We start from the raw sequence: 66,284 nt of genomic DNA on the forward strand, positions 1-66,284 counted from the left end.
AGCAGTCAGCAGGTAGTAGTCAGCAGGTAGCAGTCAGCAGGTAGCAGTCAGCAGTCAGAAGGTAGTAGTCAGCAGGTAGTAGTCATCAGGTAGCAGTCAGAAGGTAGTAGTCAACAGGTAGCAGTCAGCAGGTAGTAGTCAGCAGGTAGCAGCCAGAAGGTAGTAGTCAGCAGGTAGTAGTCAGCAGGTAGAAGTCAGCAGGTAGTAGTCAGCAGGTAGCAGTCAGAGGGTAGCAGTCAGCAGGTTGCAGTCAGCAGGTTGCAGTCAGCACTCAACAGTCAGCAAGTAGCAGTCAGCAAGTAGTAGACAGCAGGTAGGAGTCACCGGTTAGCTGTCAGCATGTAGAAGTCAGCGGTCAACAGTAAGCAGGTAGCAGTCAGCAGGTAGTAGTCAGCAGGTAGTAATCAACAGTCATCAGGTAGCAGTCAGCAGGAAGTAGTCAGCAGGTAGTAGTCAACAGGTAGTAGTCAACAGGTAGCAGTCAGCAGGTAGTAGTCAGCAGTCAACAGTCAGCAGGTAGCAGTCAACAGGTAGTAATCAGCAGGTTGCAGTCAGCACTCAACAGTCAGCAGGTAGCAGTCAACAGGTAGTAGTCAGCAGGTAGTAGTCAGCAGGTAGTAGTCAGCAGGTAGTAGTCAAGAGTCATCAGGTAGCAGTCAGCAGGGAGTAGTCAACAGGTAGTAGTCAGCAGACAGCAGGTAGTAGTCAGCAGGTAGTAGTCAGCAGGTAGCAGTCAGCAGTCAACAGTCAGCAGGTAGTAGTCAGCAGGTAGTAGCATCAGGTAGTAGTCAGCAGTCAGCAGGTAGTAGTCAGCAGGTAGTAGTCAGCAGTCAGCAGGTAGTAGTCAGCAGGTAGTAGTCAGCAGGTAGCGGTCAGCAGTCAACAGTCAGCAGGTAGTAGTCAGCAGGTAGTAATCAGCAGGTAGTAGTCAGCAGTCAGCAGGTAGCAGACAGCAGGTAGTAGTCAGCAGGTAGCAGTCAGCAGGTAGTAGTCAGCAATTAGTAGTCAGCAGGTAGCAGTCAGCAGTCAACAGTCAGCAGGTAGTAGTCAGCAGGTAGTAGACAGCAGGTAGTAGTCAACATTTAGCAGGTAGTAGTCAATAGGTATTAGTCAGCAGGTAGTAGTCAGCAGGTAGAAGTCAGCAGTCAACAGCCAGCAGGTAGAAGTCAGCAGGTAGTAGTCAGCAGGTAGCAGTCAGCACTCAACAGTCAGCAGGTAGTAGTCAGCAGTCAACAGTCAGCAGGTTGCAGTCAGCAGGTAGTAATCAGCAGGTAGCAGTCAGCACTCAACAGTCAGCAGGTAGCAGTCAACAGGTAGTAGTCAGCAGGTAGTAGTCAGCAGGTAGTAGTCAGCAGTCAACAGTCAGCAGGTACCAGTCAGCAGGTAGAAGTCAGCAGGTAGTAGTCAACGGCCAGCAGGTAGCAGTCAGCACCCAACAGTCAGCAGGTAGCAGTCAACATGTAGTAATCAGCAGTTAGCAGTCAGCACTCAACAGTCAGCAGGCAGAAGTCAACAGGTAGTAGTCAGCAGGTAGTAGTCAGCAGGTAGTAGTCAGCAGTCAACAGTCAGCAGGTAGTAATCAACAGTCAGCGCTCAACAGTCAGCAGGTAGTAGTCAACAGTCAACAGTCAGCAGGTAGTAGTCAGCAGGTAGTAGTCAACAGTCATCAGGTAGCAGTCAGCAGGTAGCAGTCAGCAGGTAGTAGTCAGCAGGTAGTAGTCAGCAGGTAGAAGTCAGCAGATAGCAGTCAGCAGGTAGTAGTCAGCAGGTAGTAGTCTGCAAGTAGCAGTCAGAAGGTAGCAGTCAGCAGGAAGCAGTCAGAAGGTAGCAGTCAGCAGGTAGTAGTCAGCAGGTAGCAGTCAGCAGGTAGCAGTCAGCAGTCAGAAGGTAGTAGTCAGCAGGTAGTAGTCATCAGGTAGCAGTCAGAAGGTAGTAGTCAACAGGTAGCAGTCAGCAGGTAGTAGTCAGCAGGTAGCAGCCAGAAGGTAGTAGTCAGCAGGTAGTAGTCAGCAGGTAGCAGTCAGCAGGTAGTAGTCAGCAGGTAGCAGTCAGCCGGTAGCAGTCAGCAGGTTGCAGTCAGCAGGTTGCAGTCAGCACTCAACAGTCAGCAAGTAGCAGTCAGCAAGTAGTAGTCAGCAGGTAGGAGTCACCGGTTAGCTGTCAGCATGTAGAAGTCAGCGGTCAACAGTAAGCAGGTAGCAGTCAGCATGTAGTAGTCAGCAGGTAGTAATCAACAGTCATCAGGTAGCAGTCAGCAGGAAGTAGTCAGCAAGTAGTAGTCAACAGGTAGTAGTCAACAGGTAGCAGTCAGCAGGTAGTAGTCAGCAGTCAACAGTCAGCAGGTAGCAGTCAACAGGTAGTAATCAGCAGGTAGCAGTCAGCACTCAACAGTCAGCAGGTAGCAGTCAACAGGTAGTAGTCAGCAGGTAGTAGTCAGCAGGTAGTAGTCAGCAGTCAACAGTCAGCAGGTAGTAATCAACAGTCAGCGCTCAACAGTCAGCAGGTAGTAGTCAACAGTCAACAGTCAGCAGGTAGTAGTCAACAGTCATCAGGTAGCAGTCAGTAGGTAGCAGTCAGCTGGTAGTAGTGAACAGGTAGTAGTCAGCAGTCAACATTCAGCAGGTAGAAGTCAGCAGGTAGTAGTCAGCAGGTAATAGTCAGCAGGTAGCAGTCAGCAGGTAGTAGTCAGCAGGTAACAGTCAGCAGGTAGTAGTCAGCAGGTAGTAGTCAGCAGGTAACATTCAGCAGGTAGTAGTCAACAGGTAGCAGTTAGCAGGTAGAAGTCAGCAGGTAGTAGTCAGCAGTCAGCAGGTAGCAGTCAGCAGGTAGTAGTCAGCAGGTAGTAGTCAGCAGGTAGAAGTCAGCAGGTAGTAGCCAGCAGGTAGCAGTCAGCAGTCAACAGTCAGCAGGTCGATTTCAGCAGGTAGAGTAGTAGGCAGCAGGTAGTAGTCAACAGTCAGCAGGTAGTAATCAAAAGGTAGTAGTCACAAGGTAGTATTCAGCAGGTAGTAGTCAGCAGGTAATAGGTTGTAATCAGCAGGTAGTAGTCAGCAGATAGCAGTCAACACTCAGCAGGTAGTAGTCACCAGGTAGTATTCAGCAGGAAGCAGTCAGCATTCAACAGTCAGCAGGTAGCAGTCAACAGGTAGTAGTCAGCAGGTAGTAGTCAGCAGGTAGTAGTCAGCAGTCAGCAGATAGTAGTCAGAAGGTAGTAGTCAGCAGTCAACAGTCAGCAGGTAGCAGTCAGCAGGTAGTAATCAACAGGTAGCAGTCAGCACTCAACAGTCAGCAGGTAGCAGTCAACAGGTAGTAGTCAGCAGGTAGTAGTCAGCAGGTAGTAGTCAGCAGTCAACAGTCAGCAGGTAGCAGTCAGCAGGTAGTAGTCAGCAGGTAGTAGTCAACAGTCTGCTCTCAACAGTCAGCAGGTAGTAGTCAGCAAGTAGCAGTCAGCAGGTAGTAGTCAACAGGTAGATGTCAGCATTCAACATTCAGCAGGTAGCAGTCAGCAGGTAGTAGTCAGCAAGTAGTAGTCAGCAGGTAACAGTCAGCAGGTAGTAGTCAGTAGGTAGTAGTCAGCGGTCAGCAGGTAGCAGTCAGCAGGTAGAAGTCAGCAGGTAGTAGTCAGCAGTCAGCAGGTAGCAGTCAGCAGGTAGTAGTCAGCAGGTAGCAGTCAGCAGTCAACAGTCAGCAGGTCGATTTCAGCAGGTAGTAGTCAGCAGGTAGTAGTCAGCAGTCAGCAGGTAGCGGTCAGCAATCAGCAGGTAGTAGTCTGCAGGTAGTAGTCAGCAGTCAGAAGGTAGTAGTCAGCAGGTAGCAGGTAATAGTCAGCAGGAAGTAATCAGCAGGTAGTAGTCAGCAGGTAGTACAGCAGGTAGTAGTGAACAGGTAGCAGTCAGCAGGTAGTAGTTAGCAGGAACCAGTCAGCAGTCAACAGTCAGCAGTCAACAGTCAGCAGGTAGTAGTCAGCAGGTAGTAGTCAGCAGGTAGCAGTCAGCAGGTAGTAGTCAGCAGGTAGTAGTCAACAGTCAGCAGGTATCAGTCAGCAGGTAGCAGTCAGAAGTCAACAGTCAGCAGGTAGTAACAAAAGGTAGTAGTCAGCAGGTAGCATTCAGCAGGTAGTAGTCAGCAGGTAGTAGGTAGTAATCAGCAGGTAGTAGTCAGCAGATAGCAGTAAACAGTCAGCAGGTAGCAGTCAGCAGGTAGTAGTCAACAGGTAGTATTCAGCAGTCAGCAGGTAGTAGTCAGCAGGTAGCAGTCAGCAGGTAGAAATCAGCAGTCAACAGTCAGCAGGTAGCAGTCAGCAGGTAGCAGTCAGCAGGTAGCAGTCAGCAGGTAGCAGTCAGCAGGTAGCAGTCAGCAGGTAGTAGTCAGCAGGTAGCAGTCAGCAGTCAACAGTCAGCAGGTCGATTTCAGCAGGTAGTAGTCAGCAGGTAGTAGTCAGCAGTCAGCAGGTAGCGGTCAGCAATCAGCAGGTAGTAGTCTGCAGGTAGTAGTCAGCAGTCAGAAGGTAGTAGTCAGCAGGTAGCAGGTAATAGTCAGCAGGAAGTAATCAGCAGGTAGTAGTCAGCAGGTAGTACAGCAGGTAGTAGTGAACAGGTAGCAGTCAGCAGGTAGTAGTCAGCAGGAAACAGTCAGCAGTCAACAGTCAGCAGTCAACAGTCAGCAGGTAGTAGTCAGCAGGTAGTAGTCAGCAGGTAGAAGTCAGCAGGTAGTAGTCAGCAGGTAGTAGTCAACAGTCAGCAGGTATCAGTCAGCAGGTAGCAGTCAGCAGGTAGTAGTCAACAGGTAGTATTCAGCAGTCAGCAGGTAGTAGTCAGCAGGTAGCAGTCAGCAGGTAGAAATCAGCAGTCAACAGTCAGCAGGTAGCAGTCAGCAGGTAGTAGTCAGCAGGTAGCAGTCAGCAGTTAGAAATCAGCAGTCAACAGTCAGCAGGCAACAGTCAGCAGGTAGTAGTCAGCAGGTAGTAGTCAGCAGGTAGTAGTCAGCAGGTAGCAGTCAGCAGGTAGCAGTCAGCAGGTAGTAGTCAGCAGGTAGCAGTCAGCAGGTAGCAGGTAGCCGTCAGCAGGTAGTAGTCAACAGTCATCAGGTAGCAGTCAGCAGTCAACAGTCAGCAGGTAGCAGTCAGCAGGTAGTATTCAGCAGGTAGTAATCAGCAGGGAATAGTCAGAAGGTAGTAATCAGCAGGTAGAAGTTAGCAGGTAGCAGTCAGCAGTCAACAGTCAGCAGGTAGTAGTCAGCAGGTAGTAGTCAGCAGGTAGCGCCAGCAGGTAGTAGTCAGCAGGTAGTAGTCAGCAGGTAGCAGCCAACAGGTAGTAGTCAGCAGGTAGTAGTCAGCAGGTAGTAGTCAGCAGGTAGCAGTCAGCAGTCAGCAGGTAGTAGTCAGCAGTCAACAGTCAACAGGTAGCAGTCAGAAGTCAACAGTCAGCAGGTAGTAATCAAAAGGTAGTAGTCAGCAGGTAGTATTCAGCAGGTAGTAGTCTGCAGGTTGTAGGTAGTAATCAGCAGGTAGTAGTCAGCAGATAGCAGTCAACAGTCAGCAGGTAGCAGTCAGCAGTCAACAGTCAGCAGGTAGTAGTCAGCAGGTAGTAGTCTGCAGTCAGCAGGTAGTAGTCAGCAGGTAGTAGTCAGCAGTCAGCAGGTAGTAGTCAACAGGTAGCAGTCAGCAGGTAGCAGTCAGCAGTCAGCAGTCAACAGTCAGCAGGTAGTAGTCAACAGGTAGTAGTCAGCAGACAGCAGGTAGTAGTCAGCAGGTAGTAATCAGCAGGTAGCAGTCAGCAGTCAACAGTCAGCAGGTAGTAGTCAACAGGTAGTAGTCAGCAGACAGCAGGTAGTAGTCAGCAGGTAGTAGTCAGCAGGTAGCAGTCAGCAGTCAACAGTCAGCAGGTAGTAGTCAGCAGGTAGTAGTCAGCAGTCAGCAGGTAGTAGTCAGCAGGTAGTAGTCAGCAGTCAGCAGATAGTAGTCAGCAGGTAGTAGTCAGCAGTCAACAGTCAGCAGGTAGCAGTCAGCAAGTAGTAATCAACAGGTAGCAGTCAGCACTCAACAGTCAGCAGGTAGCAGTCAACAGGTAGTAGTCAGCAGGTAGTAGTCAGCAGGTAGTAGTCAGCAGTCAACAGTCAGCAGGTAGCAGTCAGCAGGTAGTAGTCAGCAGGTAGTAGTCAACAGTCTGCGCTCAACAGTCAGCAGGTAGTAGTCAGCAAGTAGCAGTCAGCAGGTAGTAGTCAACAGGTAGATGTCAGCATTCAACATTCAGCAGGTAGCAGTCAGCAGGTAGTAGTCAGCAAGTAGTAGTCAGCAGGTAACAGTCAGCAGGTAGTAGTCAGTAGGTAGTAGTCAGTGGTCAGCAGGTAGCAGTCAGCAGGTAGAAGTCAGCAGGTAGTAGTCAGCAGTCAGCAGGTAGCAGTCAGCAGGTAGTAGTCAGCAGGTAGCAGTCAGCAGTCAACAGTCAGCAGGTCGATTTCAGCAGGTAGTAGTCAGCAGGTAGTAGTCAGCAGTCAGCAGGTAGCGGTCAGCAATCAGCAGGTAGTAGTCTGCAGGTAGTAGTCAGCAGTCAGAAGGTAGTAGTCAGCAGGTAGCAGGTAATAGTCAGCAGGAAGTAATCAGCAGGTAGTAGTCAGCAGGTAGTACAGCAGGTAGTAGTGAACAGGTAGCAGTCAGCAGGTAGTAGTCAGCAGGAAACAGTCAGCAGTCAAAATTCAGCAGTCAACAGTCAGCAGGTAGTAGTCAGCAGGTTGTAGTCAGCAGGTAGCAGTCAGCAGGTAGTAGTCAGCAGGTAGTAGTCAACAGTCAGCAGGTATCAGTCAGCAGGTAGCAGTCAGAAGTCAACAGTCAGCAGGTAGTAACAAAAGGTAGTAGTCAGCAGGTAGCATTCAGCAGGTAGTAGTCAGCAGGTAGTAGGTAGTAATCAGCAGGTAGTAGTCAGCAGATAGCAGTAAACAGTCAGCAGGTAGCAGTCAGCAGGTAGTAGTCAACAGGTAGTATTCAGCAGTCAGCAGGTAGTAGTCAGCAGGTAGCAGGTAGCAGTCAGCAGGTAGTAGTCAGCAGGTAGCAGTCAGCAGTTAGAAATCAGCAGTCAACAGTCAGCAGGCAACAGTCAGCAGGTAGTAGTCAGCAGGTAGTAGTCAGCAGGTAGTAGTCAGCAGGTAGCAGTCAGCAGGTAGAAGTCAGCAGGTAGTAGTCAGCAGGTAGCAGTCAGCAGGTAGCAGGTAGCCGTCAGCAGGTAGTAGTCAACAGTCATCAGGTAGCAGTCAGCAGTCAACAGTCAGCAGGTAGCAGTCAGCAGGTAGTATTCAGCAGGTAGTAATCAGCAGGGAATAGTCAGAAGGTAGTAATCAGCAGGTAGAAGTTAGCAGGTAGCAGTCAGCAGTCAACAGTCAGCAGATAGTAGTCAGCAGGTAGTAGTCAGCAGGTAGCAGCCAGCAGGTAGTAGTCAGCAGGTAGTAGTCAGCAGGTAGCAGCCAACAGGTAGTAGTCAGCAGGTAGTATTCAGCAGTCAGCAGGTAGTATTCAGCAGGTAGCAGTCAGCAGGTAGAAATCAGCAGTCAACAGTCAGCAGGTAGCAGTCAGCAGGTAGTAGTCAGCAGGTAGCAGTCAGCAGTTAGAAATCAGCAGTCAACAGTCAGCAGGCAACAGTCAGCAGGTAGTAGTCAGCAGGTAGTAGTCAGCAGGTAGTAGTCAGCAGGTAGCAGTCAGCAGGTAGCAGTCAGCAGGTAGTTGTCAGCAGGTAGCAGTCAGCAGGTAGCAGGTAGCCGTCAGCAGGTAGTAGTCAACAGTCATCAGGTAGCAGTCAGCAGTCAACAGTCAGCAGGTAGCAGTCAGCAGGTAGTATTCAGCAGGTAGTAATCAGCAGGGAATAGTCAGAAGGTAGTAATCAGCAGGTAGAAGTTAGCAGGTAGCAGTCAGCAGTCAACAGTCAGCAGGTAGTAGTCAGCAGGTAGTAGTCAGCAGGTAGCAGCCAGCAGGTAGTAGTCAGCAGGTAGTAGTCAGCAGGTAGCAGCCAACAGGTAGTAGTCAGCAGGTAGTAGTCAGCAGGTAGTAGTCAGCAGGTAGCAGTCAGCAGTCAGCAGGTAGTAGTCAGCAGTCAACAGTCAACAGGTAGCAGTCAGAAGTCAACAGTCAGCAGGTAGTAATCAAAAGGTAGTAGTCAGCAGGTAGTATTCAGCAGGTAGTAGTCTGCAGGTTGTAGGTAGTAATCAGCAGGTAGTAGTCAGCAGATAGCAGTCAACAGTCAGCAGGTAGCAGTCAGCAGTCAACAGTCAGCAGGTAGTAGTCAGCAGGTAGTAGTCTGCAGTCAGCAGGTAGTAGTCAGCAGGTAGTAGTCAGCAGTCAGCAGGTAGTAGTCAACAGGTAGCAGTCAGCAGGTAGCAGTCAGCAGTCAGCAGTCAACAGTCAGCAGGTAGTAGTCAACAGGTAGTAGTCAGCAGACAGCAGGTAGTAGTCAGCAGGTAGTAATCAGCAGGTAGCAGTCAGCAGTCAACAGTCAGCAGGTAGTAGTCAACAGGTAGTAGTCAGCAGACAGCAGGTAGTAGTCAGCAGGTAGTAGTCAGCAGGTAGCAGTCAGCAGTCAACAGTCAGCAGGTAGTAGTCAGCAGGTAGTAGTCAGCAGTCAGCAGGTAGTAGTCAGCAGGTAGTAGTCAGCAGTCAGCAGATAGTAGTCAGCAGGTAGTAGTCAGCAGTCAACAGTCAGCAGGTAGCAGTCAGCAAGTAGTAATCAACAGGTAGCAGTCAGCACTCAACAGTCAGCAGGTAGCAGTCAACAGGTAGTAGTCAGCAGGTAGTAGTCAGCAGGTAGTAGTCAGCAGTCAACAGTCAGCAGGTAGCAGTCAGCAGGTAGTAGTCAGCAGGTAGTAGTCAACAGTCTGCGCTCAACAGTCAGCAGGTAGTAGTCAGCAAGTAGCAGTCAGCAGGTAGTAGTCAACAGGTAGATGTCAGCATTCAACATTCAGCAGGTAGCATTCAGCAGGTAGTAGTCAGCAAGTAGTAGTCAGCAGGTAACAGTCAGCAGGTAGTAGTCAGTAGGTAGTAGTCAGTGGTCAGCAGGTAGCAGTCAGCAGGTAGAAGTCAGCAGGTAGTAGTCAGCAGTCAGCAGGTAGCAGTCAGCAGGTAGTAGTCAGCAGGTAGCAGTCAGCAGTCAACAGTCAGCAGGTCGATTTCAGCAGGTAGTAGTCAGCAGGTAGTAGTCAGCAGTCAGCAGGTAGCGGTCAGCAATCAGCAGGTAGTAGTCTGCAGGTAGTAGTCAGCAGTCAGAAGGTAGTAGTCAGCAGGTAGCAGGTAATAGTCAGCAGGAAGTAATCAGCAGGTAGTAGTCAGCAGGTAGTACAGCAGGTAGTAGTGAACAGGTAGCAGTCAGCAGGTAGTAGTCAGCAGGAAACAGTCAGCAGTCAAAATTCAGCAGTCAACAGTCAGCAGGTAGTAGTCAGCAGGTTGTAGTCAGCAGGTAGCAGTCAGCAGGTAGTAGTCAGCAGGTAGTAGTCAGCAGTCAGCAGGTAGTAGTCAACAGGTAGCAGTCAGCAGGTAGCAGTCAGCAGTCAGCAGTCAACAGTCAGCAGGTAGTAGTCAACAGGTAGTAGTCAGCAGACAGCAGGTAGTAGTTAGCAGGTAGTAGTCAGCAGGTAGAAGTCAGCAGTCAACAGTCAGCAGGTAGTAGTCAACAGGTAGTAGTCAGCAGACAGCAGGTAGTAGTCAGCAGGTAGTAGTCAGCAGGTAGCAGTCAGCAGTCAACAGTCAGCAGGTAGTAGTCAGCAGGTAGTAGTCAGCAGTCAGCAGGTAGTAGTCAGCAGGTAGTAGTCAGCAGTCAGCAGGTAGTAGTCACCAGGTAGTAGTCAGCAGGTAGCGGTCAGCAGTCAACAGTCAGCAGGTAGTAGTCAGCAGGTAGTAGTCAACAGGTAGCAGTCAGCAGGTAGTAATCAGCAGCTTGTAGTCAAGAGTCATTGTGTAGCAGTCAGCAGGGAGTAGTCAACAGGTAGTAGTCAGCAGACAGCAGGTAGTATTCAGCAGGTAGTAGTCAGCAGGTAGCAGTCAGCAGTCAGCAGGTAGTAGTCAGCAGGTAGTAATCAGCAGGTAGTAGTCAGCAGTCAGCAGGTAGCAGACAGCAGGTAGTGGTCAGCAGGTAGCAGTCAGCAGGTAGTAGTCAGCAATTAGTAGTCAGCAGGTAGCAGTCAGCAGTCAACAGTCAGCAGGTAGTAGTCAGCAGGTAGTAGACAGCAGGTATTAGTCAACAGTTAGCAGGTAGTAGTCAGTAGGTAGTAGTCAGCAGGTAGTAGTCAGCATGTAGCAGTCAGCAGTCAACAGTCAGCAGGTAGAAGTCAGCAGGTAGTAGTCAGCAGGTAGCAGTCAGCACTCAACAGTCAGCAGGTAGTAGTCAGCAGTCAACAGTCAGCAGGTTGCAGTCAGCAGGTAGTAATCAGCAGGTAGCAGTCAGCACTCAACAGTCAGCAGGTAGCAGTCAACAGGTAGTAGTCAGCAGGTAGTAGTCAGCAGTCAACAGTCAGCAGGTACCAGTCAGCAGGTAGCAGTCAACAGGTAGTAGTCAACAGTCAGCAGGTAGCAGTCAGCACTCAACAGTCAGCACGTAGCAGTCAACAGGTAGTAATCAGCAGTTAGCAGTCAGCACTCAACAGTCAGCAGGCAGAAGTCAACAGGTAGTAGTCAGCAGGTAGTAGTCAGCAGGTAGTAGTCAGCAGTCAACAGTCAGCAGGTAGTAATCAACAGTCAGCGCTCAACAGTCAGCAGGTAGTAGTCAACAGTCAACAGTCAGCAGGTAGTAGTCAGCAGGTAGTAGTCAACAGTCATCAGGTAGCAGTCAGCAGGTAGCAGTCAGCAGGTAGTAGTCAGCAGGTAGTAGTCAGCAGGTAGAAGTCAGCAGGTAGCAGTCAGCAGGTAGTAGTCAGCAGGTAGTAGTCAGCAAGTAGCAGTCAGAAGGTAGCAGTCAGCAGGAAGCAGACAGATGGTAGAAGTCAGCAGGTAGTAGTCAGCAGGTAGCAGTCAGCAGGTAGCAGTCAGCAGTCAGAAGGTAGTAGTCAGCAGGTAGCAGCCAGCAGGTAGTAGTCAGCAGGTAGTAGTCAGCAGGTAGCAGTCAGCAGGTAGTAGTCAGCAGGTAGCAGTAAGCAGGTAGTAGTCAGCAGGTAGCAGTCAGCAGGTTGCAGTCAGCACTCAACAGTCAGCAGGTAGCAGTCAGCAAGTAGTAGTCAGCAGGTAGGAGTCAGCAGGTAGCAGTCAGCAGGTAGAAGTCAGCGGTCAACAGTAAGCAGGTAGCAGTCAGCAGGTAGTAGTCAGCAGGTAGTAGTACACAGTCATCAGGTAGCAGTCAGCAGGAAGTAGTCAGCAGGTAGTAGTCAACAGGTAGTAGTCAACAGGTAGCAGTCAGCAGGTAGTAGTCAGTAGTCAACAGGTAGTAGTCAGCAGTCAACAGTCAGCAGGTCGCAGTCAACAGGTAGTAATCAGCAGGTAGCAGTCAGCACTCAACAGTCAGCAGGTAGCAGTCAACAGGTAGTAGTCAGCAGGTAGTAGTCAGCAGGTAGTAGTCAGCAGTTAACAGTCAGCAGGTAGTAATCAACAGTCAGCGCTCAACAGTCAGCAGGTAGTAGTCAACAGTCAACAGTCAGCAGGTAGTAGTCAACAGTCATCAGGTAGCAGTCAGTAGGTAGCAGTCAGCTGGTAGTAGTGAACAGGTAGTAGTCAGCAGTCAACATTCAGCAGGTAGAAGTCAGCAGGTAGTAGTCAGCAGGTAATAGTCAGCAGGTAGCAGTCAGCAGGTAGTAGTCAGCAGGTAACAGTCAGCAGGTAGTAGTCAGCAGGTAGTAGTCAGCAGGTAACATTCAGCAGGTAGTAGTCAGCAGGTAGTAGTCAGCAGTCAGCAGACAGTAGTCAGCAGGTAGTAGTCAGCAGTCAACAGTCAGCAGGTAGCAGTCAGCAGGTAGTAATCAACAGGTAGCAGTCAGCACTCAACAGTCAGCAGGTGGTAGTCAACAGGTAGTAGTCAGCTGGTAGTAGTCAGCAGGTAGTAGTCCGCAGTCAACAGTCAGCAGGTAGCAGTCAGCACTCAACAGTCAGCAGGTAGCAGTCAACAGGTAGTAATCAGCAGTTAGCAGTCAGCACTCAACAGTCAGCAGGCAGAAGTCAACAGGTAGTAGTCAGCAGGTAGTAGTCAGCAGGTAGTAGTCAGCAGTCAACAGTCAGCAGGTAGTAATCAACAGTCAGCGCTCAACAGTCAGCAGGTAGTAGTCAACAGTCAACAGTCAGCAGGTAGTAGTCAGCAGGTAGTAGTCAACAGTCATCAGGTAGCAGTCAGCAGGTAGCAGTCAGCAGGTAGTAGTCAGCAGGTAGTAGTCAGCAGGTAGAAGTCAGCAGGTAGCAGTCAGCAGGTAGTAGTCAGCAGGTAGTAGTCAGCAAGTAGCAGTCAGAAGGTAGCAGTCAGCAGGAAGCAGTCAGAAGGTAGCAGTCAGCAGGTAGTAGTCAGCAGGTAGCAGTCAGCAGGTAGCAGTCAGCAGTCAGAAGGTAGTAGTCAGCAGGTAGCAGCCAGCAGGTAGTAGTCAGCAGGTAGTAGTCAGCAGGTAGCAGTCAGCAGGTAGTAGTCAGCAGGTAGCAGTAAGCAGGTAGTAGTCAGCAGGTAGCAGTCAGCAGGTTGCAGTCAGCACTCAACAGTCAGCAGGTAGCAGTCAGCAAGTAGTAGTCAGCAGGTAGGAGTCAGCAGGTAGCAGTCAGCAGGTAGAAGTCAGCGGTCAACAGTAAGCAGGTAGCAGTCAGCAGGTAGTAGTCAGCAGGTAGTAGTACACAGTCATCAGGTAGCAGTCAGCAGGAAGTAGTCAGCAGGTAGTAGTCAACAGGTAGTAGTCAACAGGTAGCAGTCAGCAGGTAGTAGTCAGTAGTCAACAGGTAGTAGTCAGCAGTCAACATTCAGCAGGTCGCAGTCAACAGGTAGTAATCAGCAGGTAGCAGTCAGCACTCAACAGTCAGCAGGTAGCAGTCAACAGGTAGTAGTCAGCAGGTAGTAGTCAGCAGGTAGTAGTCAGCAGTTAACAGTCAGCAGGTAGTAATCAACAGTCAGCGCTCAACAGTCAGCAGGTAGTAGTCAACAGTCAACAGTCAGCAGGTAGTAGTCAACAGTCATCAGGTAGCAGTCAGTAGGTAGCAGTCAGCTGGTAGTAGTGAACAGGTAGTAGTCAGCAGTCAACATTCAGCAGGTAGAAGTCAGCAGGTAGTAGTCAGCAGGTAATAGTCAGCAGGTAGCAGTCAGCAGGTAGTAGTCAGCAGGTAACAGTCAGCAGGTAGTAGTCAGCAGGTAGTAGTCAGCAGGTAACATTCAGCAGGTAGTAGTCAGCAGGTAGTAGTCAGCAGTCAGCAGACAGTAGTCAGCAGGTAGTAGTCAGCAGTCAACAGTCAGCAGGTAGCAGTCAGCAGGTAGTAATCAACAGGTAGCAGTCAGCACTCAACAGTCAGCAGGTGGTAGTCAACAGGTAGTAGTCAGCAGGTAGTAGTCAGCAGGTAGTAGTCCGCAGTCAACAGTCAGCAGGTAGCAGTCAGCAGGTAGTAGTCAGCAGGTAGTGGTCAACAGTCTGCGCTCAACAGTCAGCAGGTAGTAGTCAGCAAGTAGCAGTCAGCAGGTAGTAGTCAACAGGTAGTAGTCAACAGTCATCAGTTAGCAGTCAGCAGGTAGCAGTCAGCAGGTAGTAGTCAGCAGGTAGTAGTCAGCAGGTAGAAGTCAGCAGGTAGCAGTCAGCAGGTAGTAGTCAGCAGGTAGTAGTCAGCAAGTAGCAGTCAGAAGGTAGCAGTCAGCAGGAAGCAGTCAGAAGGTAGCAGTCAGCAGGTAGTAGTCAGCAGGTAGCAGTCAGCAGGTAGCAGTCAGCAGTCAGAAGGTAGTAGTCAGCAGGTAGTAGTTATCAGGTAGCAGTCAGCAGGTAGTAGTCAACAGGTAGCAGTCAGCAGGTAGTAGTCAGCAGGTAGCAGCCAGCAGGTAGAAGTAAGCAGGTAGTAGTCAGCAGGTAGCAGTCAGCAGGTTGCAGTCAGCACTCAACAGTCAGCAGGTAGCAGTCAGCAAGTAGTAGTCAGCAGGTAGGAGTCAGCAGGTAGCAGTCAGCAGGTAGAAGACAGCGATCAACAGTAAGCAGGTAGCAGTCAGCAGGTAGTAATCAACAGGTAGCAGTCAGCACTCAACAGTCAGCAGGTGGTAGTCAACAGGTAGTAGTCAGCAGGTAGTAGTCAGCAGGTAGTAGTCCGCAGTCAACAGTCAGCAGGTAGCAGTCTGCAGGTAGTAGTCAGCAGGTAGTGGTCAACAGTCTGCGCTCAACAGTCAGCAGGTAGTAGTCAGCAAATAGCAGTCAGCAGGTAGTAGTCAACAGGTAGTAGTCAACAGTCATCAGGTAGCAGTCAGCAGGTAGCAGTCAGCAGGTAGTAGTCAGCAGGTAGTAGTCAGCAGGTAGAAGTCAGCAGGTAGCAGTCAGCAGGTAGTAGTCAGCAGGTAGTAGTCAGCAAGTAGCAGTCAGAAGGTAGCAGTCAGCAGGAAGCAGTCAGAAGGTAGCAGTCAGCAGGTAGTAGTCAGCAGGTAGCAGTCAGCAGGTAGCAGTCAGCAGTCAGAAGGTAGTAGTCAGCAGGTAGTAGTTATCAGGTAGCAGTCAGCAGGTAGTAGTCAACAGGTAGCAGTCAGCAGGTAGTAGTCAGCAGGTAGCAGCCAGCAGGTTGCAGTCAGCAGTCAGAAGGTAGTAGTCAGCAGGTAGTAGTTATCAGGTAGCAGTCAGCAGGTAGTAGTCAACAGGTAGCAGTCAGCAGGTAGAGTCAGCAGGTAGAAGTCAGCAGGTTGCAGTCAGCACTCAACAGTCAGCAGGTAGCAGTCAGCAAGTAGTAGTCAGCAGGTAGGAGTCAGCAGGTAGTAGTCAGCAGGTAGTAGTACACAGTCATCAGGTAGCAGTCAGCAGGAAGTAGTCAGCAGGTAGTAGTCAACAGGTAGTAGTCAACAGGTAGTAGTCAGCAGGTAGTAGTCAGTAGTCAACAGGTAGTAGTCAGCAGTCAACAGTCAGCAGGTAGCAGTCAACAGGTAGTAATCAGCAGGTAGCAGTCAGCACTCAACAGTCAGCAGGTAGCAGTCAACAGGTAGTAGTCAGCAGGTAGTAGTCAGCAGGTAGTAGTCAGCAGTTAACAGTCAGTAGGTAGTAATCAACAGTCAGCGCTCAACAGTCAGCAGGTAGTAGTCAACAGTCAACAGTCAGCAGGTAGTAGTCAACAGTCATCAGGTAGCAGTCAGTAGGTAGCAGTCAGCTGGTAGTAGTGAACAGGTAGTAGTCAGCAGTCAACATTCAGCAGGTAGAAGTCAGCAGGTAGTAGTAAGCAGGTAATAGTCAGCAGGTAGCAGTCAGCAGGTAGTAGTCAGCAGGTAACAGTCAGCAGGTAGTAGTCAGCAGGTAGTAGTCAGCAGGTAACATTCAGCAGGTAGTAGTCAGCAGGTAGCAGTCAGCAGGTAGAAGTCAGCAGGTAGTAGTCAGCAGTCAGCAGGTAGCAGTCAGCAGGTAGTAGTCAGCAGGTAGTAGTCAGCAGGTAGAAGTCAGCAGGTAGTAGTCAGCAGGTAGTAGTCAGCAGTCAACAGTCAGCAGGTAGTAATCAAAAGGTAGTAGTCACAAGGTAGTATTCAGCAGGTAGTAGTCAGCAGGTAGTAGGTTGTAATCAGCAGGTAGTAGTCAGCAGATAGAAGTCAACACTCAGCAGGTAGCAGTCAGCAGTCAACAGTCAGCAGGTAGTAGTCAACAGGTAGTATTCAGCAGGAAGCAGTCAGCATTCAACAGTCAGCAGGTAGTAGTCAGCAGGTAGTAGTCAGCAGTCAGCAGACAGTAGTCAGCAGGTAGTAGTCAGCAGTCAACAGTCAGCAGGTAGCAGTCAGCAGGTAGTAATCAACAGGTAGCAGTCAGCACTCAACAGTCAGCAGGTGGTAGTCAACAGGTAGTAGTCAGCAGGTAGTAGTCAGCAGGTAGTAGTCCGCAGTCAACAGTCAGCAGGTAGCAGTCAGCAGGTAGTAGTCAGCAGGTAGTAGTCAACAGTCTGCGCTCAACAGTCAGCAGGTAGTAGTCAGCAAGTAGCAGTCAGCAGGTAGTAGTCAACAGGTAGATGTCAGCATTCAACATTCAGCAGGTAGCAGTCAGCAGGTAGTAGTCAGCAAGTAGTAGTCAGCAGGTAACAGTCAGCAGGTAGTAGTCAGTAGGTAGTAGTAAGCGGTCAGCAGGTAGCAGTCAGCAGGTAGAAGTCAGCAGGTAGTAGTCAGCAGTCAGCAGGTAGCAGTCAGCAGGTAGTAGTCAGCAGGTAGTTGTCAGCAGGTAGAAGTCAGCAGGTAGTAGTCAGCAGGTAGCAGTCAGCAGTCAACAGTCAGCAGGTCGATTTCAGCAGGTAGTAGTCAGCAGGTAGTAGTCAGCAGTCAGCAGGTAGCGGTCAGCAGGTAGTGGTCAACAGTCTGCGCTCAACAGTCAGCAGGTAGTAGTCAGCAAGTAGCAGTCAGCAGGTAGTAGTCAACAGGTAGTAGTCAACAGTCATCAGTTAGCAGTCAGCAGGTAGCAGTCAGCAGGTAGTAGTCAGCAGGTAGTAGTCAGCAGGTAGAAGTCAGCAGGTAGCAGTCAGCAGGTAGTAGTCAGCAGGTAGTAGTCAGCAAGTAGCAGTCAGAAGGTAGCAGTCAGCAGGAAGCAGTCAGAAGGTAGCAGTCAGCAGGTAGTAGTCAGCAGGTAGCAGTCAGCAGGTAGCAGTCAGCAGTCAGAAGGTAGTAGTCAGCAGGTAGTAGTTATCAGGTAGCAGTCAGCAGGTAGTAGTCAACAGGTAGCAGTCAGCAGGTAGTAGTCAGCAGGTAGCAGCCAGCAGGTAGAAGTAAGCAGGTAGTAGTCAGCAGGTAGCAGTCAGCAGGTTGCAGTCAGCACTCAACAGTCAGCAGGTAGCAGTCAGCAAGTAGTAGTCAGCAGGTAGGAGTCAGCAGGTAGCAGTCAGCAGGTAGAAGTCAGCGGTCAACAGTAAGCAGGTAGCAGTCAGCAGGTAGTAATCAACAGGTAGCAGTCAGCACTCAACAGTCAGCAGGTGGTAGTCAACAGGTAGTAGTCAGCAGGTAGTAGTCAGCAGGTAGTAGTCCGCAGTCAACAGTCAGCAGGTAGCAGTCAGCAGGTAGTAGTCAGCAGGTAGTGGTCAACAGTCTGCGCTCAACAGTCAGCAGGTAGTAGTCAGCAAATAGCAGTCAGCAGGTAGTAGTCAACAGGTAGTAGTCAACAGTCATCAGGTAGCAGTCAGCAGGTAGCAGTCAGCAGGTAGTAGTCAGCAGGTAGTAGTCAGCAGGTAGAAGTCAGCAGGTAGCAGTCAGCAGGTAGTAGTCAGCAGGTAGTAGTCAGCAAGTAGCAGTCAGAAGGTAGCAGTCAGCAGGAAGCAGTCAGAAGGTAGCAGTCAGCAGGTAGTAGTCAGCAGGTAGCAGTCAGCAGGTAGCAGTCAGCAGTCAGAAGGTAGTAGTCAGCAGGTAGTAGTTATCAGGTAGCAGTCAGCAGGTAGTAGTCAACAGGTAGCAGTCAGCAGGTAGTAGTCAGCAGGTAGCAGCCAGCAGGTTGCAGTCAGCAGTCAGAAGGTAGTAGTCAGCAGGTAGTAGTTATCAGGTAGCAGTCAGCAGGTAGTAGTCAACAGGTAGCAGTCAGCAGGTAGAGTCAGCAGGTAGAAGTCAGCAGGTTGCAGTCAGCACTCAACAGTCAGCAGGTAGCAGTCAGCAATTAGTAGTCAGCAGGTAGGAGTCAGCAGGTAGTAGTCAGCAGGTAGTAGTACACAGTCATCAGGTAGCAGTCAGCAGGAAGTAGTCAGCAGGTAGTAGTCAACAGGTAGTAGTCAACAGGTAGTAGTCAGCAGGTAGTAGTCAGTAGTCAACAGGTAGTAGTCAGCAGTCAACAGTCAGCAGGTAGCAGTCAACAGGTAGTAATCAGCAGGTAGCAGTCAGCACTCAACAGTCAGCAGGTAGCAGTCAACAGGTAGTAGTCAGCAGGTAGTAGTCAGCAGGTAGTAGTCAGCAGTTAACAGTCAGTAGGTAGTAATCAACAGTCAGCGCTCAACAGTCAGCAGGTAGTAGTCAACAGTCAACAGTCAGCAGGTAGTAGTCAACAGTCATCAGGTAGCAGTCAGTAGGTAGCAGTCAGCTGGTAGTAGTGAACAGGTAGTAGTCAGCAGTCAACATTCAGCAGGTAGAAGTCAGCAGGTAGTAGTAAGCAGGTAATAGTCAGCAGGTAGCAGTCAGCAGGTAGTAGTCAGCAGGTAACAGTCAGCAGGTAGTAGTCAGCAGGTAGTAGTCAGCAGGTAACATTCAGCAGGTAGTAGTCAGCAGGTAGCAGTCAGCAGGTAGAAGTCAGCAGGTAGTAGTCAGCAGTCAGCAGGTAGCAGTCAGCAGGTAGTAGTCAGCAGGTAGTAGTCAGCAGGTAGAAGTCAGCAGGTAGTAGTCAGCAGGTAGTAGTCAGCAGTCAACAGTCAGCAGGTAGTAATCAAAAGGTAGTAGTCACAAGGTAGTATTCAGCAGGTAGTAGTCAGCAGGTAGTAGGTTGTAATCAGCAGGTAGTAGTCAGCAGATAGAAGTCAACACTCAGCAGGTAGCAGTCAGCAGTCAACAGTCAGCAGGTAGTAGTCAACAGGTAGTATTCAGCAGGAAGCAGTCAGCATTCAACAGTCAGCAGGTAGTAGTCAGCAGGTAGTAGTCAGCAGTCAGCAGACAGTAGTCAGCAGGTAGTAGTCAGCAGTCAACAGTCAGCAGGTAGCAGTCAGCAGGTAGTAATCAACAGGTAGCAGTCAGCACTCAACAGTCAGCAGGTGGTAGTCAACAGGTAGTAGTCAGCAGGTAGTAGTCAGCAGGTAGTAGTCCGCAGTCAACAGTCAGCAGGTAGCAGTCAGCAGGTAGTAGTCAGCAGGTAGTAGTCAACAGTCTGCGCTCAACAGTCAGCAGGTAGTAGTCAGCAAGTAGCAGTCAGCAGGTAGTAGTCAACAGGTAGATGTCAGCATTCAACATTCAGCAGGTAGCAGTCAGCAGGTAGTAGTCAGCAAGTAGTAGTCAGCAGGTAACAGTCAGCAGGTAGTAGTCAGTAGGTAGTAGTAAGCGGTCAGCAGGTAGCAGTCAGCAGGTAGAAGTCAGCAGGTAGTAGTCAGCAGTCAGCAGGTAGCAGTCAGCAGGTAGTAGTCAGCAGGTAGTTGTCAGCAGGTAGAAGTCAGCAGGTAGTAGTCAGCAGGTAGCAGTCAGCAGTCAACAGTCAGCAGGTCGATTTCAGCAGGTAGTAGTCAGCAGGTAGTAGTCAGCAGTCAGCAGGTAGCGGTCAGCAGGTAGTAGTCAGCAGGTAGTAGTCAGCAGGTAGCAGCCAGCAGGTAGAAGTAAGCAGGTAGTAGTCAGCAGGTAGCAGTCAGCAGGTTGCAGTCTGCACTCAACAGTCAGCAGGTAGCAGTCAGCAAGTAGTAGTCAGCAGGTAGGAGTCAGCAGGTAGCAGTCAGCAGGTAGAAGTCAGCGGTCAACAGTAAGCAGGTAGCAGTCAGCAGGTAGTAATCAACAGGTAGCAGTCAGCACTCAACAGTCAGCAGGTGGTAGTCAACAGGTAGTAGTCAGCAGGTAGTAGTCAGCAGGTAGTAGTCCGCAGTCAACAGTCAGCAGGTAGCAGTCAGCAGGTAGTAGTCAGCAGGTAGTGGTCAACAGTCTGCGCTCAACAGTCAGCAGGTAGTAGTCAGCAAGTAGCAGTCAGCAGGTAGTAGTCAACAGGTAGTAGTCAACAGTCATCAGGTAGCAGTCAGCAGGTAGCAGTCAGCAGGTAGTAGTCAGCAGGTAGTAGTCAGCAGGTAGAAGTCAGCAGGTAGCAGTCAGCAGGTAGTAGTCAGCAGGTAGTAGTCAGCAAGTAGCAGTCAGAAGGTAGCAGTCAGCAGGAAGCAGTCAGAAGGTAGCAGTCAGCAGGTAGTAGTCAGCAGGTAGCAGTCAGCAGGTAGCAGTCAGCAGTCAGAAGGTAGTAGTCAGCAGGTAGTAGTTATCAGGTAGCAGTCAGCAGGTAGTAGTCAACAGGTAGCAGTCAGCAGGTAGTAGTCAGCAGGTAGCAGCCAGCAGGTAGAAGTAAGCAGGTAGTAGTCAGCAGGTAGCAGTCAGCAGGTTGCAGTCAGCACTCAACAGTCAGCAGGTAGCAGTCAGCAAGTAGTAGTCAGCAGGTAGGAGTCAGCAGGTAGCAGTCAGCAGGTAGAAGTCAGCGGTCAACAGTAAGCAGGTAGCAGTCAGCAGGTAGTAGTCAGCAGGTAGTAGTACACAGTCATCAGGTAGCAGTCAGCAGGAAGTAGTCAGCAGGTAGTAGTCAACAGGTAGTAGTCAACAGGTAGCAGTCAGCAGGTAGTAGTCAGTAGTCAACAGGTAGTAGTCAGCAGTCAACAGTCAGCAGGTAGCAGTCAACAGGTAGTAATCAGCAGGTAGCAGTCAGCACTCAACAGTCAGCAGGTAGCAGTCAACAGGTAGTAGTCAGCAGGTAGTAGTCAGCAGGTAGTAGTCAGCAGTTAACAGTCAGTAGGTAGTAATCAACAGTCAGCGCTCAACAGTCAGCAGGTAGTAGTCAACAGTCAACAGTCAGCAGGTAGTAGTCAACAGTCATCAGGTAGCAGTCAGTAGGTAGCAGTCAGCTGGTAGTAGTGAACAGGTAGTAGTCAGCAGTCAACATTCAGCAGGTAGAAGTCAGCAGGTAGTAGTCAGCAGGTAATAGTCAGCAGGTAGCAGTCAGCAGGTAGTAGTCAGCAGGTAACAGTCAGCAGGTAGTAGTCAGCAGGTAGTAGTCAGCAGGTAACATTCAGCAGGTAGTAGTCAGCAGGTAGCAGTCAGCAGGTAGAAGTCAGCAGGTAGTAGTCAGCAGTCAGCAGGTAGCAGTCAGCAGGTAGTAGTCAGCAGGTAGTAGTCAGCAGGTAGAAGTCAGCAGGTAGTAGTCAGCAGGTAGTAGTCAGCAGTCAACAGTCAGCAGGTAGTAATCAAAAGGTAGTAGTCACAAGGTAGTATTCAGCAGGTAGTAGTCAGCAGGTAGTAGGTTGTAATCTGCAGGTAGTAGTCAGCAGATAGCAGTCAACACTCAGCAGGTAGCAGTCAGCAGTCAACAGTCAGCAGGTAGTAGTCAGCAGATTGTATTCAGCAGGAAGCAGTCAGCATTCAACAGTCAGCAGGTAGTAGTCAGCAGGTAGTAGTCAGCAGTCAGCAGACAGTAGTCAGCAGGTAGTAGTCAGCAGTCAACAGTCAGCAGGTAGCAGTCAGCAGGTAGTAATCAACAGGTAGCAGTCAGCACTCAACAGTCAGCAGGTGGTAGTCAACAGGTAGTAGTCAGCAGGTAGTAGTCAGCAGGTAGTAGTCCGCAGTCAACAGTCAGCAGGTAGCAGTCAGCAGGTAGTATTCAGCAGGTAGTAGTCAACAGTCTGCGCTCAACAGTCAGCAGGTAGTAGTCAGCAAGTAGCAGTCAGCAGGTAGTAGACAACAGGTAGATATCAGCATTCAACAGTAAGCAGGTAGCAGTCAGCAGGTAGTAGTCAGCAAGTAGTAGTCAGCAAGTAACAGTCAGCAGGTAGTAGTCAGTAGGTAGTAGTCAGCGGACAGCAGGTAGCAGTCAGCAGGTAGAAGTCAGCAGGTAGTAGTCAGCAGTCAGCAGGTAGAAGTCAGCAGGTAGTAGTCAGCAGGTAGTTGTCAGCAGGTAGAAGTCAGCAGGTAGTAGTCAGCAGGTAGCAGTCAGCAGTCAACAGTCAGCAGGTCGATTTCAGCAGGTAGTAGTCAGCAGGTAGTAGTCAGCAGTCAGCAAGTAGCGGTCAGCAATCAGCAGGTAGTAGTCTGCAGGTAGTAGTCAGCAGTCAGAAGGTAGTAGTCAGCAGGTAGCAGGTAATAGTCAGCAGGAAGTAGTCAGCAGGTATTAGTCAACAGTCAACAGGTAGCAGTCAACAGGTAGTAGTCAGAAGGTAGTAGTCAGAAGATAGCAGGTAGTAGTCAGCAGGTAGTAGTCAGCAGGTAGCAGTCAGAAGGTAGTAGTCAGCAGGTAGTAGTCAGCAGTCAGCAGGTAGCAGTCAGCAGGTAGTAGTCAGCAGGTAGTTGTCAGCAGGTAGAAGTCAGCAGGTAGTAGCCAGCAGGTAGCAGTCAGCAGTCAACAGTCAGCAGGTCGATTTCAGCAGGTAGTAGTCAACAGGTAGTAGTCAACAGTCAACAGGTAGCAGTCAATAGGTAGTAGTCAGAAGGCAGTAGTCAGAAGGTAGCAGGTAGTAGTCAGCAGGTAGTAGTCAGCAGGTAGCAGTCAGAAGGTAGTAGTCAGCAGGTAGTAGTCAGCAGGTAGCAGTCAGCAGTCAACAGTAAGCAGGTAGCAGTCAGCAGGTAGTAGTCAGCAGGTAGTAGTCAAGAGCCATCAGGTAGCAGTCAGCAGGGAGTAGTCAGCAGGTAGTAGTCAACAGGTAGCAGTCAGCAGGTAGTAGTCAGCAGGTAGTAGTCAAAAGTCATCAGGTAGCAGTCAGCAGGGAGTAGTCAGCAGGTAGTAGTCAACAGGTAGTAGTCAGCAGTCAACAGTCAGCAGGTAGCAGTCAGCAGGTAGTAGTCAACAGTCAGCAGGTAGCAGTCAGCACTCAACAGTCAGCAGGTAGTAGTCAGCAGTCAACAGTCAGCAGGTAGCATTCAACAGGTAGTAATCAGCAGTTAGCAGTCAGCACTCAACAGTCAGCAGGCAGAAGTCAACAGGTAGTAGTCAGCAGGTAGTAGTCAGCAGGTAGTAGTCAGCAGTCAACAGTCAGCAGGTAGTAGTCAGCAGGTAGTAGTCAACAGTCATCAGGTAGCAGTCATCAGGTAGCAGTCAGCAGGTAGTAGTCAGCAGGTAGTAGTCAGCAGGTAGAAGTCAGCAGGTAGCAGTCAGCAGGTAGTAGTCAGCAGGTAGTAGTCAGCAAGTAGCAGTCAGAAGGTAGCAGTCAGCAGGAAGCAGTCAGCAGGTAGTAGTCAACAGTCAGCAGGTAGCATTCAGCACTCAACAGTCAGCAGGTAGTAGTCAGCAGTCAACAGTCAGCAGGTAGCAGTCAACAGGTAGTAATCAGCAGTTAGAAGGTAGTAGTCAGCAGGTAGCAGGTAATAGTCAGCAGGAAATAGTCAGCAGGTATTAGTCAACAGTCAACAGGTAGCAGTCAACAGGTTGTAGTCAGAAGGTAGTAGTCAGAAGGTAGCAGGTAGTAGTCAGCAGGTAGTAGTCAGCAGGTAGCAGTCAGAAGGTAGCAGTCAGCAGGTAGTAGTCAGGAGGTAGTAGTCAGCAAGTAGCAGTCAGAAGGTAGCAGTCAGCAGGAAGCAGTCAGAAGGTAGCAGTCAGCAGGTAGCAGTCAGCAGGTAGAGGTCAGCAGGTAGTAGTCAGCAGGTAGTATTTAGCAGGTAGCAATCAGCAGGTAGAAGTCAGCAGTCAGAAGGTAGTAGTCAGCAGGTAGTAGTCAGCAGGTAGCAGTCAGCAGTCAACAGTAAGCAGGTAGCAGTCAGCAGGTAGTAGTCAGCAAGTAGTAGTCAGCAGGTAACAGTCAGCAGGTAGTAGTCAGTAGGTAGTAGTCAGCGGACAGCAGGTAGCAGTCAGCAGGTAGAAGTCAGCAGGTAGTAGTCAGCAGTCAGCAGGTAGCAGTCAGCAGGTAGTAGTCAGCAGGTAGTTGTCAGCAGGTAGAAGTCAGCAGGTAGTAGTCAGCAGGTAGCAGTCAGCAGTCAACAGTCAGCAGGTCGATTTCAGCAGGTAGTAGTCAGCAGGTAGTAGTCAGCAGTCAGCAGGTAGTGGTCAGCAAGTAGCAGTCAGAAGGTAGCAGTCAGCAGGAAGCAGTCAGCAGGTAGTAGTCAACAGTCAGCAGGTAGCATTCAGCACTCAACAGTCAGCAGGTAGTAGTCAGCAGTCAACAGTCAGCAGGTAGCAGTCAACAGGTAGTAATCAGCAGTTAGAAGGTAGTAGTCAGCAGGTAGCAGGTAATAGTCAGCAGGAAATAGTCAGCAGGTATTAGTCAACAGTCAACAGGTAGCAGTCAACAGGTAGTAGTCAGAAGGTAGTAGTCAGAAGGTAGCAGGTAGTAGTCAGCAGGTAGTAGTCAGCAGGTAGCAGTCAGAAGGTAGCAGTCAGCAGGTAGTAGTCAGGAGGTAGTAGTCAGCAAGTAGAAGTCAGAACGTAGCAGTCAGCAGGAAGCAGTCAGAAGGTAGCAGTCAGCAGGTAGTAGTCAGCAGGTAGAGGTCAGCAGGTAGCAGTCAGCAGGTAGTATTTAGCAGGTAGCAATCAGCAGGTAGAAGTCAGCAGTCAGAAGGTAGTAGTCAGCAGGTAGTAGTCAGCAGGTAGCAGTCAGCAGTCAACAGTAAGCAGGTAGCAGTCAGCAGGTAGTAGTCAGCAAGTAGTAGTCAGCAAGTAACAGTCAGCAGGTAGTAGTCAGTAGGTAGTAGTCAGCGGACAGCAGGTAGCAGTCAGCAGGTAGAAGTCAGCAGGTAGTAGTCAGCAGTCAGCAGGTAGCAGTCAGCAGGTAGTAGTCAGCAGGTAGTTGTCAGCAGGTAGAAGTCAGCAGGTAGTAGTCAGCAGGTAGCAGTCAGCAGTCAACAGTCAGCAGGTCGATTTCAGCAGGTAGTAGTCAGCAGGTAGTAGTCAGCAGTCAGCAGGTAGTGGTCAGCAATCAGCAGGTAGTAGTCTGCAGGTAGTAGTCAGCAGTCAGAAGGTAGTAGTCAGCAGGTAGCAGGTAATAGTCAGCAGGAAGTAGTCAGCAGGTATTAGTCAACAGTCAACAGGTAGCAGTCAACAGGTAGTAGTCAGAAGGTAGTAGTCAGAAGATAGCAGGTAGTAGTCAGCAGGTAGTAGTCAGCAGGTAGCAGTCAGAAGGTAGTAGTCAGCAGGTAGTAGTCAGCAGTCAGCAGGTAGCAGTCAGCAGGTAGTAGTCAGCAGGTAGTTGTCAGCAGGTAGAAGTCAGCAGGTAGTAGCCAGCAGGTAGCAGTCAGCAGTCAACAGTCAGCAGGTCGATTTCAGCAGGTAGTAGTCAACAGGTAGTAGTCAACAGTCAACAGGTAGCAGTCAATAGGTAGTAGTCAGAAGGCAGTAGTCAGAAGGTAGCAGGTAGTAGTCAGCAGGTAGTAGTCAGCAGGTAGCAGTCAGAAGGTAGTAGTCAGCAGGTAGTAGTCAGCAGGTAGCAGTCAGCAGTCAACAGTAAGCAGGTAGCAGTCAGCAGGTAGTAGTCAGCAGGTAGTAGTCAAGAGCCATCAGGTAGCAGTCAGCAGGGAGTAGTCAGCAGGTAGTAGTCAACAGGTAGCAGTCAGCAGGTAGTAGTCAGCAGGTAGTAGTCAAAAGTCTTCAGGTAGCAGTCAGCAGGGAGTAGTCAGCAGGTAGTAGTCAACAGGTAGTAGTCAGCAGTCAACAGTCAGCAGGTAGCAGTCAGCAGGTAGTAGTCAACAGTCAGCAGGTAGCAGTCAGCACTCAACAGTCAGCAGGTAGTAGTCAGCAGTCAACAGTCAGCAGGTAGCATTCAACAGGTAGTAATCAGCAGTTAGCAGTCAGCACTCAACAGTCAGCAGGCAGAAGTCAACAGGTAGTAGTCAGCAGGTAGTAGTCAGCAGGTAGTAGTCAGCAGTCAACAGTCAGCAGGTAGTAGTCAGCAGGTAGTAGTCAACAGTCATCAGGTAGCAGTCATCAGGTAGCAGTCAGCAGGTAGTAGTCAGCAGGTAGTAGTCAGCAGGTAGAAGTCAGCAGGTAGCAGTCAGCAGGTAGTAGTCAGCAGGTAGTAGTCAGCAAGTAGCAGTCAGAAGGTAGCAGTCAGCAGGAAGCAGTCAGCAGGTAGTAGTCAACAGTCAGCAGGTAGCATTCAGCACTCAACAGTCAGCAGGTAGTAGTCAGCAGTCAACAGTCAGCAGGTAGCAGTCAACAGGTAGTAATCAGCAGTTAGAAGGTAGTAGTCAGCAGGTAGCAGGTAATAGTCAGCAGGAAATAGTCAGCAGGTATTAGTCAACAGTCAACAGGTAGCAGTCAACAGGTAGTAGTCAGAAGGTAGTAGTCAGAAGGTAGCAGGTAGTAGTCAGCAGGTAGTAGTCAGCAGGTAGCAGTCAGAAGGTAGCAGTCAGCAGGTAGTAGTCAGGAGGTAGTAGTCAGCAAGTAGCAGTCAGAAGGTAGCAGTCAGCAGGAAGCAGTCAGAAGGTAGCAGTCAGCAGGTAGCAGTCAGCAGGTAGAGGTCAGCAGGTAGTAGTCAGCAGGTAGTATTTAGCAGGTAGCAATCAGCAGGTAGAAGTCAGCAGTCAGAAGGTAGTAGTCAGCAGGTAGTAGTCAGCAGGTAGCAGTCAGCAGTCAACAGTAAGCAGGTAGCAGTCAGCAGGTAGTAGTCAGCAAGTAGTAGTCAGCAGGTAACAGTCAGCAGGTAGTAGTCAGTAGGTAGTAGTCAGCAGACAGCAGGTAGCAGTCAGCAGGTAGAAGTCAGCAGGTAGTAGTCAGCAGTCAGCAGGTAGCAGTCAGCAGGTAGTAGTCAGCAGGTAGTTGTCAGCAGGTAGAAGTCAGCAGGTAGTAGTCAGCAGGTAGCAGTCAGCAGTCAACAGTCAGCAGGTCGATTTCAGCAGGTAGTAGTCAGCAGGTAGTAGTCAGCAGTCAGCAGGTAGTGGTCAGCAAGTAGCAGTCAGAAGGTAGCAGTCAGCAGGAAGCAGTCAGCAGGTAGTAGTCAACAGTCAGCAGGTAGCATTCAGCACTCAACAGTCAGCAGGTAGTAGTCAGCAGTCAACAGTCAGCAGGTAGCAGTCAACAGGTAGTAATCAGCAGTTAGAAGGTAGTAGTCAGCAGGTAGCAGGTAATAGTCAGCAGGAAATAGTCAGCAGGTATTAGTCAACAGTCAACAGGTAGCAGTCAACAGGTAGTAGTCAGAAGGTAGTAGTCAGAAGGTAGCAGGTAGTAGTCAGCAGGTAGTAGTCAGCAGGTAGCAGTCAGAAGGTAGCAGTCAGCAGGTAGTAGTCAGGAGGTAGTAGTCAGCAAGTAGCAGTCAGAACGTAGCAGTCAGCAGGAAGCAGTCAGAAGGTAGCAGTCAGCAGGTAGTAGTCAGCAGGTAGAGGTCAGCAGGTAGCAGTCAGCAGGTAGTATTTAGCAGGTAGCAATCAGCAGGTAGAAGTCAGCAGTCAGAAGGTAGTAGTCAGCAGGTAGTAGTCAGCAGGTAGCAGTCAGCAGTCAACAGTAAGCAGGTAGCAGTCAGCAGGTAGTAGTCAGCAAGTAGTAGTCAGCAAGTAACAGTCAGCAGGTAGTAGTCAGTAGGTAGTAGTCAGCGGACAGCAGGTAGCAGTCAGCAGGTAGAAGTCAGCAGGTAGTAGTCAGCAGTCAGCAGGTAGCAGTCAGCAGGTAGTAGTCAGCAGGTAGTTGTCAGCAGGTAGAAGTCAGCAGGTAGTAGTCAGCAGGTAGCAGTCAGCAGTCAACAGTCAGCAGGTCGATTTCAGCAGGTAGTAGTCAGCAGGTAGTAGTCAGCAGTCAGCAGGTAGTGGTCAGCAATCAGCAGGTAGTAGTCTGCAGGTAGTAGTCAGCAGTCAGAAGGTAGTAGTCAGCAGGCAGCAGGTAATAGTCAGCAGGAAGTAGTCAGCAGGTATTAGTCAACAGTCAACAGGTAGCAGTCAACAGGTAGTAGTCAGAAGGTAGTAGTCAGAGGGTAGCAGGTAGTAGTCAGCAGGTAGTAGTCAGCAGGTAGCAGTCAGAAGGTAGCAGTCAGCAGGTAGTAGTCAGGAGGTAGTAGTCAGCAAGTAGCAGTCAGAAGGTAGCAGTCAGCAGGAAGCAGTCAGAAGGTAGCAGTCAGCAGGTAGTAGTCAGCAGGTAGAAGTCAGCAGGTAGTAGTCAGCAGGTAGTAGTCAGCAGGTAGCAATCAGCAGGTAGAAGTCAGCAGTCAGAAGGTAGTAGTCAGCAGGTAGTAGTCAGCAGGTAGAAGTCAGCAGTCAACAGTAAGCAGGTAGCAGTCATCAGGTAGTAGTCAGCAGGTAGGAGTCAACAGTCATCAGGTAGCAGTCAGCAGGGAGTAGTCAGCAGGGAGTAGTCAACAGGTAGCAGTCAGCAGGTAGTAGTCAGCAGGTAGAAGTCAGCAGTCAACAGTAAGCAGGTAGCAGTCAGCAGGTAGTAGTCAGCAGGTAGGAGTCAAGAGTCATCAGGTAGCAGTCAGCAGGGAGTAGTCAGCAGGGAGTAGTCAACAGGTAGCAGTCAGCAGGGAGTAGTCAGCAGCTAGTAGTCAACAGGTAGTAGTCAGCAGTCAACAGTCAGCAGGTAGCAGTCAGCAGGTAGTAGTCAACAGTCAGCAGGTAGCAGTCAGCAATCAACAGTCAGCAGGTAGTAGTCAGCAGTCAACAGTCAGCAGGTAGCAGTCAACAGGTAGTAATCAGCAGTTAGCAGTCATCACTCAACAGTCAGCAGGCAGAAGTCAACAGGTAGTAGTCAGCAGGTAGTAGTCAGCAGGTAGTAGTCAGCAGTCAACAGTCAGCAGGTAGTAATCAACAGTCAGCGCTCAACAGTCAGCAGGTAGTAGTCAACAGTCAACAGTCAGCAGGTAGTAGTCAGCAGGTAGTAGTCAGCAGTCAGAAGGTAGTAGTCAGCAGGTAGCAGGTAATAGTCAGCAGGAAATAGTCAGCAGGTATTAGTCAACAGTCAACAGGTAGCAGTCAACAGGTAGTAGTCAGAAGGTAGTAGTCAGAAGGTAGCAGGTAGTAGTCAGCAGGTAGTAGTCAGCAGGTAGCAGTCAGAAGGTAGCAGTCAGCAGGTAGTAGTCAGGAGGTAGTAGTCAGCAAGTAGCAGTCAGAACGTAGCAGTCAGCAGGAAGCAGTCAGAAGGTAGCAGTCAGCAGGTAGTAGTCAGCAGGTAGAGGTCAGCAGGTAGCAGTCAGCAGGTAGTATTTAGCAGGTAGCAATCAGCAGGTAGAAGTCAGCAGTCAGAAGGTAGTAGTCAGCAGGTAGTAGTCAGCAGGTAGAAGTCAGCAGTCAACAGTAAGCAGGTAGCAGTCAGCAGGTAGTAGTCAGCAAGTAGTAGTCAGCAAGTAACAGTCAGCAGGTAGTAGTCAGTAGGTAGTAGTCAGCGGACAGCAGGTAGCAGTCAGCAGGTAGAAGTCAGCAGGTAGTAGTCAGCAGTCAGCAGGTAGCAGTCAGCAGGTAGTAGTCAGCAGGTAGTTGTCAGCAGGTAGAAGTCAGCAGGTAGTAGTCAGCAGGTAGCAGTCAGCAGTCAACAGTCAGCAGGTCGATTTCAGCAGGTAGTAGTCAGCAGGTAGTAGTCAGCAGTCAGCAAGTAGTGGTCAGCAATCAGCAGGTAGTAGTCTGCAGGTAGTAGTCAGCAGTCAGAAGGTAGTAGTCAGCAGGTAGCAGGTAATAGTCAGCAGGAAGTAGTCAGCAGGCATTAGTCAACAGTCAACAGGTAGCAGTCAACAGGTAGTAGTCAGAAGGTAGTAGTCAGAAGGTAGCAGTCAGCAGGTAGTAGTCAGGAGGTAGTAGTCAGCAAGTAGCAGTCAGAAGGTAGCAGTCAGCAGGAAGCAGTCAGAAGGTAGCAGTCAGCAGGTAGTAGTCAGCAGGTAGAAGTCAGCAGGTAGCAGTCAGCAGGTAGTAGTCAGCAGGTAGCAATCAGCAGGTAGAAGTCAGCAGTCAGAAGGTAGTAGTAAGCAGGTAGTAGTCAGCAGGTAGAAGTCAGCAGTCAACAGTAAGCAGGTAGCAGTCATCAGGTAGTAGTCAGCAGGTAGGAGTCAAGAGTCATCAGGTAGCAGTCAGCAGGGAGTATTCAGCAGGGAGTAGTCAACAGGTAGCAGTCAGCAGGTAGTAGTCAGCAGGTAGAAGTCAGCAGTCAACAGTAAGCAGGTAGCAGTCAGCAGGTAGTAGTCAGCAGGTAGGAGTCAAGAGTCATCAGGTAGCAGTCAGCAGGGAGTAGTCAGCAGGGAGTAGTCAACAGGTAGCAGTCAGCAGGGAGTAGTCAGCAGCTAGTAGTCAACAGGTAGTAGTCAGCAGTCAACAGTCAGCAGGTAGCAGTCAGCAGGTAGTAGTCAACAGTCAGCAGGTAGCAGTCAGCAATCAACAGTCAGCAGGTAGTAGTCAGCAGTCAACAGTCAGCAGGCAGAAGTCAACAGGTAGTAGTCAGCAGGTAGTAGTCAGCAGGTAGTAGTCAGCAGTCAACAGTCAGCAGGTAGTAATCAACAGTCAGCGCTCAACAGTCAGCAGGTAGTAGTCAACAGTCAACAGTCAGCAGGTAGTAGTCAGCAGGTAGTAGTCAACAGTCATCAGGTAGCAGTCAGCAGGTAGAAGTCAGCAGGTAACAGTCAGCAGGTAGTAGTCAGCAGGTAGTAGTCAGCAAGTAGCAGTCAGAAGGTAGCAGTCAGCAGGAAGCAGTCAGAAGGTAGCAGTCAGCAGGTAGTAGTCAGCAGGTAGCAGTCAGCAGGTAGCAGTCAGCTGTCAGAAGGTAGTAGTCAGCAGGTAGTAGTCATCAGGTAGCAGTCAGCAGGTAGTAGTCAACAGGTAGCAGTCAGCAGGTAGTAGTCAGCAGGTAGCAGCCAGCAGGTAGTAGTCAGCAGGTAGTACTCAGCAGGTAGCAGTCAGCAGGTAGTAGTCAGCAGGTAGCAGTCAGCCGGTAGCAGTCAGCAGGTTGCAGTCAGCAGGTTGCAGTCAGCACTCAACAGTCAGCAAGTAGCAGTCAGCAAGTAGTAGTCAGCAGGTAGGAGTCAGGAGGTAGTAGTCAGCAAGTAGCAGTCAGAAGGTAGCAGTCAGCAGGAAGCAGTCAGAAGGTAGCAGTCAGCAGGTAGTAGTCAGCAGGTAGAAGTCAGCAGGTAGCAGTCAGCAGGTAGTAGTCAGCAGGTAGCAATCAGCAGGTAGAAGTCAGCAGTCAGAAGGTAGTAGTCAGCAGGTAGTAGTCAGCAGGTAGCAGTCAGCAGTCAACAGTAAGCAGGTAGCAGTCAGCAGGTAGTAGTCAGCAGGTAGTAGTCAAGAGTCATCAGGTAGCAGTCAGCAGGGAGTAGTCAGCAGGTAGTAGTCAACAGGTAGCAGTCAGCAGGTAGTAGTCAGCAGGTAGTAGTCAAAAGTCATCAGGTAGCAGTCAGCAGGGAGTAGTCAGCAGGTAGTAGTCAACAGGTAGTAGTCAGCAGTCAACAGTCAGCAGGTAGCAGTCAGCAGGTAGTAGTCAACAGTCAGCAGGTAGCAGTCAGCACTCAACAGTCAGCAGGTAGTAGTCAGCAGTCAACAGTCAGCAGGTAGCAGTCAACAGGTAGTAATCAGCAGTTAGCAGTCAGCACTCAACAGTCAGCAGGCAGAAGTCAACAGGTAGTAGTCAGCAGGTAGTAGTCAGCAGTCAACAGTCAGCAGGTAGTAATCAACAGTCAGCGCTCAACAGTCAGCAGGGAGTAGTCAACAGTCAACAGTCAGCAGGTAGTAGTCAGCAGGTAGGAGTCAACAGTCATCAGGTAGCAGTCAGCAGGTAGCAGTCAGCAGGTAGTAGTCAGCAGGTAGTAGTCAGCAGATAGAAGTCAGCAGGTAGCAGTCAGCAGGTAGTAGTCAGCAGGTAGTAGTCAGCAAGTAGCAGTCAGAAGGTAGCAGTCAGCATGAAGCAGTCAGAAGGTAGCAGTCAGCAGGTAGTAGTCAGCAGGTAGCAGTCAGCAGGTAGCAGTCAGCTGTCAGAAGGTAGTAGTCAGCAGGTAGTAGTCATCAGGTAGCAGTCAGCAGGTAGTAGTCAACAGTCAGTAGGTTGTAATCAGCAGGTAGTAGTCAGCAGATAGCATTCAACACTCAGCAGGTAGCAGTCGGCAGTCAACAGTCAGCAGGTAGTAGTCAGCAGGTAGTATTCAGCAGGAAGCAGTCAGCATTCAACAGTCAGCAGGTAGTAGTCAGCAGGTAGTAGTCAGCAGTCAGCAGATAGTAGTCAGCAGGTAGTAGTCAGCAGTCAACAGTCAGCAGGTAGCAGTCAGCAGGTAGTAATCAACAGGTAGCAGTCAGCACTCAACAGTCAGCAGGTAGCAGTCAACAGGTAGTAGTCAGCAGGTAGTAGTCAGCAGTCAACAGTCAGCAGGTAGCAGTCAGCAGGTAGTAGTCAGCAGGTAGTAGTCAACAGTCAGCGCTCAACAGTCAGCAGGTAGTAGTCAGCAAGCAGCAGTCAGCAGGTAGTAGTCAACAGGTAGTAGTCAGCATTCAACATTCAGCAGGTAGCAGTCAGCAGGTAGTAGTCAGCAAGTAGTAGTCAGCAGGTAACAGTCAGCAGGTAGTAGTCAGTAGGTAGTAGTCAGCGGTCAGCAGGTAGCAGTCAGCAGGTAGAAGTCAGCAGGTAGTAGTCAGCAGTCAGCAGGTAGCAGTCAGCAGGTAGTAGTCAGCAGGTAGTTGTCAGCAGGTAGAAGTCAGCAGGTAGTAGTCAGCAGGTAGCAGTCAGCAGTCAACAGTCAGCAGGTCGATTTCAGCAGGTAGAAGTAGTAGTCAGCAGGTAGTAGTCAACAGCCAGCAGGTAGTAGTCAGCAGTCAACAGTCAGCAGGTAGCAGTCAGAAGTCAACAGTCAGCAGGTAGTAATCAAAAGGTAGTAGTCACAAGGTAGTATTCAGCAGGTAGTAGTCAGCAGGTAGTAGGTTGTAATCAGCAGGTAGTAGTCAGCAGATAGCAGTCAACACTCAGCAGGTAGCAGTCAGCAGTCAACAGTCAGCAGGTAGTAGTCAGCAGGTAGTATTCAGCAGGAAGCAGTCAGCATTCAACAGTCAGCAGGTAGTAGTCAGCAGGTAACAGTCAGCAGGTAGTAGTCAGTAGGTAGTAGTCAGCGGTCAGCAGAAAGTAGTCAGCAGGTAGTAGTCAGCACTCAACAGTCAGTAGGTAGCAGTCAACAGGTAGTAGTCAGCAGGTAGTAGTCAGCAGTCAACAGTCAGCAGGTAGCAGTCAGCAGGTAGTAGTCAGCAGGTAGTAGTCAACAGTCAGCGCTCAACAGTCAGCAGGTAGTAGTCAGCAAGCAGCAGTCAGCAGTTACTAGTCAACAGGTAGTAGTCAGCATTCAACATTCAGCAGGTAGAAGTCAGCAGGTAGTAGTCAGCAAGTAGTAGTCAGCAGGTAACAGTCAGCAGGTAGTAGTCAGTAGGTAGTAGTCAGCGGTCAGCAGGTAGCAGTCAGCAGGTAGAAGTCAGCAGGTAGTAGTCAGCAGTCAGCAGGTAGCAGTCAGCAGGTAGTAGTCAGCAGGTAGTTGTCAGCAGTCAACAGTCAGCAGGTAGCAGTCAGCAGGTAGTAGTCAGCAGGTAGTAGTCAACAGTCAGCGCTCAACAGTCAGCAGGTAGTAGTCAGCAAGCAGCAGTCAGCAGGTAGTAGTCAACAAGTAGTAGTCAGCATTCAACATTCAGCAGGTAGCAGTCAGCAGGTAGTAGTCAGCAAGTAGTAGTCAGCAGGTAACAGTCAGCAGGTAGTAGTCAGTAGGTAGTAGTCAGCGGTCTGCAGGTAGCAGTCAGCAGGTAGAAGTCAGCAGGTAGTAGTCAGCAGTCAGCAGGTAGCAGTCAGCAGGTAGTAGTCAGCAGGTAGTTGTCAGCAGGTAGAAGTCAGCAGGTAGTAGTCAGCAGGTAGCAGTCAGCAGTCAACAGTCAGCAGGTCGATTTCAGCAGGTAGAAGTAGTAGTCAGCAGGTAGTAGTCAACAGCCAGCAGGTAGTAGTCAGCAGTCAACAGTCAGCAGGTAGCAGTCAGAAGTCAACAGTCAGCAGGTAGTAATCAAAAGGTAGTAGTCACAAGGTAGTATTCAGCAGGTAGTAGTCAGCAGGTAGTAGGTTGTAATCAGCAGGTAGTAGTCAGCAGATAGCAGTCAACATTCAGCAGGTAGCAGTCAGCAGTCAACAGTCAGCAGGTAGTAGTCAGCAGGTAGTATTCAGCAGGAAGCAGTCAGCATTCAACAGTCAGCAGGTAGTAGTCAGCAGGTAGTAGTCAGCAGTCAGCAGATAGTAGTCAGCAGCTAGTAGTCAGCAGTCAACAGTCAGCAGGTAGCAGTCAGCAGGTAGTAATCAACAGGTAGCAGTCAGCACTCAACAGTCTGCAGGTAGAAGTCAACAGGTAGTAGTCAGCAGGTAGTAGTCAGCAGTCAACAGTCAGCAGGTAGCAGTCAGCAGGTAGTAGTCAGCAGGTAGCAGTCAGCAGGTAGTAGTCAGCAAGTAGTAGTCAGCAGGTAACAGTCAGCAGGTAGTAGTCAGTAGGTAGTAGTCAGCGGTCAGCAGGTAGTAGTCAGCAGGTAGAAGTCAGCAGGTAGTAGTCAGCAGTCAGCAGGTAGCAGTCAGCAGGTAGTAGTCAGCAGGTAGTTGTCAGCAGGTAGAAGTCAGCAGGTAGTAGTCAGCAGGTAGAAGTCAGCAGTCAACAGTCAGCAGGTCGATTTCAGCAGGTATTAGTCAGCAGGTAGTAGTCAGCAGTCAGCAGGTAGCGGTCAGCAATCAGCAGGTAGTAGTCAGCAGGTAGTAGTCAGCAGTCAGAAGGTAGTAGTCAGCAGGTAGCAGGTAGTAGTCAGCAGAAAGTAGTCAGCAGGTAGTAGTCAACAGTCAACAGGTAGCAGTCAACAGGTAGTATTCAGCAGGTAGTAGTCAGCAGGTAGTAGGTTGTAATCAGCAGGTAGTAGTCAGCAGATAGCAGTCAACACTCAGCAGGTAGCAGTCAGCAGTCAACAGTCAGCAGGTAGCAGTCAGCACTCAACAGTCAGCAGGTAGTAGTCAGCAGTCAACAGTCAGCAGGTAGCAGTCAACAGGTAGTAATCAGCAGTTAGCAGTCAGCACTCAACAGTCAGCAGGCAGAAGTCAACAGGTAGTAGTCAGCAGGTAGTAGTCAGCAGGGAGTAGTCAGCAGTCAACAGTCAGCAGGTAGTAATCAACAGTCAGCGCTCAACAGTCAGCAGGTAGTAGTCAACAGTCAACAGTCAGCAGGTAGTAGTCAGCAGGTAGTAGTCAACAGTCATCAGGTAGCAGTCAGCAGGTAGCAGTCAGCAGGTAGTAGTCAGCAGGTAGTAGTCAGCAGGTAGAAGTCAGCAGGTAGCAGTCAGCAGGTAGTAGTCAGCAGGTAGTAGTCAGCAAGTAGCAGTCAGAAGGTAGCAGTCAGCAGGAAGCAGTCAGCAGGTAGCAGTCAGCAGGTAGCAGTCAGCTGTCAGAAGGTAGTAGTCAGCAGGTAGTAGTCATCAGGTAGCAGTCAGCAGGTAGTAGTCAACAGGTAGCAGTCAGCAGGTAGTAGTCAGCAGGTAGCAGACAGCAGGTAGTAGTCAGCAGGTAGTACTCAGCAGGTAGCAGTCAGCAGGTAGTAGTCAGCAGGTAGCAGTCAGCAGGTAGGAGTCAGCAGGTTGCAGTCAGCAGGTTGCAGTCAGCACTCAACAGTCAGCAAGAAGCAGTCAGCAAGTAGTAGTCAGCAGGTAGGAGTCAGGAGGTAGTAGTCAGCAAGTAGCAGTCAGAAGGTAGCAGTCAGCAGGAAGCAGTCAGAAGGTAGCAGTCAGCAGGTAGTAGTCAGCAGGTAGAAGTCAGCAGGTAGCAGTCAGCAGGTAGTAGTCAGCAGGTAGCAATCAGCAGGTAGAAGTCAGCAGTCAGAATGTAGTAGTCAGCAGGTAGTAGTCAGCAGGTAGCAGTCAGCAGTCAACAGTAAGCAGGTAGCAGTCAGCAGGTAGTAGTCAGCAGGTAGTAGTCAAGAGTCATCAGGTAGCAGTCAGCAGGGAGTAGTCAGCAGGTAGTAGTCAACAGGTAGCAGTCAGCAGGTAGTAGTCAGCAGGTAGTAGTCAAAAGTCATCAGGTAGCAGTCAGCAGGGAGTAGTCAGCAGGTAGTAGTCAACAGGTAGTAGTCAGCAGTCAACATTCAGCAGGTAGCAGTCAGCAGGTAGTAGTCAACAGACAGCAGGTAGCAGTCAGCACTCAACAGTCAGCAGGTAGTAGTCAGCAGTCAACAGTCAGCAGGCAGAAGTCAACAGGTAGTAGTCAGCAGGTAGTAGTCAGCAGTCAACAGTCAGCAGGTAGTAATCAACAGTCAGCGCTCAACAGTCAGCAGGTAGTAGTCAACAGTCAACAGTCAGCAGGTAGTAGTCAGCAGGTAGTAGTCAAGAGTCATCAGGTAGCAGTCAGCAGGTAGCAGTCAGCAGGTAGTAGTCAGCAGGTAGTAGTCAGCAGATAGAAGTCAGCAGGTAGCAGTCAGCAGGTAGTAGTCAGCAGGTAGTAGTCAGCAAGTAGCAGTCAGCTGTCAGAAGGTAGTAGTCAGCAGGTAGTAGTCATCAGGTAGCAGTCAGCAGGTAGTAGTCAACAGTCAGTAGGTTGTAATCAGCAGGTAGTAGTCAGCAGATAGCAGTCAACACTCAGCAGGTAGCAGTCAGCAGTCAACAGTCAGCAGGTAGTAGTCAGCAGGTAGTATTCAGCAGGAAGCAGTCAGCATTCAACAGTCAGCAGGTAGTAGTCAGCAGGTAGTAGTCAGCAGTCAGCAGATAGTAGTCAGCAGGTAGTAGTCAGCAGTCAACAGTCAGCAGGTAGCAGTCAGCAGGTAGTAATCAACAGGTAGCAGTCAGCACTCAACAGTCAGCAGGTAGTAGTCAGCAGTCAACAGTCAGCAGGTAGCAGTCAGCAGGTAGTAGTCATCAGGTAGTAGTCAACAGTCAGCGCTCAACAGTCAGCAGGTAGTAGTCAGCAAGCAGCAGTCAGCAGGTAGTAGTCAACAGGTAGTAGTCAGCATTCAACATTCAGCAGGTAGCAGTCAGCAAGTAGTAGTCAGCAAGTAGTAGTCAGCAGGTAACAGTCAGCAGGTAGTAGTCAGTAGGTAGTAGTCAGCGGTCAGCAGGTAGCAGTCAGCAGGTAGAAGTCAGCAGGTAGTAGTCAGCAGTCAGCAGGTAGCAGTCAGCAGGTAGTAGTCAGCAGGTAGTTGTCAGCAGGTAGAAGTCAGCAGGTAGTAGTCAGCAGGTAGCAGTCAGCAGTCAACAGTCAGCAGGTCGATTTCAGCAGGTAGAAGTAGTAGTCAGCAGGTAGTAGTCAACAGCCAGCAGGTAGTAGTCAGCAGTCAACAGTCAGCAGGTAGCAGTCAGAAGTCAACAGTCAGCAGGTAGTAATCAAAAGGTAGTAGTCACAAGGTAGTATTCAGCAGGTAGTAGTCAGCAGGTAGTAGGTTGTAATCAGCAGGTAGTAGTCAGCAGATAGCAGTCAACACTCAGCAGGTAGCAGTCAGCAGTCAACAGTCAGCAGGTAGTAGTCAGCAGGTAGTATTCAGCAGGAAGCAGTCAGCATTCAACAGTCAGCAGGTAGTAGTCAGCAGGTAGTAGTCAGCAGTCAGCAGATAGTAGTCAGCAGGTAGTGGTCAGCAGTCAACAGTCAGCAGGTAGCAGTCAGCAGGTAGTAATCAACAGGTAGCAGTCAGCACTCAACAGTCAGCAGGTAGCAGTCAACAGGTAGTAGTCAGCAGGTAGTAGTCAGCAGTCAACAGTCAGCAGGTAGCAGTCAGCAGGTAGTAGTCAGCAGGTAGTAGTCAACAGGTAGTAGTCAGCATTCAACATTCAGCAGGTAGCAGTCAGCAGGTAGTAGTCAGCAAGTAGTAGTCAGCAGGTAACAGTCAGCAGGTAGTAGTCAGTAGGTAATAGTCAGCGGTCAGCAGGTAGCAGTCAGCAGGTAGAAGTCAGCAGGTAGTAGTCAACAGTCAGCGCTCAACAGTCAGCAGGTAGTAGTCAGCAAGCAGCAGTCAGCAGGTAGTAGTCAACAGGTAGTAGTCAGCAGTCAACAGTCAGCAGGTAGTAGTCAGTAGGTAGTAGTCAGCGGTCAGCAGGTAGCAGTCAGCAGGTAGAAGTCAGCAGGTAGTAGTCAGCAGTCAGCAGGTAGCAGTCAGCAGGTAGTAGTCAGCAGGTAGTTGTCAGCAGGTAGAAGTCAGCAGGTAGTAGTCAGCAGGTAGAAGTCAGCAGTCAACAGTCAGCATGTCGATTTCAGCAGGTAGTAGTCAGCAGGGAGTAGTCAGCAGTCAGCAGGTAGCGGTCAGCAATCAGCAGGTAGTAGTCAGCTGGTAGTAGTCAGCAGTCAGCAGGTAGCAGTCAGCAGGTAGCAGGTAGTAGTCAGCAGGAAGTAGTCAGCAGGTAGTAGTCAACAGTCAACATGTAGAAGTCAACAGGTAGTAGTCAGAATGTAGTAGTCAGAAGGTAGCAGGTAGTAGTCAGCAGGTAGTAGTCAACAGGTAGTAGTCAGCAGTCAACAGGTAGCAGTCAACAGGTAGTATTCAGCAGGTAGTAGTCAGCAGGTAGTAGGTTGTAATCAGCAGGTAGTAGTCAGCAGATAGCAGTCAACACTCAGCAGGTAGCAGTCAGCAGTCAACAGTCAGCAGGTAGTAGTCAGCAGGTAGTATTCAGCAGGAAGCAGTCAGCATTCAACAGTCAGCAGGTAGTAGTCAGCAGGTAGTAGTCAGCAGTCAGCAGATAGTAGTCAGCAGGTAGTAGTCAGCAGTCAACAGTCTGCAGGTAGCAGTCAGCAGGTAGTAATCAACAGGTAGCAGTCAGCACTCAACAGTCAGCAGGTAGCAGTCAACAGGTAGTAGTCAGCAGGTAGTAGTCAGCAGTCAACAGTCAGCAGGTAGCAGTCAGCAGGTAGTAGTCAGCAGGTAGTAGTCAACAGTCAGCGCTCAACAGTCAGCAGGTAGTAGTCAGCAAGCAGCAGTCAGCAGGTAGTAGTCAACAGGTAGTAGTCAGCATTCAACATTCAGCAGGTAGAAGTCAGCAGGTAGTAGTCAGCAAGTAGTAGTCAGCAGGTAACAGTCAGCAGGTAGTAGTCAGTAGGTAGTAGTCAGCGGTCAGCAGGTAGCAGTCAGCAGGTAGAAGTCAGCAGGTAGTAGTCAGCAGTCAGCAGGTAGCAGTCAGCAGGTAGTAGTCAGCAGGTAGTTGTCAGCAGTCAACAGTCAGCAGGTAGCAGTCAGCAGGTAGTAGTCAGCAGGTAGTAGTCAACAGTCAGAGCTCAACAGTCAGCAGGTAGTAGTCAGCAAGCAGCAGTCAGCAGGTAGTAGTCAACAAGTAGTAGTCAGCATTCAACATTCAGCAGGTAGCAGTCAGCAGGTAGTAGTCAGCAAGTAGTAGTCAGCAGGTAACAGTCAGCAGGTAGTAGTCAGTAGGTAGTAGTCAGCGGTCAGCAGGTAGCAGTCAGCAGGTAGAAGTCAGCAGGTAGTAGTCAGCAGTCAGCAGGTAGCAGTCAGCAGGTAGTAGTCAGCAGGTAGTTGTCAGCAGGTAGAAGTCAGCAGGTAGTAGTCAGCAGGTAGCAGTCAGCAGTCAACAGTCAGCAGGTCGATTTCAGCAGGTAGAAGTAGTAGTCAGCAGGTAGTAGTCAACAGCCAGCAGGTAGTAGTCAGCAGTCAACAGTCAGCAGGTAGCAGTCAGAAGTCAACAGTCAGCAGGTAGTAATCAAAAGGTAGTAGTCACAAGGTAGTATTCAGCAGGTAGTAGTCAGCAGGTAGTAGGTTGTAATCAGCAGGTAGTAGTCAGCAGATAGCAGTCAACACTCAGCAGGTAGCAGTCAGCAGTCAACAGTCAGCAGGTAGTAGTCAGCAGGTAGTATTCAGCAGGAAGCAGTCAGCATTCAACAGTCAGCAGGTAGTAGTCAGCAGGTAGTAGTCAGCAGTCAGCAGATAGTAGTCAGTAGGTAGTGGTCAGCAGTCAACAGTCAGCAGGTAGCAGTCAGCAGGTAGTAATCAACAGGTAGCAGTCAGCACTCAACAGTCAGCAGGTAGCAGTCAACAGGTAGTAGTCAGCAGGTAGTAGTCAGCAGTCAACAGTCAGCAGGTAGCAGTCAGCAGGTAGTAGTCAGCAGGTAGTAGTCAACAGGTAGTAGTCAGCATTCAACATTCAGCAGGTAGCAGTCAGCAGGTAGTAGTCAGCAAGTAGTAGTCAGCAGGTAACAGTCAGCAGGTAGTAGTCATTAGGTAATAGTCAGCGGTCAGCAGGTAGCAGTCAGCAGGTAGAAGTCAGCAGGTAGTAGTCAACAGTCAGCGCTCAACAGTCAGCAGGTAGTAGTCAGCAAGCAGCAGTCAGCAGGTAGTAGTCAACAGGTAGTAGTCAGCAGTCAACAGTCAGCAGGTAGCAGTCAGCAGGTAGTGATCAACAGGTAGCAGTCAGCACTCAACAGTCAGCAGGTAGTAGTCAGTAGGTAGTAGTCAGCGGTCAGCAGGTAGCAGTCAGCAGGTAGAAGTCAGCAGGTAGTAGTCAGCAGTCAGCAGGTAGCAGTCAGCAGGTAGTAGTCAGCAGGTAGTTGTCAGCAGGTAGAAGTCAGCAGGTAGTAGTCAGCAGGTAGAAGTCAGCAGTCAACAGTCAGCATGTCGATTTCAGCAGGTAGTAGTCAGCAGGGAGTAGTCAGCAGTCAGCAGGTAGCGGTCAGCAATCAGCAGGTAGTAGTCAGCTGGTAGTAGTCAGCAGTCAGCAGGTAGCAGTCAGCAGGTAGCAGGTAGTAGTCAGCAGGAAGTAGTCAGCAGGTAGTAGTCAACAGTCAACATGTAGAAGTCAACAGGTAGTAGTCAGAATGTAGTAGTCAGAAGGTAGCAGGTAGTAGTCAGCAGGTAGTAGTCAACAGGTAGTAGTCAGCAGTCAACAGGTAGCAGTCAACAGGTAGTATTCAGCAGGTAGTAGTCAGCAGGTAGTAGGTTGTAATCAGCAGGTAGTAGTCAGCAGATAGCAGTCAACACTCAGCAGGTAGCAGTCAGCAGTCAACAGTCAGCAGGTAGTAGTCAGCAGGTAGTATTCAGCAGGAAGCAGTCAGCATTCAACAGTCAGCAGGTAGTAGTCAGCAGGTAGTAGTCAGCAGTCAGCAGATAGTAGTCAGCAGGTAGTAGTCAGCAGTCAACAGTCTGCAGGTAGCAGTCAGCAGGTAGTAATCAACAGGTAGCAGTCAGCACTCAACAGTCAGCAGGTAGCAGTCAACAGGTAGTAGTCAGCAGGTAGTAGTCAGCAGTCAACAGTCAGCAGGTAGCAGTCAGCAGGTAGTAGTCAGCAGGTAGTAGTCAACAGTCAGCGCTCAACAGTCAGCAGGTAGTAGTCAGCAAGCAGCAGTCAGCAGGTAGTAGTCAACAGGTAGTAGTCAGCATTCAACATTCAGCAGGTAGAAGTCAGCAGGTAGTAGTCAGCAAGTAGTAGTCAGCAGGTAACAGTCAGCAGGTAGTAGTCAGTAGGTAGTAGTCAGCGGTCAGCAGGTAGCAGTCAGCAGGTAGAAGTCAGCAGGTAGTAGTCAGCAGTCAGCAGGTAGCAGTCAGCAGGTAGTAGTCAGCAGGTAGTTGTCAGCAGTCAACAGTCAGCAGGTAGCAGTCAGCAGGTAGTAGTCAGCAGGTAGTAGTCAACAGTCAGCGCTCAACAGTCAGCAGGTAGTAGTCAGCAAGCAGCAGTCAGCAGGTAGTAGTCAACAAGTAGTAGTCAGCATTCAACATTCAGCAGGTAGCAGTCAGCAGGTAGTAGTCAGCAAGTAGTAGTCAGCAGGTAACAGTCAGCAGGTAGTAGTCAGTAGGTAGTAGTCAGCGGTCTGCAGGTAGCAGTCAGCAGGTAGAAGTCTGCAGGTAGTAGTCAGCAGTCAGCAGGTAGCAGTCAGCAGGTAGTAGTCAGCAGGTAGTTGTCAGCAGGTAGAAGTCAGCAGGTAGTAGTCAGCCGGTAGCAGTCAGCAGTCAACCGTCAGCAGGTCGATTTCAGCAGGTAGAAGTAGTAGTCAGCAGGTAGTAGTCAACAGCCAGCAGGTAGTAGTCAGCAGTCAACAGTCAGCAGGTAGCAGTCAGAAGTCAACAGTCAGCAGGTAGTAATCAAAAGGTAGTAGTCACAAGGTAGTATTCAGCAGGTAGTAGTCAGCAGGTAGTAGGTTGTAATCAGCAGGTAGTAGTCAGCAGATAGCAGTCAACACTCAGCAGGTAGCAGTCAGCAGTCAACAGTCAGCAGGTAGTAGTCAGCAGGTAGTATTCAGCAGGAAGCAGTCAGCATTCAACAGTCAGCAGGTAGTAGTCAGCAGGTAGTAGTCAGCAGTCAGCAGATAGTAGTCAGCAGGTAGTAGTCAGCAGTCAACAGTCAGCAGGTAGCAGTCAGCAGGTAGTAATCAACAGGTCGCAGTCAGCACTCAACAGTCAGCAGGTAGCAGTCAACAGGTAGTAGTCAGCAGGTAGTAGTCAGCAGTCAACAGTCAGCAGGTAGCAGTCAGCAGGTAGTAGTCAGCAGGTAGTAGTCAACAGTCAGCGCTCAACAGTCAGCAGGTAGTAGTCAGCAAGCAGCAGTCAGCAGGTAGTAGTCAACAGGTAGTTGTCAGCATTCAACATTCAGCAGGTAGCAGTCAGCAGGTAGTAGTCAGCAAGTAGTAGTCAGCAGGTAACAGTCAGCAGGTAGTAGTCAGTAGGTAGTAGTCAGCGGTCAGCAGGTAGCAGTCAGCAGGTAGTAGTCAGCAGGTAGTTGTCAGCAGGTAGAAGTCAGCAAGTAGTAGTCAGCAGGTAGCAGTCAGCAGTCAACAGTCAGCAGGTCGATTTCAGCAGGTAGAAGTAGTAGTCAGCAGGTAGTAGTCAACAGCCAGCGGGTAGTAGTCAACAGTCAACAGTCAGCAGGTAGCAGTCAGAAGTCAACAGTCAGCAGGTAGTAATCAAAAGGTAGTAGTCACAAGGTAGTATTCAGCAGGTAGTAGACAGCAGGTAGTAGGTTGTAATCAGCAGGTAGTAGTCAGCAGATAGCAGTCAACACTCAGCAGGTAGCAGTCAGCAGTCAACAGTCAGCAGGTAGTAGTCAGCAGGTAGTATTCAGCAGGAAGCAGTCAGCATTCAACATTCAGCAGGTAGTAGTCAGCAGGTAGTAGTCAGCAGTCAGCAGATAGTAGTCAGCAGGTAGTAGTCAGCAGTCAACAGTCAGCAGGTAGCAGTCAGCAGGTAGTAATCAACAGGTAGCAGTCAGCACTCAACAGTCAGCAGGTAGCAGTCAACAGGTAGTAGTCAGCAGGTAGTAGTCAGCAGTCAACAGTCAGCAGGTAGCAGTCAGCAGGTAGTAGTCAGCAGGTAGTAGTCAACAGTCAGCGCTCAACAGTCAGCAGGTAGTAGTCAGCAAGCAGCAGTCAGCAGGTAGTAGTCAACAGGTAGTAGTCAGCATTCAACATTCAGCAGGTAGCAGTCAGCAGGTAGTAGTCAGCAAGTAGTAGTCAGCAGGTAACAGTCAGCAGGTAGTAGACAGTAGGTAGTAGTCAGCGGTCAGCAGGTAGCATTCAGCAGGTAGAAGTCAGCAGGCAGTAGTCAGCAGTCAGCAGGTAGCAGTCAGCAGGATGTAGTCAGCAGGTAGTTGTCAGCAGTCAACAGTCAGCAGGTAGCAGTCAGCAGGTATTAGTCAGCAGGTAGTAGTCAACAGTCAGCGCTCAACAGTCAGCAGGTAGTAGTCAGCAAGCAGCAGTCAGCAGGTAGTAGTCAACAGGTAGTAGTCAGCATTCAACATTCAGCAGGTAGCAGTCAGCAGGTAGTAGTCAGCAAGTAGTAGTCAGCAGGTAACAGTCAGCAGGTAGTAGTCAGTAGGTAGTAGTCAGCGGTCAGCAGGTAGCAGTCAGCAGGTAGAAGTCAGCAGGTAGTAGTCAGCAGTCAGCAGGTAGAAGTCAGCAGGTAGTAGTCAGCAGGTAGTTGTCAGCAGGTAGAAGTCAGCAGGTAGTAGTCAGCAGGTAGCAGTCAGCAGTCAACAGTCAGAAGGTCGATTTCAGCAGGTAGAAGTAGTAGTCAGCAGGTAGTAGTCAACAGCCAGCAGGTAGTAGTCAGCAGTCAACAGTCAGCATGTAGCAGTCAGAAGTCAACAGTCAGCAGGTAGTAATCAAAAGGTAGTAGTCACAAGGTAGTATTCAGCAGGTAGTAGTCAGCAGGTAGTAGGTTGTAATCAGCAGGTAGTAGTCAGCAGATAGCAGTCAACACTCAGCAGGTAGCAGTCAGCAGTCAACAGTCAGCAGGTAGTAGTCAGCAGGTAGTATTCAGCAGGAAGCAGTCAGCATTCAACAGTCAGCAGGTAGTAGTCAGCAGGTAGTAGTCAGCAGTCAGCAGATAGTAGTCAGCAGGTAGTAGTCAGCAGTCAACAGTCAGCAGGTAGCAGTCAGCAGGTAGTAATCAACAGGTAGCAGTCAGCACTCAACAGTCAGCAGGTAGCAGTCAACAGGTAGTAGTCAGCAGGTAGTAGTCAGCAGTCAACAGTCAGCAGGTAGCAGTCAGCAGGTAGTAGTCAGCAGGTAGTAGTCAACAGGTAGTAGTCAGCATTCAACATTCAGCAGGTAGCAGTCAGCAGGTAGTAGTCAGCAAGTAGTAGTCAGCAGGTAACAGTCAGCAGGTAGTAGTCAGTAGGTAGCAGTCAGCGGTCAGCAGGTAGCAGTCAGCAGGTAGAAGTCAGCAGGTAGTAGTCAGCAGTCAACAGGTAGCAGTCAACAGGTAGTAGTCAGCAGGTAGTTGTCAGCAGGTAGAAGTCAGCAGGTAGTAGTCAGCACGTAGTAGTCAGCAGTCAGAAGGTAGTAGTCAGCAGGTAGCAGGTAGTAGTCAGCAGGAAGTAGTCAGCAGGTAGTAGTCAACAGTCAACAGGTAGAAGTCAACAGGTAGTAGTCAGAATGTAGTAGTCAGAAGGTAGCAGGTAGTAGTCAGCAGGTAGTAGTCAACAGGTAGTAGTCAACAGTCAACAGGTAGCAGTCAACAGGTAGTATTCAGCCGGTAGTAGTCAGCAGGTAGTAGGTTGTAATCAGCAGGTAGTAGTCAGCAGATAGCAGTCAACACTCAGCAGGTAGCAGTCAGCAGTCAACAGTCAGCAGGTAGTAGTCAGCAGGTAGTAGGTTGTAATCAGCAGGTAGTAGTCAGCAGATAGCAGTCAACACTCAGCAGGTAGCAGTCAGCAGTCAACAGTCAGCAGGTAGTAGTCAGCAGGTAGTATTCAGCAGGAAGCAGTCAGCATTCAACAGTCAGCAGGTAGTAGTCAGCAGGTAGTAGTCAGCAGTCAGCAGATAGTAGTCAGCAGGTAGTAGTCAGCAGTCAACAGTCAGCAGGTAGCAGTCAGCAGGTAGTGATCAACAGGTAGCTCTCAGCACTCAACAGTCAGCAGGTAGCAGTCAACAGGTAGTAGTCAGCAGGTAGTAGTCAGCAGGTAGTAGTCAACAGTCAGCGCTCAACAGTCAGCAGGTAGTAGTCAGCAAGCAGCAGTCAGCAGGTAGTAGTCAACAGGTAGTAGTCAGCATTCAACATTCAGCAGGTAGAAGTCAGCAGGTAGTAGTCAGCAAGTAGTAGTCAGCAGGTAACAGTCAGCAGGTAGTAGTCAGTAGGTAGTAGTCAGCGGTCAGCAGGTAGCAGTCAGCAGGTAGAAGTCAGCAGGTAGTAGTCAGCAGTCAGCAGGTAGCAGTCAGCAGGTAGTAGTCAGCAGGTAGTAGTCAGTAGGTAGCAGTCAGCGGTCAGCAGGTAGCAGTCAGCAGGTAGAAGTCAGCAGGTAGTAGTCAGCAGTCAACAGGTAGCAGTCAACAGGTAGTAGTCAGCAGGTAGTTGTCAGCAGGTAGAAGTCAGCAGGTAGTAGTCAGCAGGTAGTAGTCAGCAGTCAGAAGGTAGTAGTCAGCAGGTAGCAGGTAGTAGTCAGCAGGAAGTAGTCAGCAGGTAGTAGTCAACAGTCAACAGGTAGAAGTCAACAGGTAGTAGTCAGAATGTAGTAGTCAGAAGGTAGCAGGTAGTAGTCAGCAGGTAGTAGTCAACAGGTAGTAGTCAACAGTCAACAGGTAGCAGTCAACAGGTAGTATTCAGCCGGTAGTAGTCAGCAGGTAGTAGGTTGTAATCAGCAGGTAGTAGTCAGCAGATAGCAGTCAACACTCAGCAGGTAGCAGTCAGCAGTCAACAGTCAGCAGGTAGTAGTCAGCAGGTAGTATTCAGCAGGAAGCAGTCAGCATTCAACAGTCAGCAGGTAGTAGTCAGCAGGTAGTAGTCAGCAGTCAGCAGATAGTAGTCAGCAGGTAGTAGTCAGCAGTCAACAGTCAGCAGGTAGCAGTCAGCAGGTAGTGATCAACAGGTAGCTCTCAGCACTCAACAGTCAGCAGGTAGCAGTCAACAGGTAGTAGTCAGCAGGTAGTAGTCAGCAGGTAGTAGTCAACAGTCAGCGCTCAACAGTCAGCAGGTAGTAGTCAGCAAGCAGCAGTCAGCAGGTAGTAGTCAACAGGTAGTAGTCAGCATTCAACATTCAGCAGGTAGAAGTCAGCAGGTAGTAGTCAGCAAGTAGTAGTCAGCAGGTAACAGTCAGCAGGTAGTAGTCAGTAGGTAGTAGTCAGCGGTCAGCAGGTAGCAGTCAGCAGGTAGAAGTCAGCAGGTAGTAGTCAGCAGTCAGCAGGTAGCAGTCAGCAGGTAGTAGTCAGCAGGTAGTTGTCAGCAGGTAGAAGTCAGCAGGTAGTAGTCAGCAGGTAGAAGTCAGCAGTCAACAGTCAGCATGTCGATTTCAGCAGGTAGTAGTCAGCAGGTAGTAGTCAGCAGTCAGCAGATAGTAGTCAGCAGGTAGTAGTCAGCAGTCAACAGTCTGCAGGTAGCAGTCAGCAGGTAGTAATCAACAGGTAGCAGTCAGCACTCAACAGTCAGCAGGTAGCAGTCAACAGGTAGTAGTCAGCAGGTAGTAGTCAGCAGTCAACAGTCAGCAGGTAGCAGTCAGCAGGTAGTAGTCAGCAGGTAGTAGTCAACAGTCAGCGCTCAACAGTCAGCAGGTAGTAGTCAGCAAGCAGCAGTCAGCAGGTAGTAGTCAACAGGTAGTAGTCAGCATTCAACATTCAGCAGGTAGAAGTCAGCAGGTAGTAGTCAGCAAGTAGTAGTCAGCAGGTAACAGTCAGCAGGTAGTAGTCAGTAGGTAGTAGTCAGCGGTCAGCAGGTAGCAGTCAGCAGGTAGAAGTCAGCAGGTAGTAGTCAGCAGTCATCAGGTAGCAGTCAGCAGGTAGTAGTCAGCAGGTAGTTGTCAGCAGTCAATAGTCAGCAGGTAGCAGTCAGCAGGTAGTAGTCAGCAGGTAGTAGTCAACAGTCAGCACTCAACAGTCAGCAGGTAGTAGTCAGCAAGCAGCAGTCAGCAGGTAGTAGTCAACAAGTAGTAGTCAGCATTCAACATTCAGCAGGTAGCAGTCAGCAGGTAGTAGTCAGCAAGTAGTAGTCAGCAGGTAACAGTCAGCAGGTAGTAGTCAGTAGGTAGTAGTCAGCGGTCTGCAGGTAGCAGTCAGCAGGTAGAAGTCAGCATGTAGTAGTCAGCAGTCAGCAGGTAGCAGTCAGCAGGTAGTAGTCAGCAGGTAGTTGTCAGCAGGTAGAAGTCAGCAGGTAGTAGTCAGCAGGTAGCAGTCAGCAGTCAACAGTCAGCAGGTCGATTTCAGCAGGTAGAAGTAGTAGTCAGCAGGTAGTAGTCAACAGCCAGCAGGTAGTAGTCAGCAGTCAACAGTCAGCAGGTAGCAGTCAGAAGTCAACAGTCAGCAGGTAGTAATCAAAAGGTAGTAGTCACAAGGTAGTATTCAGCAGGTAGTAGTCAGCAGGTAGTAGGTTGTAATCAGCAGGTAGTAGTCAGCAGATAGCAGTCAACATTCAGCAGGTAGCAGTCAGCAGTCAACAGTCAGTAGGTAGTAGTCAGCAGGTAGTATTCAGCAGGAAGCAGTCAGCATTCAACAGTCAGCAGGTAGTAGTCAGTAGGTAGTAGTCAGCAGTCAGCAGATAGTAGTCAGCAGGTAGTAGTCAGCAGTCAACAGTCAGCAGGTAGCAGTCAGCAGGTAGTAATCAACAGGTAGCAGTCAGCACTCAACAGTCTGCAGGTAGCAGTCAACAGGTAGTAGTCAGCAGGTAGTAGTCAGCAGTCAACAGTCAGCAGGTAGCAGTCAGCAGGTAGTAGTCAGCAGGTAGTAGTCAACAGGTAGTAGTCAGCATTCAACATTCAGCAGGTAGCAGTCAGCAGGTAGTAGTCAGCAAGTAGTAGTCAGCAGGTAACAGTCAGCAGGTAGTAGTCAGTAGGTAGTAGTCAGCGGTCAGCAGGTAGCAGTCAGCAGGTAGTAGTCAGCAGGTAGTAGTCAGCAGTCAGCAGGTAGCAGTCAGCAGGTAGTAGTCAGCAGGTAGTTGTCAGCAGGTAGAAGTCAGCAGGTAGTAGTCAGCAGGTAGAAGTCAGCAGTCAACAGTCAGCAGGTCGATTTCAGCAGGTAGTAGTCAGCAGGTAGTAGTCAGCAGTCAGCAGGTAGCGGTCAGCAATCAGCAGGTAGTAGTCAGCAGGTAGTAGTCAGCAGTCAGAAGGTAGTAGTCAGCAGGTAGCAGGTAGTAGTCAGCAGGAAGTAGTCAGCAGGTAGTAGTCAACAGTCAACAGGTAGCAGTCAACAGGTAGTATTCAGCAGGTAGTAGTCAGCAGGTAGTAGGTTGTAATCAGCAGGTAGTAGTCAGCAGATAGCAGTCAACACTCAGCAGGTAGCAGTCAGCAGTCAACAGTCAGCAGGTAGTAGTCAGCAGGTAGTATTCAGCAGGAAGCAGTCAGCATTCAACAGTCAGCAGGTAGTAGTCAGCAGGTAGTAGTCAGCAGGTAGTAGTCAGCAGTCAGCAGGTAGCAGCCAGCAGGTAGTAGTCAGCAGGTAGTTGTCAGCAGGTAGAAGTCAGCAAGTAGTAGTCAGCAGGTAGCAGTCAGCAGTCAACAGTCAGCAGGTCGATTTCAGCAGGTAGAAGTAGTAGTCAGCAGGTAGTAGTCAACAGCCAGCGGGTAGTAGTCAACAGTCAACAGTCAGCAGGTAGCAGTCAGAAGTCAACAGTCAGCAGGTAGTAATCAAAAGGTAGTAGTCACAAGGTAGTATTCAGCAGGTAGTAGTCAGCAGGTAGTAGTCAGCAGATAGCAGTCAACACTCAGCAGGTAGCAGTCAGCAGTCAACAGTCAGCAGGTAGTAGTCAGCAGGTAGTGTTCAGCAGGAAGCAGTCAGCATTCAACATTCAGCAGGTAGTAGTCAGCAGGTAGTAGTCAGCAGTCAGCAGATAGTAGTCAGCAGGTAGTAGTCAGCAGTCAACAGTCAGCAGGTAGCAGTCAGCAGGTAGTAATCAACAGGTAGCAGTCAGCACTCAACAGTCAGCAGGTAGCAGTCAACAGGTAGTAGTCAGCAGGTAGTAGTCAGCAGTCAACAGTCAGCAGGTAGCAGTCAGCAGGTAGTAGTCAGCAGGTAGTAGTCAACAGTCAGCGCTCAACAGTCAGCAGGTAGTAGTCAGCAAGCAGCAGTCAGCAGGTAGTAGTCAACAGGTAGTAGTCAGCATTCAACATTCAGCAGGTAGCAGTCAGCAGGTAGTAGTCAGCAAGTAGTAGTCAGCAGGTAACAGTCAGCAGGTAGTAGACAGTAGGTAGTAGTCAGCGGTCAGCAGGTAGCATTCAGCAGGTAGAAGTCAGCAGGCAGTAGTCAGCAGTCAGCAGGTAGCAGTCAGCAGGAAGTAGTCAGCAGGTAGTTGTCAGCAGTCAACAGTCAGCAGGTAGCAGTCAGCAGGTATTAGTCAGCAGGTAGTAGTCAACAGTCAGCGCTCAACAGTCAGCAGGTAGTAGTCAGCAAGCAGCAGTCAGCAGGTAGTAGTCAACAGGTAGTAGTCAGCATTCAACATTCAGCAGGTAGCAGTCAGCAGGTAGTAGTCAGCAAGTAGTAGTCAGCAGGTAACAGTCAGCAGGTAGTAGTCAGTAGGTAGTAGTCAGCGGTCAGCAGGTAGCAGTCAGCAGGTAGAAGTCAGCAGGTAGTAGTCAGCAGTCAGCAGGTAGAAGTCAGCAGGTAGTAGTCAGCAGGTAGTTGTCAGCAGGTAGAAGTCAGCAGGTAGTAGTCAGCAGGTAGCAGTCAGCAGTCAACAGTCAGCAGGTCGATTTCAGCAGGTAGAAGTAGTAGTCAGCAGGTAGTAGTCAACAGCCAGCAGGTAGTAGTCAGCAGTCAACAGTCAGCATGTAGCAGTCAGAAGTCAACAGTCAGCAGGTAGTAATCAAAAGGTAGTAGTCACAAGGTAGTATTCAGCAGGTAGTAGTCAGCAGGTAGTAGGTTGTAATCAGCAGGTAGTAGTCAGCAGATAGCAGTCAACACTCAGCAGGTAGCAGTCAGCAGTCAACAGTCAGCAGGTAGTAGTCAGCAGGTAGTATTCAGCAGGAAGCAGTCAGCATTCAACAGTCAGCAGGTAGTAGTCAGCAGGTAGTAGTCAGCAGTCAGCAGATAGTAGTCAGCAGGTAGTAGTCAGCAGTCAACAGTCAGCAGGTAGCAGTCAGCAGGTAGTAATCAACAGGTAGCAGTCAGCACTCAACAGTCAGCAGGTAGCAGTCAACAGGTAGTAGTCAGCAGGTAGTAGTCAGCAGTCAACAGTCAGCAGGTAGCAGTCAGCAGGTAGTAGTCAGCAGGTAGTAGTCAACAGGTAGTAGTCAGCATTCAACATTCAGCAGGTAGCAGTCAGCAGGTAGTAGGTTGTAATCAGCAGGTAGTAGTCAGCAGATAGCAGTCAACACTCAGCAGGTAGCAGTCAGCAGTCAACAGTCAGCAGGTAGTAGTCAGCAGGTAGTATTCAGCAGGAAGCAGTCAGCATTCAACAGTCAGCAGGTAGTAGTCAGCAGGTAGTAGTCAGCAGTCAGCAGATAGTAGTCAGCAGGTAGTAGTCAGCAGTCAACAGTCAGCAGGTAGCAGTCAGCAGGTAGTAATCAACAGGTAGCAGTCAGCACTCAACAGTCAGCAGGTAGTAGTCAGCAGGTAGTAGTCAGCAGTCAGCAGATAGTAGTCAGCAGGTAGTAGTCAGCAGTCAACAGTCAGCAGGTAACAGTCAGCAGGTAGTAGTCAGTAGGTAGCAGTCAGCGGTCAGCAGGTAGCAGTCAGCAGGTAGAAGTCAGCAGGTAGTAGTCAGCAGTCAACAGGTAGCAGTCAACAGGTAGTAGTCAGCAGGTAGTTGTCAGCAGGTAGAAGTCAGCAGGTAGTAGTCAGCAGGTAGTAGTCAGCAGTCAGAAGGTAGTAGTCAGCAGGTAGCAGGTAGTAGTCAGCAGGAAGTAGTCAGCAGGTAGTAGTCAACAGTCAACAGGTAGAAGTCAACAGGTAGTAGTCAGAATGTAGTAGTCAGAAGGTAGCAGGTAGTAGTCAGCAGGTAGTAGTCAACAGGTAGTAGTCAACAGTCAACAGGTAGCAGTCAACAGGTAGTATTCAGCCGGTAGTAGTCAGCAGGTAGTAGGTTGTAATCAGCAGGTAGTAGTCAGCAGATAGCAGTCAACACTCAGCAGGTAGCAGTCAGCAGTCAACAGTCAGCAGGTAGTAGTCAGCAGGTAGTATTCAGCAGGAAGCAGTCAGCATTCAACAGTCAGCAGGTAGTAGTCAGCAGGTAGTAGTCAGCAGTCAGCAGATAGTAGTCAGCAGGTAGTAGTCAGCAGTCAACAGTCAGCAGGTAGCAGTCAGCAGGTAGTGATCAACAGGTAGCAGTCAGCACTCAACAGTCAGCAGGTAGCAGTCAACAGGTAGTAGTCAGCAGGTAGTAGTCAGCAGTCAACAGTCAGCAGGTAGCAGTCAGCAGGTAGTAGTCAGCAGGTAGTAGTCAACAGTCAGTGCTCAACAGTCAGCAGGTAGTAGTCAGCAAGCAGCAGTCAGCAGGTAGTAGTCAACAGGTAGTAGTCAGCATTCAACATTCAGCAGGTAGAAGTCAGCAGGTAGTAGTCAGCAAGTAGTAGTCCGCAGGTAACAGTCAGCAGGTAGTAGTCAGTAGGTAGTAGTCAGCGGTCAGCAGGTAGCAGTCAGCAGGTAGAAGTCAGCAGGTAGTAGTCAGCAGTCAGCAGGTAGCAGTCAGCAGGTAGTAGTCAGCAGGTAGTTGTCAGCAGGTAGAAGTCAGCAGGTAGTAGTCAGCAGGTAGAAGTCAGCAGTCAACAGTCAGCATGTCGATTTCAGCAGGTAGTAGTCAGCAGGGAGTAGTCAGCAGTCAGCAGGTAGCGGTCAGCAATCAGCAGGTAGTAGTCAGCTGGTAGTATTCAGCAGTCAGCAGGTAGCAGTCAGCAGGTAGCAGGTAGTAGTCAGCAGGAAGTAGTCAGCAGGTAGTAGTCAACAGTCAACAGGTAGAAGTCAACAGGTAGTAGTCAGAATGTAGTAGTCAGAAGGTAGCAGGTAGTAGTCAGCAGGTAGTAGTCAACAGGTAGTAGTCAACAGTCAACAGGTAGCAGTCAACAGGTAGTATTCAGCAGGTAGTAGTCAGCAGGTAGTAGGTTGTAATCAGCAGGTAGTAGTCAGCAGATAGCAGTCAACACTCAGCAGGTTGCAGTCAGCAGTCAACAGTCAGCAGGTAGTAGTCAGCAGGTAGTATTCAGCAGGAAGCAGTCAGCATTCAACAGTCAGCAGGTAGTAGTCAGCAGGTAGTAGTCAGCAGTCAGCAGATAGTAGTCAGCAGGTAGTAGTCAGCAGTCAACAGTCTGCAGGTAGCAGTCAGCAGGTAGTAATCAACAGGTAGCAGTCAGCACTCAACAGTCAGCAGGTAGCAGTCAACAGGTAGTAGTCAGCAGGTAGTAGTCAGCAGTCAACAGTCAGCAGGTAGCAGTCAGCAGGTAGTAGTCAGCAGGTAGTAGTCAACAGTCAGCGCTCAACAGTCAGCAGGTAGTAGTCAGCAAGCAGCAGTCAGCAGGTAGTAGTCAACAGGTAGTAGTCAGCATTCAACATTCAGCAGGTAGAAGTCAGCAGGTAGTAGTCAGCAAGTAGTAGTCAGCAGGTAACAGTCAGCAGGTAGTAGTCAGTAGGTAGTAGTCAGCGGTCAGCAGGTAGCAGTCAGCAGGTAGAAGTCAGCAGGTAGTAGTCAGCAGTCAGCAGGTAGCAGTCAGAAGGTAGTAGTCAGCAGGTAGTTGTCAGCAGTCAACAGTCAGCAGGTAGCAGTCAGCAGGTAGTAGTCAGCAGGTAGTAGTCAACAGTCAGCGCTCAACAGTCAGCAGGTAGTAGTCAGCAAGCAGCAGTCAGCAGGTAGTAGTCAACAGGTAGTAGTCAGCATTCAACATTCAGCAGGTAGAAGTCAGCAGGTAGTAGTCAGCAAGTAGTAGTCAGCAAGTAACAGTCAGCAGGTAGTAGTCAGTAGGTAGTAGTCAGCGGTCAGCAGGTAGCAGTCAGCAGGTAGAAGTCAGCAGGTAGTAGTCAGCAGTCAGCAGGTAGCAGTCAGCAGGTAGTAGTCAGCAGGTAGTTGTCAGCAGTCAACAGTCAGCAGGTAGCAGTCAGCAGGTAGTAGTCAGCAGGTAGTAGTCAACAGTCAGCGCTCAACAGTCAGCAGGTAGTAGTCAGCAAGCAGCAGTCAGCAGGTAGTAGTCAACAAGTAGTAGTCAGCATTCAACATTCAGCAGGTAGCAGTCAGCAGGTAGTAGTCAGCAAGTAGTAGTCAGCAGGTAACAGTCAGCAGGTAGTAGTCAGTAGGTAGTAGTCAGTGGTCTGCAGGTAGCAGTCAGCAGGTAGAAGTCAGCAGGTAGTAGTCAGCAGTCAGCAGGTAGCAGTCAGCAGGTAGTAGTCAGCAGGTAGTTGTCAGCAGGTAGAAGTCAGCAGGTAGTAGTCAGCAGGTAGCAGTCAGCAGTCAACAGTCAGCAGGTCGATTTCAGCAGGTAGAAGTAGTAGTCAGCAGCTAGTAGTCAACAGCCAGCAGGTAGTAGTCAGCAGTCAACAGTCAGCAGGTAGCAGTCAGAAGTCAACAGTCAGCAGGTAGTAATCAAAAGGTAGTAGTCACAAGGTAGTATTCAGCAGGTAGTAGTCAGCAGGTAGTAGGTTGTAATCAGCAGGTAGTAGTCAGCAGATAGCAGTCAACATTCAGCAGGTAGCAGTCAGCAGTCAACAGTCAGCAGGTAGTAGTCAGCAGGTAGTATTCAGCAGGAAGCAGTCAGCATTCAACAGTCAGCAGGTAGTAGTCAGCAGGTAGTAGTCAGCAGTCAGCAGATAGTAGTCAGCAGGTAGTAGTCAGCAGTCAACAGTCAGCAGGTAGCAGTCAGCAGGTAGTAATCAACAGGTAGTAGTCAGCACTCAACAGTCTGCAGGTAGCAGTCAACAGGTAGTAGTCAGCAGGTAGTAGTCAGCAGTCAACAGTCAGCAGGTAGCAGTCAGCAGGTAGTAGTCAGCAGGTAGTAGTCAACAGGTAGTAGTCAGCATTCAACATTCAGCAGGTAGCAGTCAGCAGGTAGTAGTCAGCAAGTAGTAGTCAGCAGGTAACAGTCAGCAGGTAGTAGTCAGTAGGTAGTAGTCAGCGGTCAGCAGGTAGCAGTCAGCAGGTAGAAGTCAGCAGGTAGTAGTCAGCAGTCAGCAGGTAGCAGTCAGCAGGTAGTAGTCAGCAGGTAGTTGTCAGCAGGTAGAAGTCAGCAGGTAGTAGTCAGCAGGTAGAAGTCAGCAGTCAACAGTCAGCAGGTCGATTTCAGCAGGTAGTAGTCAGCAGGTAGTAGTCAGCAGTCAGCAGGTAGCGGTCAGCAATCAGCAGGTAGTAGTCAGCAGGTAGTAGTCAGCAGTCAGAAGGTAGTAGTCAGCAGGTAGCAGGTAGTAGTCAGCAGGAAGTAGTCAGCAGGTAGTAGTCAACAGTCAACAGGTAGCAGTCAACAGGTAGTATTCAGCAGGTAGTAGTCAGCAGGTAGTAGGTTGTAATCAGCAGGTAGTAGTCAGCAGATAGCAGTCAACACTCAGCAGGTAGCAGTCAGCAGTCAACATTCAGCAGGTAGTAGTCAGCAGGTAGTATTCAGCAGGAAGCAGTCAGCATTCAACAGTCAGCAGGTAGTAGTCAGCAGGTAGTAGTCAGCAGTCAGCAGATAGTAGTCAGCAGGTAGTAGTCAGCAGTCAACAGTCAGCAGGTAGCAGTCAGCAGGTAGTAATCAACAGGTCGCAGTCAGCACTCAACAGTCAGCAGGTAGCAGTCAACAGGTAGTAGTCAGCAGGTAGTAGTCAGCAGTCAACAGTCAGCAGGTAGCAGTCAGCAGGTAGTAGTCAGCAGGTAGTAGTCAACAGTCAGCGCTCAACAGTCAGCAGGTAGTAGTCAGCAAGCAGCAGTCAGCAGGTAGTAGTCAACAAGGAGTTGTCAGCATTCAACATTCAGCAGGTAGAAGTCAGCAGGTAGTAGTCAGCAAGTAGTAGTCAGCAGGTAACAGTCAGCAGGTAGTAGTCAGTAGGTAGTAGTCAGCGGTCAGCAGGTAGCAGTCAGCAGGTAGAAGTCAGCAGGTAGTAGTCAGCAGTCAGCAGGTAGCAGCCAGCAGGTAGTAGTCAGCAGGTAGTTGTCAGCAGGTAGAAGTCAGCAAGTAGTAGTCAGCAGGTAGCAGTCAGCAGTCAACAGTCAGCAGGTCGATTTCAGCAGGTAGAAGTAGTAGTCAGCAGGTAGTAGTCAACAGCCAGCGGGTAGTAGTCAACAGTCAACAGTCAGCAGGTAGCAGTCAGAAGTCAACAGTCAGCAGGTAGTAATCAAAAGGTAGTAGTCACAAGGTAGTATTCAGCAGGTAGTAGTCAGCAGGTAGTAGGTTGTAATCAGCAGGTAGTAGTCAGCAGATAGCAGTCAACACTCAGCAGGTAGCAGTCAGCAGTCAACAGTCAGCAGGTAGTAGTCAGCAGGTAGTATTCAGCAGGAAGCAGTCAGCATTCAACATTCAGCAGGTAGTAGTCAGCAGGTAGTAGTCAGCAGTCAGCAGATAGTAGTCAGCAGGTAGTAGTCAGCAGTCAACAGTCAGCAGGTAGCAGTCAGCAGGTAGTAATCAACAGGTAGCAGTCAGCACTCAACAGTCAGCAGGTAGCAGTCAACAGGTAGTAGTCAGCAGGTAGTAGTCAGCAGTCAACAGTCAGCAGGTAGCAGTCAGCAGGTAGTAGTCAGCAGGTAGTAGTCAACAGTCAGCGCTCAACAGTCAGCAGGTAGTAGTCAGCAAGCAGCAGTCAGCAGGTAGTAGTCAACAGGTAGTAGTCAGCATTCAACATTCAGCAGGTAGCAGTCAGCAGGTAGTAGTCAGCAAGTAGTAGTCAGCAGGTAACAGACTGCAGGTAGTAGACAGTAGGTAGTAGTCAGCGGTCAGCAGGTAGCATTCAGCAGGTAGAAGTCAGCAGGCAGTAGTCAGCAGTCAGCAGGTAGCAGTCAGCAGGAAGTAGTCAGCAGGTAGTTGTCAGCAGTCAACAGTCAGCAGGTAGCAGTCAGCAGGTATTAGTCAGCAGGTAGTAGTCAACAGTCAGCGCTCAACAGTCAGCAGGTAGTAGTCAGCAAGCAGCAGTCAGCAGGTAGTAGTCAACAGGTAGTAGTCAGCATTCAACATTCAGCAGGTAGCAGTCAGCAGGTAGTAGTCAGCAAGTAGTAGTCAGCAGGTAACAGTCAGCAGGTAGTAGTCAGTAGGTAGTAGTCAGCGGTCAGCAGGTAGCAGTCAGCAGGTAGAAGTCAGCAGGTAGTAGTCAGCAGTCAGCAGGTAGCAGCCAGCAGGTAGTAGTCAGCAGGTAGTTGTCAGCATGTAGAAGTCAGCAAGTAGTAGTCAGCAGGTAGCAGTCAGCAGTCAACAGTCAGCAGGTCGATTTCAGCAGGTAGAAGTAGTAGTCAGCAGGTAGTAGTCAACAGCCAGCGGGTAGTAGTCAACAGTCAACAGTCAGCAGGTAGCAGTCAGAAGTCAACAGTCAGCAGGTAGTAATCAAAAGGTAGTAGTCACAAGGTAGTATTCAGCAGGTAGTAGTCAGCAGGTAGTAGGTTGTAATCAGCAGGTAGTAGTCAGCAGATAGCAGTCAACACTCAGCAGGTAGCAGTCAGCAGTCAACAGTCAGCAGGTAGTAGTCAGCAGGTAGTATTCAGCAGGAAGCAGTCAGCATTCAACATTCAGCAGGTAGTAGTCAGCAGGTAGTAGTCAGCAGTCAGCAGATAGTAGTCAGCAGGTAGTAGTCAGCACTTAACAGTCAGCAGGTAGCAGTCAGCAGGTAGTAATCAACAGGTAGCAGTCAGCACTCAACAGTCAGCAGGTAGCAGTAAACAGGTAGTAGTCTGCAGGTAGTAGTCAGCAGTCAACAGTCAGCAGGTAGCAGTAAGCAGGTAGTAGTCAGCAGGTAGTAGTCAACAGTCAGCGCTCAACAGTCAGCAGGTAGTAGTCAGCAAGCAGCAGTCAGCAGGTAGTAGTCAACAGGTAGTAGTCAGCATTCAACATTCAGCAGGTAGCAGTCAGCAGGTAGTAGTCAGCAAGTAGTAGTCAGCAGGTAACAGTCAGCAGGTAGTAGACAGTAGGTAGTAGTCAGCGGTCAGCAGGTAGCAGTCAGCAGGTAGAAGTCAGCAGGCAGTAGTCAGCAGTCAGCAGGTAGCAGTCAGCAGGTAGTAGTCAGCAGGTAGTTGTCAGCAGTCAACAGTCAGCAGGTAGCAGTCAGCAGGTATTAGTCAGCAGGTAGTAGTCAACAGTCAGCGCTCAACAGTCAGCAGGTAGTAGTCAGCAAGCAGCAGTCAGCAGGTAGTAGTCAACAGGTAGTAGTCAGCATTCAACATTCAGCAGGTAGCAGTCAGCAGGTAGTAGTCAGCAAGTAGTAGTCAGCAGGTAACAGTCAGCAGGTAGTAGTCAGTAGGTAGTAGTCAGCGGTCAGCAGGTAGCAGTCAGCAGGTAGAAGTCAGCAGGTAGTAGTCAGCAGTCAGCAGGTAGCAGTCAGCAGGTAGTAGTCAGCAGGTAGTTGTCAGCAGGTAGAAGTCAGCAGGTAGTAGTCAGCAGGTAGCAGTCAGCAGTCAACAGTCAGCAGGTCGATTTCAGCAGGTAGAAGTAGTAGTCAGCAGGTAGTAGTCAACAGCCAGCAGGTAGTAGTCAGCAGTCAACAGTCAGCAGGTAGCAGTCAGAAGTCAACAGTCAGCAGGTAGCAATCAAAAGGTAGTAGCCACAAGGTAGTATTCAGCAGGTAGTAGTCAGCAGGTAGTAGGTTGTAATCAGCAGGTAGTAGTCAGCAGATAGCAGTCAACACTCAGCAGGTAGCAGTCAGCAGTCAACAGTCAGCAGGTAGTAGTCAGCAGGTAGTATTCAGCAGGAAGCAGTCAGCATTCAACAGTCAGCAGGTAGTAGTCAGCAGGTAGTAGTCAGCAGTCAGCAGATAGTAGTCAGCAGGTAGTAGTCAGCAGTCAACAGTCAGCAGGTAGCAGTCAGCAGGTAGTAATCAACAGGTAGCAGTCAGCACTCAACAGTCAGCAGGTAGCAGTCAACAGGTAGAAGTCAGCAGGTAGTAGTCAGCAGTCAACAGTCAGCAGGTAGCAGTCAGCAGGTAGTAGTCAGCAAGGTGGTAGTCAACAGGTAATAGTCAGCATTCAACATTCAGCAGGTAGAAGTCAGCAGGTAGTAGTCAGCAAGTAGTAGTCAGCAAGTAACAGTCAGCAGGTAGTAGTCAGTAGGTAGCAGTCAGCGGTCAGCAGGTAGCAGTCAGCAGGTAGAAGTCAGCAGGTAGTAGTCAGCAGTCAGCAGGTAGCAGTGAGCAGGTAGTAGTCAGCAGGTAGTTGTCAGCAGGTAGAAGTCAGCAGGTAGTAGTCAGCAGGTAGAAGTCAGCAGTCAACAGTCAGCAGGTCGATTTCAGCAGGTAGTAGTCAGCAGGTAGTAGTCAGCAGTCAGCAGGTAGCGGTCAGCAATCAGCAGGTAGTAGTCAGCAGGTAGTAGTCAGCAGTCAGAAGGTAGTAGTCAGCAGGTAGCAGGTAGTAGTCAGCAGGAAGTAGTCAGCAGGTAGTAGTCAACAGTCAACAGGTAGCAGTCAACAGGTAGTAGTCAGAATGTAGTAGTCACAAGGTAGCAGGTAGTAGTCAGCAGGTAGTGGTCAACAGGTAGTAGTCAACAGTCAACAGGTAGCAGTCAACAGGTAGTAGTAAGCAGGTAGTAGTCAGCAGGTAGTAGGTTGTAATCAGCAGGTAGTAGTCAGCAGATAGCAGTCAACACTCAGCAGGTAGCAGTCAGCAGTCAACAGTCAGCAGGTAGTAGTCAGCAGGTAGTATTCAGCAGGAAGCAGTCAGCATTCAACAGTCAGCAGGTAGTAGTCAGCAGGTAGTAGTCAGCAGTCAGCAGATAGTAGTCAGCAGGTAGTAGTCAGCAGTCAACAGTCAGCAGGTAGCAGTCAGCAGGTAGTAATCAACAGGTAGCAGTCAGCACTCAACAGTCAGCAGGTAGCAGTCAACAGGTAGTAGTCAGCAGGTAGTAGTCAGCAGTCAACAGTCAGCAGGTAGCAGTCAGCAGGTAGTAGTCAGCAGGTAGTAGTCAACAGTCAGCGCTCAACAGTCAGCAGGTAGTAGTCAGCAAGCAGCAGTCAGCAGGTAGTAGTCAACAGGTAGTAGTCAGCATTCAACATTCAGCAGGTAGCAGTCAGCAGGTAGTAGTCAGCAAGTAGTAGTCAGCAGGTAACAGTCAGCAGGTAGTAGTCAGTAGGTAGTAGTCAGCGGTCAGCAGGTAGAAGTCAGCAGGTAGTAGTCAGCAGTCAGCAGGTAGCAGTCAGCAGGTAGTAGTCAGCAGGTAGTTGTCAGCAGGTAGAAGCCAGCAGGTAGTAGTCAGCAGGTAGCAGTCAGCAGTCAACAGTCAGCAGGTCGATTTCAGCAGGTAGAAGTAGTAGTCAGCAGGTAGTAGTCAACAGCCAGCAGGTAGTAGTCAGCAGTCAGCAGGTAGCAGTCAGAAGTCAACAGTCAGCAGGTAGTAATCAAAAGGTAGTAGTCACAAGGTAGTATTCAGCAGGTAGTAGTCAGCAGGTAGTAGGTTGTAATCAGCAGGTAGTAGTCAGCAGATAGCAGTCAACACTCAGCAGGTAGCAGTCAGCAGTCAACAGTCAGCAGGTAGTAGTCAGCAGGTAGTATTCAGCAGGAAGCAGTCAGCATTCAACAGTCAGCAGGTAGTAGTCAGCAGGTAGTAGTCAGCAGTCAGCAGATAGTAGTCAGCAGGTAGTAGTCAGCAGTCAACAGTCAGCAGGTAGCAGTCAGCAGGTAGTAATCAACAGGTAGCAGTCAGCACTCAACAGTCAGCAGGTAGCAGTCAGCAGTCAACAGTCAGCAGGTAGCAGTCAGCAGGTAGTAGTCAGCAGGTAGTAGTCAACAGGTAGTAGTCAGCATTCAACATTCAGCAGGTAGCAGTCAGCAGGTAGTAGTCAGCAAGTAGTAGTCAGCAGGTAACAGTCAGCAGGTAGTAGTCAGTAGGTAGTAGTCAGCAGTCAGCAGGTAGCAGTCAGCAGGTAGAAGTCAGCAGGTAGTAGTCAGCAGTCAGCAGGTAGCAGTCAGCAGGTAGTAGTCAGCAGGTAGTTGTCAGCAGGTAGAAGTCAGCAGGTAGTAGTCAGCAGGTAGTAGTCAGCAGTCAACAGTCAGCAGGTCGATTTCAGCAGGTAGTAGTCAGCAGGTAGTAGTCAGCAGTCAGCAGGTAGCGGTCAGCAATCAGCAGGTAGTAGTCAGCAGGTAGTAGTCAGCAGTCAGAAGGTAGTAGTCAGCAGGTAGCAGGTAGTAGTCAGCAGGTAGTAGTCAGCAGGTAGTAGTCAACAGTCAACAGGTAGCAGTCAACAGGTAGTAATCAGAATGTAGTAGTCAGAAGGTAGCAGGTAGTAGTCAGCAGGTAGTAGTCAACAGGTAGTAGTCAACAGTCAACAGGTAGCAGTCAACAGGTAGTAGGCAACAGGTAGCAGGTAGCAGTCATTAGGTAGCAGTCAGCAGGAAGCAGTCAGCAGGTAGTAGTCAACAGGTAGTTGTCAACAGTCTACAGGTAGCAGTCAACAGGTAGTAGTGAACAGGTAGCAGGTAGCAGTCAGAAGGTTGCAGTCAGCAGGAAGCAGCCAGCAGGTAGCAGTCAGAAGGTAGTAGTCAACAGTTAGCAGTCAACAGGTAGTAGTCAACAGGTAGCACTCAACAGTCAGCAGGTAGCAGTAAGCAGGAAGTAGTCAGCAGTCAGAAGGTAGTAGTCAACAGGTAGCAGTCAACAGGTAGTAGCCAACATGTAGAAGTCAACAGGTAGCAGTCAACAGGTAGTAGTCACCAGTCAGCAGGTAGTAGTCACCAGTCAGCAGGTAGTAGTCAGCAGTCAACAGGTGGTAGTCAGCAGTCAACAGGTAGCGGGTAGCAGGTAGTAGTCACCAGGTAGTAGTCAGCAGGTAGAAGTCAGCATGTAGTAGTCAGCAGGTAGTAGTCAGCAGGTAGAAGATAGCAGGTAGTAGTCACCAGGTAGTAGTCAACAGGTAGCAGTCAGCAGGTAGTAGTCAGCAGGTAGCAGTCAGCAGGTAGTAGTCAGCAGGTAGCAGTCAGAACTCAACAGTCAGCAGGTAGCAGTCAGCAAGTAGTAGTCAACAGTAAGCAGGTAGCAGTCAGCAGGTAGTATTCAGCAGGTAGTAGTCAACAGGTAGTAGTCAACAGTCAACAGGTAGTAGTCAGCAGGTAGCAGTAAGCAGTCAGAAGGTAGTAGTCAGCAGGTAGCAGTCAGCAGGTAGTAGTCAGCAGGTAGCAGCCAACAGGTAGTAGTCAGCAGGTAGTAGTCAGCAGGTAGTAGTCAGCAGGTAGCAGTCCGAAGGTAGCAGTCAGCAGGTAGTAGTCAGCAGGTAGTAGTCAGCAAGTAGCAGTCAGAAGGTAGCAGTCAGCAGGTAGTAGTCAGCAGGTAGCAGTCAGAAGGTAGCAGTCAGCAGGTAGTAGTCAGCAGGTAGCAGTCAGCAGGTAGCAGTCAGCAGTCAGAAGTAGTAGTCAGCAGGTAGAAGTCAACAGTCAGCAGGTAGTAGTCAGCAGTCAACAGTCAGCAGGTAGCAGTCAGAAGTCAACAGTCAGCAGGTAGTAGTCAGCAGGTAGTAGGTAGTAATCAGCAGGTAGTAGTCAGCAGATAGCAGTCAACAGTCTGCAGGAAGCAGTCAGCAGTCAGCAGTCAACAGTCAGCAGGTAGTAGTCAGCAGGTAGTATTCAGCAGGTAGCAGTCAGCATTCAACTGTCAGCAGGTAGTAGTCAGCAGGTAGCAGTCAGCAGGTAGTAATCAGCAGGTAGTTATCAGCAGGTAGCAGTCAGCAGTCAACAGTCAGCAGGTAGAAGTCAACAGACAACAGGTAGTAGTCAGCAGGTAGCAGTCAGCAGGTAGCGGTCAGCAGGTAGTAGTCAGAAGTTAGCAGTCAGCAGGTAGCAGTCAGCAGGTAGAAGTCAGCACTCAACAGTCAGCAGGTAGAAGTCAGCAAGTAGTAGTCAACAGTAAGCAGGTAGAAGTCAGCAGGTAGTAGTAAGCAGGTAGTAGTCAGCAGGTAGAAGTCAGCAGGTAGAAGTCAGCAGGTAGTAGGCAGCAGGTAGTAGTCAGCAAGTAGCAGTCAGAAGGTAGCAGTCAGCAGGAAGCAGTCAGATGGTAGCAGTCAGCAGGTAGTAGTCAGCAGGTAGTAGTCATCAGGTAGCAGTCAGCAGGTAGTAGTCAACAGGTAGCAGTCAGCAGGTAGTAGTCAGCAGGTAGCAGCCAGCAGGTAGTAGTCAGCAGGTAGTAGTCAGCAGGTAGTAGTCAGCAGGTAGCAGTCAGCAGGTAGTACTCAGCATGTAGCAGTCAGCAGGTAGAAGTCAGCACTCAACAGTCAGCATGTAGCAGTCAGTAGGTAGTAGTCAACAGGTAGAGGTCAGCAGGTAGTTGTCAGCAGGTAGTAGTCATTAGTTAGAAGTCAGCAGGTAGTAGTCAGCAGGTAGCAATCAGCAGGTAGTAGTCAGCAGGTAGCAGTCAGCAGGTAGCAGTCAGCAAGTAGTAGTCAGCAGGTAGGAGTCAGCAGGTAGGAGTCAGCAGGTAGCAGTCAGCAGTCAACAGTAAGCAGGTAGCAGTCAGCAGGTAGTAGTCAGCAGGTAGTAGTCAAGAGTCATCAGGTAGCAGTCAGCAGGGAGTAGTCAGCAGGTAGTAGTCAACAGGTAGCAGTCAGCTGGTAGTAGTCAGCAGGTAGTAGTCAAGAGTCATCAGGTAGCAGTCAGCAGGGAGTAGTCAGCAGGTAGTAGTCAACAGGTAGTAGTCAGCAGTCAACAGTCAGCAGGTAGCAGTCAGCAGGTAGTAGTCAGCAGGTAGCAGTCAGCAGGTAGTAGTCAGCAGGTAGCAGTCAGAACTCAACAGTCAGCAGGTAGCAGTCAGCAAGTAGTAGTCAACAGTAAGCAGGTAGCAGTCAGCAGGTAGTATTCAGCAGGTAGTAGTCAACAGGTAGTAGTCAACAGTCAACAGGTAGTAGTCAGCAGGTAGCAGTAAGCAGTCAGAAGGTAGTAGTCAGCAGGTAGCAGTCAGCAGGTAGTAGTCAGCAGGTAGCAGCCAACAGGTAGTAGTCAGCAGGTAGTAGTCAGCAGGTAGTAGTCAGCAGGTAGCAGTCCGAAGGTAGCAGTCAGCAGGTAGTAGTCAGCAGGTAGTAGTCAGCAAGTAGCAGTCAGAAGGTAGCAGTCAGCAGGTAGTAGTCAGCAGGTAGCAGTCAGAAGGTAGCAGTCAGCAGGTAGTAGTCAGCAGGTAGCAGTCAGCAGGTAGCAGTCAGCAGTCAGAAGTAGTAGTCAGCAGGTAGAAGTCAACAGTCAGCAGGTAGTAGTCAGCAGTCAACAGTCAGCAGGTAGCAGTCAGAAGTCAACAGTCAGCAGGTAGTAGTCAGCAGGTAGTAGGTAGTAATCAGCAGGTAGTAGTCAGCAGATAGCAGTCAACAGTCTGCAGGTAGCAGTCAGCAGTCAGCAGTCAACAGTCAGCAGGTAGTAGTCAGCAGGTAGTATTCAGCAGGTAGCAGTCAGCATTCAACTGTCAGCAGGTAGTAGTCAGCAGGTAGCAGTCAGCAGGTAGTAATCAGCAGGTAGTTATCAGCAGGTAGCAGTCAGCAGTCAACAGTCAGCAGGTAGAAGTCAACAGACAACAGGTAGTAGTCAGCAGGTAGCAGTCAGCAGGTAGTGGTCAGCAGGTAGTAGTCAGAAGTTAGCAGTCAGCAGGTAGCAGTCAGCAGGTAGAAGTCAGCACTCAACAGTCAGCAGGTAGAAGTCAGCAAGTAGTAGTCAACAGTAAGCAGGTAGAAGTCAGCAGGTAGTAGTAAGCAGGTAGTAGTCAGCAGGTAGAAGTCAGCAGGTAGAAGTCAGCAGGTAGTAGGCAGCAGGTAGTAGTCAGCAAGTAGCAGTCAGAAGGTAGCAGTCAGCAGGAAGCAGTCAGAGGGTAGCAGTCAGCAGGTAGTAGTCAGCAGGTAGTAGTCATCAGGTAGCAGTCAGCAGGTAGTAGTCAACAGGTAGCAGTCAGCAGGTAGTAGTCAGCAGGTAGCAGCCAGCAGGTAGTAGTCAGCAGGTAGTAGTCAGCAGGTAGTAGTCAGCAGGTAGCAGTCAGCAGGTAGTACTCAGCATGTAGCAGTCAGCAGGTAGAAGTCAGCACTCAACAGTCAGCATGTAGCAGTCAGTAGGTAGTAGTCAACAGGTAGAGGTCAGCAGGTAGTTGTCAGCAGGTAGTAGTCATTAGTTAGAAGTCAGCAGGTAGTAGTCAGCAGGTAGCAGTCAGCAGGTAGTAGTCAGCAGGTAGCAGTCAGCAGGTAGCAGTCAGCAAGTAGTAGTCAGCAGGTAGGAGTCAGCAGGTAGGAGTCAGCAGGTAGCAGTCAGCAGTCAACAGTAAGCAGGTAGCAGTCAGCAGGTAGTAGTCAGCAGGTAGTAGTCAAGAGTCATCAGGTAGCAGTCAGCAGGGAGTAGTCAGCAGGTAGTAGTCAACAGGTAGCAGTCAGCTGGTAGTAGTCAGCAGGTAGTAGTCAAGAGTCATCAGGTAGCAGTCAGCAGGGAGTAGTCAGCAGGTAGTAGTCAACAGGTAGTAGTCAGCAGTCAACAGTCAGCAGGTAGCAGTCAGCAGGTAGTAGTCAGCAGGTAGCAGTCAGCAGGTAGCAATCAGCAGTCAGAAGGTAGTAGTCAGCAGGTAGTAGTCAACAGGTAGCAGTCAGCTGGTAGTAGTCAGCAGGTAGTAGTCAAGAGTCATCAGGTAGCAGTCAGCAGGGAGTAGTCAGCAGGTAGTAGTCAGCAGGTAGTAGTCAGCAGGTAGCAGTCAGCAGGTAGTAGTCAGCAGGTAGTAGTCAGCAGTTAGCAGTCAGCAGGTAGAAGTCAGCACTCAACAGTCAGCATGTAGCAGTCAGCAGGTAGTAGTCAACAGGTAGAAGTCAGCAGGTAGTTGTCAGCAGGTAGTAGTCAGCAGGTAGTAGTCAGCAGGTAGAAGATAGCAGGTAGTAGTCACCAGGTAGTAGTCAGCAGGTAGCAGTCAGCAGGTAGTAGTCAGCAGGTAGCAGTCAGCAGGTAGTAGTCAGCAGGTAGAAGTCAGCACTCAACAGTCAGCAGGTAGCAGTCAGCAAGTCGTAGTCAACAGTAAGCAGGTAGCAGTCAGCAGGTAGTAGTCAGCAGGTAGTAGTCAACAGGTAGTAGTCAACAGTCAACAGGTAGTAGTCAGCAGGTAGCAGTCAGCAGTCAGAAGGTAGTAGTCAGCAGTCAGCAGGTAGCAGTCAGCAGGTAGTAGTCAGCAGGTAGCAGCCAACAGGTAGTAGTCAGCAGGTAGTAGTCAGCAGGTAGTAGTCAGCAGGTAGCAGCCGAAGGTAGCAGTCAGCAGGTAGTAGTCAGCAGGTAGTAGTCAGCAAGTAGCAGTCAGAAGGTAGCAGTCAGCAGGTAGCAGTCCGCAGGTAGAAGTCAGAAGGTAGCAGTCAGCAGGTAGTAGTCAGCAGGTAGAAGTCAGCAGGTAGCAGTCAGCAGTCAGAAGTAGTAGTCAGCAGTTAGTAGTCAACAGTCAGCAGGTAGTAGTCAGCAGTCAACAGTCAGCAGGTAGCAGTCAGAAGTCAACAGTCAGCAGGTAGTAAGCAAAAGGTAGTAGTCAGCAGGTAGTATTCAGCAGGTAGTAGGTAGTAATCAGCAGGTAGTAGTCAGCAGATAGCAGTCAACAGTCAGCAGGTAGCAGTCAGCAGTCAACAGTCAGCAGGTAGTAGTCAGCATGTAGTATTCAGCAGGTAGCAGTCAGCAGTCAACTGTCAGCAGGTAGTAGTCAGCAGGTAGCAGTCAGCAGGTAGTAATCAGCAGGTAGTAATCAGCAGGTAGCAGTCAGCAGTCAACTGTCAGCAGGTAGAAGTCAGCAGGTAGCAGTCAGCAGGTAGCGGTCAGCAGGTAGTAGTCAGAATTTAGAAGTCAGCAGGTAGCAGTCAGCAGGTAGAAGTCAGCACTCAACAGTCAGCAGGTAGAAGTCAGCAAGTAGTAGTCAACAGTAAGCAGGTAGAAGTCAGCAGGTAGTAGTAAGCAGGTAGTAGTCAGCAGGTAGAAGTCAGCAGGTAGCAGTCAGCAGGTAGTAGGCAGCAGGTAGTAGTCAGCAAGTAGCAGTCAGAGGGTAGCAGTCAGCAGGAAGCAGTCAGAAGGTAGCAGTCAGCAGGTAGTAGTCAGCAGGTAGTAGTCATCAGGTAGCAGTCAGCAGGTAGTAGTCAACAGGTAGCAGTCAGCAGGTAGTAGTCAGCAGGTAGCAGCCAGCAGGTAGTAGTCAGCAGGGAGTAGTCAGCAGGTAGTAGTCAGCAGGTAGCAGTCAGCAGGTAGTAGTCAGCAGGTAGCAGTCAGCAGGTAGAAGTCAGCACTCAACAGTCAGCATGTAGCAGTCACCAGGTAGTAGTCAACAGGTAGAGGTCAGCAGGTAGTTGTC

This window comes from Salmo salar, chromosome 06 (assembly GCF_965601325.2).
Source record: "Salmo salar chromosome 06, fSalSal1, whole genome shotgun sequence".
Lineage (NCBI taxonomy): Eukaryota > Metazoa > Chordata > Actinopteri > Salmoniformes > Salmonidae > Salmo > Salmo salar.